Genomic DNA, 72089 nt, shown 5'->3' on the forward strand with positions numbered 1-72089 from the left:
GCTCCGCTGGGACTAAAATCACAAAAATAGAACTAGTTTGTGTACACTCTGAGGAAGTCCTTTCAGGACGAAACGTTAGAAATAAAAACTCCAACGGTTCCTGGTGTTTACCTCACCACCCTTCCGCTCATTCTGTCCTACGTACTTCAACATATATATATATATATATGCACAAACACATGAATACACAGTGTTACCGTAGCATAGTGACCCCTTGTGTTTATTGTGTTTTCTACCGTGTGTATTGTGTCTTCCGTTTTCTATCTCGCGCAGACTCCGATAGTCACTAGACGAAACTAAGGTATTTTGAAAATGAACATATCTGCGTATATGTTATACATTTGAGACTATTGTGTTCTAGTTAGTATGTGAGAATTCAAAGAAGTATTTACTTTAAATTCTTGTGATGTATGAATAATGTATAATTTATGTTCACAACGCATATATGTGCACGAGTCCATCGTTGGAATTTGTTTATATCTGGGATGCAGGATTTCATGTTGGCATCTCAGGCAATGAAGCAGCAGACGCCGCCGCCAAGACCGGTACCCGGAAACCTGAACCAGACGTCATCAGAGTCAGCAGACGCCAGACCAAAGCCTAGTTCCGCCGCACAGCCCGCACCAGATGGCAGAGTCTAATCCAAGACACCCAGTCAGAGTCTCTCCAGTGGAAAATCAGCCTACTAAGCACCAGGGAAGCCAGGACCGCCCTCAACTGACTGCCAAGACGCACTCAATGTGCCATCAACAACATCAGAGTCCGAGCCAAGATGTACAGACACTTGTGCCTACTTCGACCAGGATATCAGATGTCGGTACGTCCACGATGTCACCGAATGTCCCCACACCTCCAGTCTCCGCCGGCGCCTTCTCGACCATCTCTCGATGGAGGACCACGTTGGAGACACCACCCAACTCCTGGCCAATTACATCGTGACATTCCAGACCCTCCGGTGCTACAGTGAGCTACAGGATTACCACCCCTTCAACCCAGCGCGGCGATAGTAATTAATGGCTGTATTGTTTACAGCCCATCCTGGGGACAAGTCTGCGACAATGTCCCATTCCCTCCCCGGTGAGGGATAAACCTACAATAACAACAACATCAAGTGATTCTCTCTCTCTCTCTCTCTCTCTCTCTCTCTCTCTCTCTCTCTCTCTCTCTCTCTCTCTCTTTCTCTCTCTCTCTCGCAGTCGTACAAATAACACGTATACTGTGTTATCTTATATTGTATTCATACCCATGTGCATAGATTGAGCACGTTTGTAAGTAAAGTAAAATGGGGGGTTTACTGTGAATAGAGAGCAAATCATATAAGGCATGTAAGCTTGTGTAATGTATTGCAGATTAGGCCATCAGAGTATTTCAATTCTTTGACAGATTTTTAATTTCATATTCTAAGTAAATGCTGCTACACATTCCGAAGGTTCAAAGGGGAAAAAATCAGGACTCCTCTCTTCACACTCCTACTGTGACCTGAAATATAGTGGACAAAATCATCCCTGTTTGTGGGTTTCTTATATACTGCAAACTGTACCTCCTTTCCTGCTCTGCGGATTATTGTGTCATCTGCGGGATGAAGGATAAGGCTAAGAAAAGTCATAATAGGAGGACAAATGCCCACAGAACTGAGAATGAGAAAAAATCCATCTACATTACCGTTTCCAACTCGATTAACACCGAAGACGTCGGCAGGTTTCTCATAAAAGGTGGAATGAAAACAGCTAAAGTTTCATCCAACAAAACAGGGAAAATTGCTAAAAGACAAGGAAAAGGTCCTGATAACGAATTAAGTTTCGTCTATCAAATCCCGTGTAAAGGTTGTTCAGCTTCATGTTTCGGATATTCAAGTCGGGGTATAAATAAACGCCTATGTGAACACAAAAATGACCTTAAAGCACACAGGAGTTCAAAATGTCTTGTTCAGCACTTGGACAAACATGGTCACCTACCCTCACTGGAGGGAGGCTAAGATTCTTCAAAGGGGTTTGGAGAAGAAGGCAAGGAAAACAATCGAAGCTGCATACATAAATACTAATGAAAACACCAACGGAATAGATGGATTTGTTTGCTTGTCAAAGGTGGCAAGTGTCCTCGTGCTGGGTGCGACAAAACGGGTCGTGCACGGGACAACTGATCGCTGCCCGGGCGCTGTAACCTGAGCGAGTGCTCTATAGGTGTGATATCAATTGTAACCCATGTAAAAACTTGCTGTACTTGCTGAAGAAGAACAAGTTGGTCGAAACGTTAGAGTAAATAAATTCCTAGATCGTCTTCGTTTTACTCCCACCACCCAATCTCATATATATATATATATATATATATATATACATATATATATATATATATATATATATATATATATTATAAATATATACAGTATATATATAATACACACACACACACACACACACACACACACACACACGCACACACACACGCACACACACACACACACACACATATATATATATATATATATATATATATATATATATATATATATATATATATATATATATATATAGTGTATGTGTGTGTGTATTCATTTATTTGTGCATATATATGTGTGTGAATAAATTCATCCGTAACTCACGTCTTGTTTCCCCGGTGAGCGTGAAATCGTGATCTATGGTCTGCCCCCAAGCGACGGCCATGATGGTGATTGCGTGGTCGTGGAAGCCCTCGTCACGGTGCAGGCGATCCGACATGACGCGAGGTGACAGAAACTCGTAGCCGTCTCTTCCGTGCCTGGGCGCTTCGATACCTGCACGCATTCGAGTGGAGAAAAAGGAAAACAGGTGAAAGAATTAAAAGAATTGAGATGCAATTGAACATTACGGATGTAAGTTACCTTCTCTATGCTTAAAACTTTGTAGGTTAGAGTACCATCTATATATATCATATTGATGAGACCGGTTTCCATAAATATATATACATTAAGACATCTAAGAAATAGTATGTACATACATATATAGTATGTACATACATATGGTTATCGATCTATGAAGGGGTATTAAGGCTGCTGTGAATGCTATCAGTCTCTGAGGTGTTTTTGCTGCCTTCGTGATGTGTATGATCATTTGCAATTTTGATTACATCGTCGTGCACTTACTTATGCAGATACAGTATCATTTCTGTATGTACAGACTTGAATTTTACATAAACAGAAATATCATAATATTGTCATTTAAATAAATAGTTTAATATTGAGTATTTACAGGATGAGGATCAAATATATTGTTACAATACATTGGTAGTGTGTATGAGATATATGGCTTACGGGAACAGTTTACGCGGGAAAACGGTATGCATGAATTTGAGAAAACTGAATACATAGAGAATGCAACTCCAGCTTCGCGGGAAAACGGTATGCAGGACTGAGAAAACTGAACACATAAATTAGAGAACGCTACTACAGCTTCGATACTTGAACACATCTAAGTGGGTAAATGATAGTAGTATATGACTGGGAGATAATCAGTGAAGCTCAGTTGGACAGGACGAGGCCGCGACTTTAAAAGCGGTAATCTGCAAGTGTGTGCGCAACAGTGAAAGTACGCGAAGCACAGACATATATTGATGTGCATTAAGTAGTATATTTGCCAAAACACAGATGCAAAGTAATTGTAACCTTCACAACACTATCAGTTAGTTAATAAAGGTTTATTGTATAAATATGTACAGCTATACATACATTGATATATAATGCGGGCAACAGCCCGCCAGTGGGGGAGTTGTTATGCCCTAGTGGGTGGAAGGTGAGGGCTTAGGGAGGTTAGTGTCATCAACACTATCATCTCATTTGTGAACCTGGTTACATCGTCGTGCACAGCTTTGGTTGAATGTTTATGAACTTACTTATGCAAATACAGTTCTATTTCTGTATGGACAGACTTGAATTTTACACAAACAAAAATATTATAATATTGTCATTTAAATAAATTGTTTGATATTGATGATTTAGAGGATGAGGATCAAATATATTTTTACAATACATTGGCAGTGCGTATGAGATTCTTACGGAAACGGTTTACGCGGGAAAACGGTATGCATGAATTTGAGAAAACTAAATAGATAGATTAGAGAACGGAACTACAGCTTCGATACCTGAACGCAACTGAGTGAGAAAACACAATAAATAAAGGAAAGAAAGGAAAGAACTGAAGTGCAGTGGCATGAAAAGGAATAGAATAAAAAAAATGTAAACAAACCTGCACGCATTCGAGTGAGAGAAAAAATAAACAAAGAAAATAAACTGAATACAATGACACTACATGGGATAGAATTGAAAACATGTAAACAAACCAGCACGCATTCAAGTGATAAAAGAAATATAAATAAAGGAGAAAAATAAATTGCAATCAGGTGAAATTACACTATTGTAATGTATTATTGATGTATTGTAATAATAATTTACAACATTATTGAAATCTATTGCTATTCAATTTGGAGTGCACTTCTTTAGATTTACCTATTTAAGGGATATGTTACAAGTGATACAACCAGTGGAAATTGTAAATAATCGTCCAACTGCTGGCAGTGTAACGTTGTCTGAACCATGATCGAATGTTGGGTTTCGTGTCTTCAAATTTGCTGCTCCTGACCTAGAGAGACACAATAGCTTTAACCCTTTTAAGCCGAAAAAAAATGAAAGTAAGAATTTGTTGTTGCCTCTTTGATATATGCATAATGTGAACCTAAACTGCAAACATATGATGAAAATTACTCCATATGTACAATGGTTCTCATTTTATTGACGAAAATGTGTTGTTGCGCAAACGCAACGAGCGGCGTTTCGACCGCAATACATGTTGCGTAAGAGGAATTTTAAAAATGATGTATAAAATTCACTTTTGATACATACGTAGAATTTCCTGACTAAAAAGGAAACCTTGAATTTCTTTATTATAAACTAAAGGAAACCAAAGAATACAGCCCTTAGAGATAATACAGCTCTCGAAGTGGAGAAATGAGGTGCATGTGATAATAAAAAAGAAAAATCATAATAAAGAAATAGTACAACCTATCTTAGATATATTTTCTCAGGATTCTCCTGGCCTACATGGTATGGTACTGCACTGAACACTTTTGATGCAGGTATACTTTACATTTCTGGCATATGAATACAGTCTGACTGTTACACAACCTGCAACGACAGCGTTTTGGAGAATCCGATGTCGCGATGTGATGCCCAACATTATCATAGCGCATTTGTGCCGATACACCTGCAACACTGAGAACTGATCGTGATCTTCCTGGATTATTTGGCTTTTTGCCGTGATTCTGTAGCCATTCAGTAGCAGCAGCACGTACGAATGACAACATGTCCTCCTTGTAACCTCCTTCTCTTGCAAAAATCCAGGCATTGTTTACACATACTGTCAACAAGTATGTGACAATTAGAAAGTACCACTTTTTCCCACGAATTGAAGGCCTGTACTGAGCAATATTTTGATCTACCCTATCAACACCACCCACTTTCCGATTATACTGATGGATGGCATTTGGCATCAAAACATTCATACGTTTCTTCTGAGAAGCAACATAGCGTTCAGCCTTCACTTGTGGTGATACTCCATACTCAGATGATGCAATTGTTACAATGCCATTATCTTGCCAGCGTGCTGCAATTATCCCTGATTCAGCATCACAAAAATGTTTTTCAGTTCCCCTAGGTAATTTCATAAACTTTGCAGGATTTGTAAATGGGCATTTTTCGATTCGGTTTTTTCTTAGTGTGCCAGTAGCATCATGACCCATGCTCTTGATTTTTTCTACAAGTTTGAGGGATGTAAAGAAGTTATCAAAGTAAAGGGATAACTTCTTTGTTGGATAACGTTTTCCTATCACATCCAAAACATCAAGTACAACTTTTCCATCAAGTCCATAAGATGCATTAGCCTTATCCTTTGCACCATCTTTGCCTTGGTAAACAGATATATAAAAAACATAGCCATTTGGATCAACTGCAACCCATGCTCTATATATAACCCCATCGTACAGGTTTTCCCCTGATGAACTGTTTTGTGGGATACCGACCAAAATAAGGTATCATTGACTCATCAATGGATATATTTATTGGCCCAAATACTTCCCCGTACTTGAGAAAGTTGCCATTCAGGATTTCCATGAGGGAAGAAACTTTGCCATACTTGTCATTTTTGGGAAGCTTTGTGTTGTCTGCAGCATGAAAATATTTCATGATCTCATCAAAGCGATCGCGGCGCATGGAGTCGGCAATAAGCTCATTATACACGTCTGGTTGTCTCTGCCAATAGAGTCTGCGACGTGGAACGCAACAGTAGCCTGACACTAACAAAATTCCTATGAAGGTTTTCATTTCCTCACTTGTCAGCGTAAATGAATGTTTACCATTCTGTACTGCATAGTTTACAGTTTGTTTCACAAGGTGATCAATAGCTAATACATCCAAGAAAAGCTCAAGGGTCTCACTAGGCTTACGTGGAATATCAGCAATTGATGGTTTATATGGGTAACATGGAACATTTGTCTTTTCTGGGAGATCCTGTGCTTTCCATTTTCTGAGTTTTCTGATTTTCTTTTTCTGGGATGCTTGTCTTTCAGCATTTTCATCTACATCATCTTGCGACACTGTGGAATCTAACACTGCAAAAGCAGTTAGCTGTGTTCCGGGAAGATTAGAGATATCCACGCTTTCTTCTTCGCCAGAATCTTCATCCGTCACAGCACCATCATTTGCAGGCATGATGTAAACGTCATGTGTTTCAGTTTGTTTGACCATTCCACTGGATTCATCTTCATCACTAATTTCACTCTCGTCAGACATAGTAGGTCTCTCTAGCTCGTCTAAGATCTCGTTCAAATTCATTTTTCTGAAAAAAATAATGATAATGGAATTTATATATCGTAAAATGTTTGTAGACGATATGTATGCTTTCAACAAACAAGTTAGGCTACACAGATGTATTCATTCACTGCAATTATATGCGCAAAAAAAAATATATGCGTTACAAAATAACTACTTCAATGAAGAGGCCGGTGCCGATGGTTGCGTTAGCACAACTTTTTCTTTATAAAGTTTTTACACAACTGCCATCAGCATACTATCAAAGAAAATATGGTTCAAAAACGTTCTGTCATGAAAAGAAACATAGAAGATTTTTATGAACAAATCCCCGATGATAGTTTTCCTTACTCACCTCCTTTTTGATGAAGACATTGTATTTCAGAAAATGGAGCTTCTTTCACTTGCTTTTCCCCTCAAATGATGAGACGTGTGACATCATATGAACCTTCCACTGGGAGTTCTGGGTGTCTACGGGTATCGGAAGCAGCTACAGGATACAACATGCCGTTCTATCGGTGTAGCTCGACATCATGTTGTAGCTTGTTTCACGTTGCGTTGACGCAACGAGCGGCTTAAATGGGTTGAAATTTTCATTATTCGCCAATTGCTATGATGTCGATAATGTAACTGTTAGCGAAGCATACATTATCATCTATACGGAATGAAACTAGATGAATGATATAAAGAAAACAAATGATAGTCAATGGAAAATGTAAAGGTAACCGCGTGCTTGCGTTCAGCGGCCAATAGGAAACCTTGTAGGCCCTCCGCGGTGCACGACACAATGTCGAAAGACAGAACGTCGAAACGACAGAACGTCGAAACGACAGAATGTCGACTGCGACAAAATGTCGAAATTTCAGATATCGACGTGATTATGTACATAAAATCACCGGAAAATGCAAGCCTGTGTTCACGCTCAACAATAATAACTGAAATATCAACCAAAAACTTGGTGCCCTCCCTAATTAACTTTCTTGACTGTACATATGTACTAATTTCAAAATCAATTCTTGAACTATATTCATTCGAATACAAAAAGGAGGAAAAAACTTTCTTGTCTGTACATAAAGTGGATATTCTATTTTCAAAATAATTCCTTGAACTATATTCATTCAAATACAATACAAAGAAAACATGGCAGAATTCTTCGTTGCTCAAAAAGGAGGGGAAAAAATTCATGCGAAGGTTTTCTTTTCACCAAAAACAAATGTATTTAGGAAAAAAATATACTGGCGCTGCGAGGACCATGCCTGTTCAGGAAAAGCTGTAACTGTTGATGATGTGATAATAACCACAAAAGCTCACAATATACATGGACCAGGATTAGGAGCATCGCCAAAGAAATTTTGGAAGGGACCTCGCGGATACTATGCCAAAAACTCTCCAGCCATCTTCCAGAAGAGGTTCATGGATAACTTCCGGAAGAGTCGAGCATCAAAAGGATGATTCAGAGGCAGCGTCGTAAAAACCAGTCGGGCTTACCTCGTAGTGTTACAGACCTTACTCTACCTGTGGCACTTTTGACGTCTCCCCGGGATTGTATTATCAACTCTACACCCTGCATGCACCAGTGATAGGCCAAATGCTGCCTCTCCTTTTCGTGTTGACAACCAAGAAAACCGGAGACGCTTACTGTCGTATCTTCTCAGCCATCTAAGAAGCTGCATCACAACGCGGTCTGGATCTCAGGGTCAATATTTACAGAAGTGACTTTGAACGTGCTACTATGGAAGCTACAAATAATATCCTGTCTATGCAGAAGGTCGAAGCTTGTTTCTTTAACAAGCGCACGGGAGAAAGGTTATGGGTTTGGGCTTGCGTGAAATGTACGTGAACGACAGCGGTTTTGCACAGACTTAAACAGCTGACTGCTTTGGCTTTTGTTCCCCCCTTTCATCCGACATCTCAAAAGCTTTTTATGAATTTATTTCAGATATGACTGCTGAATGTGACCCTTTCGTAAATTACATCAGAGAAACATACATTGGATACTATCAATACGAATACCAGTACACCCAGCCTCGTCATTTCTCTGCGTCGTGGATCATGGACAAAGCCAAGTTTTCTACCGTGTCATCCAAGAAGAACCGAGAACGACAAACCACCTTGGAGGGTGGCATCGGAACTTTCAAGGAGCAATTGTAATTGAACTGGTATAAGTCACTGTTGTTTAAGTTGTTTTATCTTCATCATTATGTTAGAGAAGAAAATCATGCCGAGCGGCCATGATGGGTCGAGTGATTTGGGAAATATCGTATTTTTTGCCGAGTTAGATTTTCTTTAAAACAATATCCATCTTCAAACAACCTCTTATAGTAATGATTAGTCAAGTGCCACTAATATAAAAGGCACACATGACCGAATGATCAGTGAAATGCATATTTCGACATTATGTCGCATTCGACCATCTGTCGTGTCGACATTTTGACAATTCGACATTCTGTCTTTCGAAGAAAATTTTGTATTGAATATTTGGCTGATTTTGGCACACACACTTATCTCAAACCTTTACCTTCGTCAAAGGACTTATGACAAAGCATTAGATTCTATCTACTCCGGGGAGTCCTCAACTTACGCCGTTCTCGATCTTCAGTTCACGACCTATTTCGTTCCCGACCTACGTCGTTTTCAAACTACGTCGTCCTCGACATTACGGCGGTACAGAATGTTTAGTTTCATTTGTCATTTTGAAGATTGTTCTAATCTTTATTATTACTATTTTTTGAATTAGTTTCATGTATGTAATTTTTCCGTACGTTAATTATTTCATTATTCGTATTAAACAATTATTTTTTAGCAAATGGCTTCACGCCTCCCCCTCTATCCTTTTTACAGCTCGGGGGGGGGGGCTCTAAATTGGTAACCACTGCCATATATGAGTCCCCCCCCCAAAAAAAAAAAAAAAAAAAAATCCCGCCAGCATTAGGGGAATCTGAATAAAGTAATTTGGTTTTGGCCAAAAATATTCAAACAATCTACTCCACAAACGTGTTTTATACAATCTTCTATGATCACATTTCATTCAGCACCAGTTAGGGTCCGGATTTCATCTGTGTTACTACAGTTTAAGTTGAAAAAATGACTGGTTGTAAGACAGCTCATAACACAGTAAATGAAATTTTGGTCTCATCAGGAGAAGTCATGTCTCCATTTTACGTGAAAACAGGTAGGTCAAATTTCCCCAAACTGTAGCTAGTGAGGACTCATCAAAGAAAGCGATTTTTATAATATCAACTTGTTCTTATCTAGAAAGGTCTATGGACATTATTAATTAATTCTTTAATAAATTTGTTTATCTATTTATCTCTTTATCTTTTTTCTTACTCCCACCGTTGTGTTTACAACGATGGACGTGGCCAGCAGCTTATGATATAAACTTTTGTTTATTTGGAAAAACCGATGGGTATATTTATTTATTCATTTATTTATTTATCTACACATTATTCTATTTGTGTTTTTGGCGCCCACCATTGTATTTACACCGATAGATGTGGCCCGTACTTTACTAACGTTTGGGGAACTCTGAGGCAGGCCGACCTTTTGGTTACAAAAAAAAAAAAAAAAAAAAAACAGAAGAAGCACTCACCGTCAGCGTATACAGGTGGGAGTGTGCGCTTGAAGGCCGTGCTCCACGTTGGGTTCCCGATGTTGTTGCAGCGTCCGTCGAATTTTCGGTACCTGTGGTGAAATTGTAAATAGTTTTAAGAGAATATTAGATAATTTTCTGGATGGGGATGATAGAATGCCATGGACATTGAACTGTATAGTGAAGGGCTTATGGTCCCTTGCAGTCACCTCCGTTCTTATATTCTTCTGTATATCTACCTGCATGGACACCTTGTGAGTGCCCGGTTATCGTTATCGAATGATTTAGCTGTGGTGTAATGTAATTAAACCACACTTATAGTGTGTTGACCACAAAATTGTCAGTTACACAAAATATATTTCTGTGCACAGACACTTTGCCTGTACCCAATGTCCAATTACAGGAGAGGTATATGTATCAAAGGACACCAATACTCCCATAAAAGCGGTAGCCCCTTTTTTCACTGATACATATATTCATCGCGTGTGTGCAATCAGTAAATGATATGTTTGAAAGATAAAAATGGGGAGATCATTAAATGCAGAGACAGAATGGTAAAAAGGGTAGAAGAATTTTACCAAGAGCTTTACTCGTCAAAGACCGTAGTTGAGTCAGTAAATTTATCTGTAGACGTTAGTTGTGTACCAGAGATTACAAAGGAAACCAACCAAATGGAAACCAACCGAGAGAAAAGGAAAGCTTTAAAAGCGGATATTTGACTCTAGATCATTTGCAGGTGATAAACTAACCAATCGAGAAAACGACAGAATAAAATATACCTCTTTGTTTAGCTTTTGTAGATTACGAGAAGGCCTTTGACTCGGTAGAACAAATAGTAATACTAAATTTGCTACGCAAGCAAGGTACAAACGAATAGATCGTAAGGGCTCTAGAAAAGATTTATGCGAAAGGTACTGCTGAAATTCGACTACATAAAAACACAGAAAAGATCGTGATCGAGAAAGGAGTACGGCAAGGCAATACATTTTCACAAAAATTAAATACAGCTTGCTTGAAAGAGATTTTCAGAAGGTTGAGTTGGGAAGAGGAAAGTTTGAAGCTTAATGGTGAACATTTGAACTAAGATTTGCGAGTGACATAATTTTTTCATTGGTATTAGCAAAGTATTTGCAATATATACTATTAGATATCAACAAAGTGAAGCTACAGATCTAATAGAATCGCATTAATGTTAAGGATAGTCTCATCCTCGCTACTGGACTCTAGGTACGTGAGACATTCATACAATCACCAACTTCTTTAAATGTACCATTATGATGGAGACCTACGTTTATTACGTATGGAAACATTATAATAAATTAATTGGTTTTACCGTGCTACGAAAATAAGTTAATAAAGGTTTATTGTATAAATATGTACAGCTATACATTGACATACAATGCGGGCAACAGCCCGCCAGTGGGTGGAAGGTGAGGGCTTAGGGAGGTCAGCGAGGGGGGGGGGGGCGCCGCCCTGAGCACCCCAAGCATTACGTCCATGGGCGTGTGGCGGACAAGGAGGGCAGCTCTCGTTGCCCGACTGCTGAGGAGGCTGCCTTCTGCAGGGTGGGCGGGGGTCTGCGGCGCTGGTCGGAGGGCCTCCGTGGCCGGGCAGGACAGTAGGTAGTGCAGCAGTGGGTGGCGGCTATGCCTACCGCAGTGATCGCACTGTTGCCCTTGGAAGCCGTCATACAGCTCCTCCCTGGTGCAGTAGCCCAGCCTAACTCTTTGCAACAGTACGCCGTCCGCCCTGGGCTGTTGATGGAAGGCGCTCAACGTCTGATAGTCGGTGGTGGCGGCGTACCAAGCAGCTAGTCTTTTTGCTCCTTCTAACTGCCGGTGAGTCTGGTGGGCGCGGTGGGCTGCGGCACGCCTGACTCGCGCCTTCACGTATGACAGACTATGTGGCACGTGCCTGGTCACGTGGGGAGCGCCAGCGGCTCTTTTTGCAGCAACGTCGGCGGACTCATTGCCGCGCACGCCCACGGGGCTGGGCATCCAGTGCAGCCTTACCCGACGTCCCTGTGCGGCGAGGCTCTGCAGGCTGCCCAGGATGGCGGTGACGAGTCCCACGTTGTCGCCGGGGCACGGCCGCTGGAGGACCTGCCACGCCGTTCTGGAGTCTGTAAGTAGGACCACAGTAGCCTCCTGGGGGTACAGGTCGTGCTCCGGGGGCAGGAGGATGGCTATGAGTTCTGTCTGTAGGGTGGAGCAGCAATTCAGCGTTTTTTTTGAGCAATACTACGAAATTAATTAAGTTAATAAAGGTTTATTGTATAAATATGTACAGCTTTACATACATTGACATACACTGCGGGCAACAGCCCGCCAGTGGGGGAGTTGTTGTGCCCTAGTGGGTGGAAGGTGAGGGTTTAGGGAGGTCAGCGAGGGGGGGGCGCCGCCCTGAGCACCCCAAGCATTACGTCCATGGGCGTGTGGCGGACAAGGAGGGCAGCTCTCGTTGCCCGACTGCTGAGGAGGCTGCCTTCTGCAGGGTGGGCGGGGGTCTGCGGCGCTGGTCGGAGGGCCTCCGTGGCCGGGCAGGACAGTAGGTAGTGCAGCAGCGGGTGGCGGCTGTGCCTACCGCAGTGATCGCACTGTTGCCCTTGGAAGCCGTCATACAGCTCCTCCCTGGTGCAGTAGCCCAGCCTAACTCTTTGCAACAGTACGCCGTCCGCCCTGGGCTGTTGATGGAAGGCGCTCAACGTCTGATAGTCGGTGGTGGCGGCGTACCAAGCAGCTAGTCTTTTTGCTCCTTCTAACTGCCGGTGAGTCTGGTGGGCGCGGCGGGCTGCGTGCACGCCTGGCTCGTGCCTTCACGTACGACAGACTAGGTGGCACGTGCCTGGTCACGTGGGGAGCGCCAGCGGCTCTTTTTGCAGCAACGTCGGCGGACTCATTGCCTCGCACGCCCACGTGGCTGGGCATCCAGTGCAGCCTTACCCGACGTCCCTGTGCGGCGAGGCTCTGCAGGCTGCCCAGGATGGCGGTGACGAGTCCCACGTTGTCGCTGGGGCACGGCTGCTGGAGGACCTGCCACGCCGTTCTGGAGTCTGTAAGTAGGACCACAGTAGCCTCCTGGCGGTTCTGGGCGTGCTCCAGGGCCAGGTGGATGGCCACAAGCTCTGTCTGTAGGGTGGAACAGTAATCCGGCGTCCTCTCGAGCAGTTCGGTCCCAACGGTGATGGCAGCGGCGCCCGTCCTGCTACTCTCGGGGTCGACTGAGCCGTCGGTGTAGTATATGGCACCGCCCGGCTCAGACACCTGCGCCACCGCCATGAGGGTGTGATGCCGCAGCTCCTCGGTGGTGCAGAGCGCCTTGCTGGCCGGTAGCCGGGTGGTGGAGAACTCTGCTGTGGGGGGCTCCCACGGGGGTGGGGCTCGGTAGGTGGGGGCCGGGAGGTCGGCGTGTGGCCAGCGCCAGCTGTTAATGTGGGCGAGGCTGCGGGTGGCCAGGGTGGACTGGAGTAGCCACGGGTTGCGGTGGAGGACATCGTTCCCTTGCGTCATTGCAAGCCGTAGTCTTCTCTGTGCTACTCCTTCGGAGTCGCGCTGCAGGACCCTGGCCACGCGGCAGGCCACGCTCTGTTCTACTCTGGTGGCGAGTGGCACTAGGCGGGTCTCGTTCTGCATGACGCACGCACTGGTCCATCTCGGACCTCCCAGCATCGTCCTCATGGCGGTGTTTTGCAGCACTTCGAGCCGCTTCTGTTGGCTACGGGAGAGCGATATGAGGACTGGGTCATTTGCAAAACTTGTTATATCGCCGTGCACACCCTCAGGTGAATGTTTATGAGATTACTTATGCAAATACAGTGTCATTTTTGTATATACAAACTGAATTTTTACATAAACAAAAAGATCATAATAATGTTACTTGAATAAATAGATTAATGTGGAGTATTTAGATAATAAGGATCAAATATATTTTTACGATACATTGGCATAGACAATATGATTTACGGGTACAGTTTAAGCGGGAAAACGGTATACACGAATTAGAGAAAACTGAATACATGAATTAGAGAACGTAACTATTAACGTCACTACAGCTTCGATACCTTCACGTATGTGAGTGAGAGAGAAAACATAAATGAATAAAAGAGAAAAATGTAAGAAATGAAGTGCAGTGGCACGACAAGGAATAGAATAAAAAAAAATGTAAACAAAGTAAACAAACATGCACGCATTCAAGTGAAAGAGAAAAAATAAACAAAGGAGAGAGAGAAAAGAAATTGGATGCAATGGCGCTACATTAAATAAAAACAAAAGCATGATTATATGAACAAACCTGCTCGCATTCAAGTGAGAGAGAAAAATAGATAAAGAAAATAAACGACAGGCAATGGTACTACACGGAATGAAACTAGATGAATAATATAAACAAATGATAGTGAATGGATAACGTAAAGGAAAATGAATTAAAGTAGGATAAGACAATGAATATTTTACATTACACTGTAATTACACTGTATATACAGAAATGTGACTGTATTTGCATAAGTAAATTCATAAACATCCACCTGAGGGTATGCACGGCGATGTAACCAAGTTTGCAAATGAAATTCATTACCTGACGGAATGTAAGCTTACGGTAAGTAATACGTAACGGATGAAACATGTAGACATCTGGGGTGAGTGGAAGGTAGTAAATGTTACCACTACTGGTGTTCGGGGATAATAGGGAGAGAATTTCCTCAAGGCCAACAACCCCAGTCTCCCCCTGTTGCCCCCCCATATCGCAGCCTCAACTAACTCGATGGCGAACACAGTTCTCACAGCCTATCTGCTCGTGTGGTTCAAAACTGATGTCCTTAGGCCCCTGCATCATCCTCTGCCCCGACCTAGAACAACATCTTAGCCTCATCCGAAACCTCCATGGTGACCCTGCCACAGCTCCTGAACGCCTGCTGTAAAACAGCCCCAAAGACGCCGGACGAAGACAGCTGGTCTTCACGGCCCACCTCATCTATAAAACTGATAAATCCTCAAACCCTAAACTCCACCCTACCCGCCAATCCTCCACTTACATATATACAGTACATGTACATACATAATATGTATATATGTGTGTGTGTATGTATGTATATATATATATATATATATATATATATATACATATATATATATGTGTGTGTGTATAAGATAATAATGACAATTAAAAAGATAAGACAACACACATTACATGATAAACTCATATTACACATATTACATGACAAACACACATTACATGGTAAATTAAAAGCCAGTCCCAAAATCAGCAAGGGCCGCTGGGACAAAAGAAAAGAAAGAAAAAAAAAAAAAAGAGCATCGCGGCGAATGAAATCGCCTACCACCATCCAGTTGTTAGGAAGTACTCCTATTCACTTTAAGTGACAAGACATATCAGGGTAATAATAGTTCAGGACGTGCACGCTCCGCCCCTCCTCCACTGTGATGGAAGTGACCACCTCGTAACCCTCGTCCAGGGAGAAGCCAGGCAGCGACCCGGACTTAAAAGCCTATCCTTGCGAAACATAAGTGGCGACGCGCACCATTCCTGAATCATCAGTCCCTACAAACGGAGGGTAGTGGTATCCTGGCAGAGCCGGTAGAAGGTGGGGACGTTTCAGTAAGGACTGTAGTGCAATTATTTCGTATGAGTTGTTTTCGAGATGTTGCACTAAAAGGTCCCAGGCGGTGTTGATCGCTCGGCAGTTCCACTGCATGATCCTAAGCGCAGCCATTATTTGCAATTTCCAAAATGGTACGCAGGATCACGAAGATACCGTCTAATAACTTGGCCGCTTGTGGGTTAGAATGGGCCATATTATCTTGCAGGGACTTGACGGTGGACCGAAGGCTCCCGATGGTGCTGGAGAGAGATGTATCTTTTGGTGTGGGAGGGAGTGTTGAGTCGCCAACTCTCTGTGTGGAAACTGCTCCCATCTCAGCAGGGGGGACAGCGTCCTCAGGTGAGGTGGATTCAGTGGTGGCCGCTGGGGTGGTGGGTTTGACGCGCTTGGCCTTCCTTTTGCGGTTCTTCTTCCCCTCTGCTACGACAGCACCGGGTGTGGCTGAGGAATCTTCTTTTGGTGGAGAGCGTACGTTGGCGCTATAGCTCTTGCCGACTTCGGTGGAAGATGCAACGTCCAAGGAGACGGTGGTTGAGGTGGGAAGGCTTAGATTTGCCTCCTTTTTCGGGGGTTTTGGGTTCTTGGGGGGAGCAGCGAGGTCTCTCTCTTTCGCCCATTCATCCTTTAAGTAGGATTTCCAACGTTCCCTGGCGATGACCAGAGCCTCTGCGAAGGGGGTATAGCGCTGGTTTTTCACTTCATACGCTATTTTCCGGATGGCTACCTCCGGACAGTTGGGGTCACTCGCAAATCTTAGTTGGTTCAAATATTCACCATTAATCTTCAAACATTCCTCTTCCCAACTCAATCTTCTGAAAATCTCTTCCAAGCAAGCTGTAATTAATTTTTGTGAAATTGTATTGCCTTGCTGTACTCCTTTCTCGATCTTGATCTTTTCTGTGTTTTTATGTAGTCGAATTTCAGCGGTACTTTTCGCATAAATCTTTTCTAGAGCCCTTACGATCTATACGTTTATACCTTGCTTGCGTAGCAAATTTAGTATTGCTATTTGTTCTACCGAGTTTAAAGGTTTTCTCGTAATCTACAAAAGCTAAACAAAGAGGTATATTTTATTCTGTCGTTTTCTCGATTGGTTAGTTTATCACCTGCAAACGATCTAGAGTCAAATATCCGCTTTTAAAGCTTTCCTGTTCTCTCGGTTGGTTTCCATCTAAAACTTGACTTAGTTTATTTGTAAAGATCTTGGAGAATACTTTATATACATTTGATAGCAAGCTAATTGGTCGGTAGTTACTAAGGTCCCTCTGGTCTCTTTTTTTTTTTTTTTTTTTTAACAAAATCATTATGGCATTACACCAGGATTCAGTAACGCTTTCTTGACGTAAGCACTGGTTGTACAGCTGAGCTAACTTAATATGAAATTCTTTCCCTGCGTCTTTCAAAAGATCTATCGATATACCATGTTTCCCATGTGCTTTTCCCTGCTTCATATTTTTAGAGCAAATTCTACTTCTTCCTTTGTGATCTCTGGTACACAACTAACGTCTACAGATGAATTTACTGATTCAACTACGGTCTTCGACGAGTAAAGCTCTTGGTAAGATTCTTCTACCCTTTTTACCATTCTGTCTCTGCATTTAATGATCTCTCCATTTTCATCTTTCAAAAATATCATTTACTGATTCCACACACGCGATAAATATGTGTATCAGTGAAAAAAGGGGCTACCGCTTTTATGGGAGTATTGGTGTCCTTTGATATGATCAGCTTCACTCCTACAGCAAAGTGCGACCCGCCTCCACTACAATTACAACTAGCCTTAAAACATATTGCAAAAATAACATCCTCCATCACAGCCCCGCATGGCCTCTACACCGACGGATCATTACAATCAGATGGTGCAGCTGGAGGGGCAGTCTACTCACCTGACCTACCGCCACCTCCTGAGGGCTTGGTCGGCCGTCGGCTCCGTGATCACTCAGCTCCACGTTGTGCGAACTATACGCCATCCTAGATGCTGTCAGTCTCATTTGTCAAAGAGGAGTTAATGCTGTCATTATATGCGACTCTAAGCCTACACTGTAATCCCTCTCCGCTATTCATCCCACTCACCCTTCTGCTGTACAACAAATTCTTTCCTTTCTATCCCTACTGACTATCCGCAATATCTGCATCAAATCTTTTTGGATTCCCTCTCATGTAGGTTTACACTATAGTACCAAAGTGGGCCGCCTAGCAAAGGAAGCCTGCCGACTCCCCCCGTCGTAGTGATGGACGACCTCTCTCCTTGCCGTATTACCTCAACAGGGTCGGCTCCGCTGCACTTCTACCCGAGCAGCGTCTGTCAGAACACCGAGAGACACTTCAGTGTCACCATCACCCACTACGAATCCGTATGCCGCCGCAAATACATGTACCGTCGCAGAGGACTTATGGTTCGTCGCCACAATGTTGTCTCGGCCCGACTGCGGCTAGGCTACCGTCCACCGTGGCAGGTCGCCGGCGTGGAAGGCGAGCCTGTATACACAGAATGTCGCCTATGCCACGCTCCACTAGCCAACACCATCGAACACTACTGCCTAGCGTGCCCCACTGTAAGACATCTACTACCCCAGGGACTACCATTAGATGCCATCTGTCGTCATCTCCTAACACAAAATATATTAGATGAAATACTTGTCCGTTACCCCCGCTTTGGTGGGTTTTCATAATACCTGATGCCCTGCGTGACATCTCTAACTTACTTCCCCTTTGAATGGATGTACAATACCCAGTGTCCTATATTATGTTACCTGCAACTCATGTATAGTATGTATGTGTATAAGTGTGTATATATATGTGTGTATGTGTACGTGTGTAAGCATGTGTATCCCAATTGCCTTCTAACGTTCATTATAAAAACCTCTCCCCACTGTATGACGCTATAGCGTAATAATAATAATAAAAATCACACACACACAAAGGTCTGAACAAAAAACAAAAATAAAGACACTAATAAATAAACAAATTATAAAATCAACGAATAAATTAATTATGAATCAATAATGTCCATAAGTTTTCCCAGATAAACACAAGTTGATATAATAAAAATATCTTGTTTTATTCTACATAAAATAGAATAGAATATTTGATACAATGTAAAATATTCATTACCTTATCCTACTTTAACTTATTTTCCTTTACATTATCCATTCATTATCATTTGTTTATATCGTTCATCTAGTTTCATTCCGTGTAGTCCCTTTGCCTCTCATTCATTTTCTTTATCTATTTTTCTCTCTCACTTGAATGCATACAGGTTTGTTTATATAATGTTTTTAATTTCATTCCATGTAGTGTCATTGCATCCAATATCTTTTCTTTCTCTCCTTTGTTTATTTTTTCTCTTTTACCTGAATGCGTGCAGGTTTGTTTACTTTGTTTATATATTTTTTCATTCTATTCCTTGTCCATTGCACTTCATATATTCTATCTTCCTCCTTTATTTATTTATCTATTTATGTTTTCTCTCTCACTCACAATTCATATCTTCAGTTTTCTCTAACTCGTGTATACCGTTTTCCCGCGTAAACTGTTTCTTTAAGTCATACATATCTCATACACACTGCCAATGTATCGTAAAAATATATATTTGATCCTCATTCTCTAAACACTCCACATAAAACTATTTATTTAAATAATATTATCATTATATTTTTGTTTATTTAAAATTGTAGTCTGTATATACAGAAATGGGACTGTATTTGCACAAATAAATTCATAAACATCCACCCAAGGGTGTGCATGGCAATGTAACCAGTTTTGTAAATTTCCACGCTAGGCTCTACTACATTAAATGAACAATAAAAATACTATTTTTATCAAGACATTTCTGTCTCTCTCCACTTCTGCATTATCATTAATATTGAACTGGTAAATGTATTATCCTACGAAGTAATCGACAGTGAGATGGAGATACATTAGCCCTCACAATGTGAAGCAAAGAGATGGCATTGACTCTTCGCCAAATTCAAATGCGATTTAGTGTATTTCACTACTTCTCACGTTTTCCTTTTCTCCACTCGAATGGGTGCAGCTATCGAAGCGCCCAGGGATGGAAGAAACAGCTACGAGCTACCGTCACCTCGCGTCAAGTCGGGACTAGCGATGCAACTAAAGTGATTTTTTCCTTTTTAATATTCTGTCTTCAATATATTGGCAAAAAAAAAAAAAAAACGTTACAATAGGACAGTATACCCCGCAAGCATATATATATATATGTATATATATATATACATATATATCCACACACACACACGAATAAGGCTGCAGCAGATCCGAGGTGAATACACACACACACACACACACACATATATATATATATATATATATATATATATATATATATATGTATATATCATTTTAGGTAATTTCCCATTTTCTGTGTGTCATGTTTTGATGTATTTTATTGATTTTACAACAAACCTGTTCCATCTTTAACTCTCAAACACATGTGTGTTAATAATATGCCTTTGATGGTGGTGTTATATAAGCGTTTCTGCCAATTTGGTATAGTTTCTGGAATTTTGTCTCATAAGAGGTTGGCACCACTGTGACTGAGATTTGGTAACATTGTAAGTTGTTCGTGTTTGTTGTTGTGTGGGTAATGTGAGTAAAACCTACAATGCCAGGCAGGAAGAGGACTCCAGTTGACAAATTATTCAAAGGTGTCCCAAGTGATGGGCAAGAGGCAAAAGTGAAATGTTTATTTTGCTCGACAGTACTGTCAATAAACAGAAGTCGGATGGTAAACCATAGAGTTTAGTGCAAGAAATGTAGTGAAAAAATCAAGAAGTATTTGCCATGTGGTAAAGGCCGAAAAACAGTTCTTACTGATGCTGAAACTACTGAGGGAAGATCACAAGGCATAGACAGTGACTCAGACATGGAACTGCAGTTGCTCTTGCGTGATACAAATGTAACAAGTACAAGCACTCACACAATGCAAATGACATTAGATGATTCATTTTCCACAAGTCCGATTCCGATGGCTCTGCGCAGACCTGACACACCCACAAGCACAACAAGTAAACCTGGATCACCTGTCTCCTGCCAAAGCAAAAAAGCTAACACATCAGAAGATTGCTTCATACACATATGTTGACAAAATGACAGAAACACAAACAGTTAGTATATACTATGTTATAGTTATATATTGTGTACACTAATGTGTCTTCAATGTCAACATTCAGTAATCTGTCTATCAGTATTATGATTAATGGAAATAAAAAGCATTACAGGAAGAAGCTCAGTCGCAGTTAGCCCGGGCTATCTATGCAAGTGGCTGTCCACAAAACATGGAGGATAATAAGTTGTGGGCAAAGTTCTTCAAGAATTTGAAGCCATCTTTCAAGATTCCGAGCCGGGACTCAATCTCAAACAATCTTCTTGAGAGGGTCTACCAGGAGTGTTCTGTAACTGTTAAGGAACTAGTAGCATCTGCTTCAAGTGTTGCAGTAATGTGTGATGGTTGGACTAATGTCAGGTAAGAACTGTAGGAATATGTAACATCATCATATCACTTATTATTCCTAATGAATTGTTATAAATAATTATTGCCCTAATTAATCCTAAAATACTGGATAATTACAGGAATGAGGGGATCATAAGCATCATTGTGACAGTGCCAAGGCTCATATTTTGGAGCAGCATTACAACAGTTTAGTTTCAGTTCAAATAACGGTTAATTACAACTCAATTAAAAAAAGTACAATAAATTACAACAAAATAAAGTATTTCACATAAACCTCCTATCTTAAGAAGAGATTAATATTAATCAATAGCCAATTCTCTATATTCCAGTTCTCATTAGTTATGTACTTTTGGAATATGCTGCAATATCTAGTTATAGCGCAGAAAGCCACACTGGGCAGTACATAGCAGATCTCCTGAAGGAAATAGTGGATGACATTGGGCCATTGAAAGTGTTGGGAATCTGCACAGATAATGCCTCTAATATGAAAAAGGCTTGGGAACTGCTTCAGTTGGAGTATACCCACATAAAACCATCTGGTTGCATGGCTCACACTCTGCAATTAATATTCACAGACCTAAAAAAAGATCAAGTCTGAAGAAAATATCCACTCTGACTGCATAAAAGTTTGCAAAGCAGTCAAACAGTCCCAAAAACTCACTGCTCTACTCAAACAACATCAACAGCAGGCACCGAAAGGGCAACATCAAACACTAAAACTGCCTGTTAAAAAAAGGTAAGAATTATTAGTATACTAGTGTGTACGCCCGTTAAAAATAACGGGATTTAATATCACACGTTTGAATGTCATATAATGGTATAGATTAAATTTCCTATCATTAAGTGCAGAAAACATAAGAAAATTCAGTCATCAACACAAAAATATTTATTCCAGTAAAAAACAAAGCAAATATGTACAAAATATATACACAAAGCATTATATGAACACAAAATCCTTTATTGCAAAAGTTCTTGCAAAACAATATTTTTTATCAAAGTGCAGAAAATATAAGAAAATTCAGGTTATGAACACAAAAATATTTATTCCGGTAAAAAAAAAAAAAAAAAAAAAAAAATATATATATATATATATATATATATATATATATATATATATATATATATATATATATATATATATATTATATACACAGTCGAACCTCGAAAGCTCGGACTAATTGGGGGGAAGGGTGGTCCGGTCATGGCAAAAGTCCGGTCATCGAAAATATCGCCCTAACACCCGTATATTTTCGTAGCGGTATACATATACTGTAGGTAATGTATGATATGGCATAGAAACACATAAGATTAATACTCTAACACTGTAATGATAACAATACTGTAATAATAATACTATAATACAGACGCTCTACTTACGTTTATTCGTTTCACGTTTTTTCGATTTTACGTTTGAACTGATTGTAAAACAACTTTTGTATTTTTTTTTTTTTTTTTTTTTTTTTTAGTTTAGCGCGCTCTCCGTAGTACGAGACTTTCAAACGATACGCATGACACTGCGTCCATTGTTTACATGGCACAAACGACAGACTAAACGTGCCTTGCCGCCTCCTTTTCCTCCTCCCCCTCCTCCTTCTCCTCCACCCTCACTTTATGTTGCTTGAATTTATTTGAAATTAATGTTATTATGTTATGTTTATAATTAATGATTTAGGGGTGTTTTATAAGATACGGTAATAGAATTTATGGATGTATAGTACAGTATGAACGGTCATACATTACTGGAACGTACAGTAACAACTTACGTTCATTTTCACGTTACGTTCGGCCGTTCGGAACGTAACTAAAACGTAAGTTGAGGAGCGTCTGTACTAATAATTCTGTAATAATAACTGTAATACAGGCATGTATATGTACTGTATATACAGTGTACTGTACTGCATTTGCTATTACGTACACTGTAAATATCGGAAGGTATGCACGCGGGACAGTGGTGGCGGGCAGGGTTGTCGCGTTTTCTACTCTGCCGTGTAGAATGGGAGTGTTGCCATACCGGGGCATACATTTTTCTCGGGCGTGTGCAGACTTTCATAGCAAGATATACTTGTCAAACTTTGACAAAATGTTTGTTCCAGTTTTTTTATTCTTGAATGTATACAAGGCCCCCCCATGACCTAACATATTCAGTAACATATAATTTTTTTTATATTATTATCGCTAAAAGAAAGCTGAAACTTTAGCGTAGAATTTTTTTCTACACTATAAAAACGTATCTTTTGGGGTATATTTTATAAGTAACACAATTACCAATAAAAGTCATATTTTGATGTATCATTTATTATTTGATAACTAGTTCTATGATTTTTAAACAAAAGTTTGAATTTTTGAATGCTTTTAACAGCCTGCTGATATGTAGAAAAAAATTCTCATGTCCTTGTGCAGTTGCCACCTGCCGCTATTTTACTACGTTTTGGTACAAAATTCTACGAAACGGCAGCCCTGGTGGCGGCTTGACTGGTCCGGGTTTGAGTACATGTGTACGGCCGTCGCTGTCACCTACCGAACAAATAGGGAGCTTTGCTTGAAAAGTCCGACCTTTGTTCATTTCGACCGGTCATACGAGGGTCCGGGCATTCGGGGTCCGGGCTTTCGAGGTTCGACTGTATATATGTATATGTACAAAATATATACACAAAGCATTATATGAATACAAAATCCTTTATTGCAAAAGTTCTTGCAAAAAAAAGAAAAAAAAAAAAACTCTATCTCCGACTATAGAATTTTCTGCTAAAATGTTGAGATTATTTATGTTGCGCGTTCTGCTGAGTGCAACGTACAACTGGCCATGACTAAAGACAGGTGAAGGTAAGTAAAGGCCAACATTGTTGAAACTTTGTCCTGTGAGTGACTTGTTTATCATCATGGTAAAAGCTGTGATCACTGGAAATTGTCGGCAGGTAATTTTGAAAGGAAGAAATGTATCACTTGGGGTTAAATCAATTCTAGGTATGAATGCTTCTTCTCCTTTCTTGCTCCCACTTATTATTTTACCATGAATGTACAGGTCATTTAGTGATGTAATAATCAGACGTGTTCCATTTAGTAATCACTTTCTTGGATTTAAATTAGGTAAAAGCATTATGATTGCACAAATCTTCAATTTGAGTACATGTGGAGGCAATCCAGAAGGCGTTTGACGAAGCAATGCCATTCTCCTTCTCTTTTCTTCCCTCCTCAGTTCTCTTTCTTCTTCTTCAGTTTCTTGTTCAGCTTCCGTTCTTGCTCTTGATTGGGCTCGAATTAAGTCAATCCGCTCTTGAGAATGATTGTTGTACAAATGTCTTCTTTGCTGCCTGGTTTCTTCTCTTTGTTGCTGGGATAGGGCATCTTTAGCTCTTCTTTTGCGTTGTCTGTCAAATCCTCTTTTTTCTTCCTGAGGGGTTTCCATTTTAATTGATGGTAGATAGGTTTTGTATGTTTCCTTTCATATATTTCAATGTTCAAATTTGTTTGACTCCAAGTCAGAGTAAATCATTCTTAAAAGCTCCAAAGGAATGGAAATTCAAAACTTTTGAGTCACCTTCAAATAGAAAGAAAAATTAATAGAAACTTCCTTCGGAGCCACTGTTCAGATTTTGTGTTCGTTTATGGATTCGGATAATCGCTGCTTCAAAAACCTATAACAATCAATGGGATCAGTCTTCAAAATCATCCAATATGTCTTCGAGATTTATCCTAAATTCTTATCTTTTTCCAACTTCATCCGCATTTTCATGTAAGCTAATTGTATAGCAATCAAGTGAACTTCGTTCTAATAAATATAGATGCATGAAGAAAATAAGTTTATATATCAAATTGAATATAATTTAGAGCTCTTACCTCTATTCAGTAGGCGAAAATAATGAAATACAGAAGATTGTGACGCCATGTCGTTGCTTGGAACACTACGCATCATAGACGCTAATTCAGGAGTTGGCTCCCAACACCCGCCCCCAACCTGCGCAACCCTCTAATCCTCGGCCTAAAACCAAAACCCCCTCCTCCTCCTCCTCCCCCACCTCCTCCTCCTCCACCCCACCCCAAGGCCACCTCCCTCAACCCCCCACCCCCACACCCCGAACCCACCCAGGTGAAAAGAGGAGGGCTAGCTCCCCTGCTGCCGCCCCAGACCAGGAGCCTTCTTGCGCCCCCTAGGAGCAGCGGACGTAGAGGACGAAGTCCAAGCGTTCTCGTCAGGATGCGGGCAGGCCCTCCTCCTGTACCGGAGTCCCTAACTTGGTTGCCTCAACTCTCGGCAGCTCCCGGGAAAGAGCAGCAGCTGGTAATCTCCAGTGTCCGTCTGGAGACGGAAGGTGAAACCAGGCGAGTGATGCTCAAGTACTTGCTCTGAGTATTGTCTATTCGGCAATGCTCATGTCCAAGAGCAAGGAGCAGGTGCAGGAAGTGCTGTCCACAGCACTCGCTCACCTAGGCTTACCTGCCTTCCCCATTCCACCTCACGTCCTAGAGGCTATTCCCTTTGCTCCCAACAACCCATCCTATCCTCACCCAGCCCCTACTCCTCCCACCACCGCTCCCTCTGTTTCCACACCCTCCACCTCCTTGAACGCATCTGAGTAAGAAAACATATTTAGTACAGGAAAGTAAGACATTGAGTCAAGCAAAGATAGATAGGGCGAAAATGCATTAATTTATTCACTATCCAGTAATGCTGTGGACTAATGGTTTATCATAATAAATGTATATATTAGCCTTTCACCTACGTACACATTTATATAAGTAAATAATACTCAAACTTGTAAACCTTATTCGTCATTTGCGAAACTGGTTACATCGTCGTGCACACCCAAGGGTGTATGTTTATGAACTTACTTATGCAAATACAGTTCCATTTCTGTATGTACAGACTTGAATTTTACACAAACAAAAATATTATAATATTGTCATTTAAGTAAATATTTCAATATTGATTATTTAGAGGATGAGGATCAAATATATTTTTACAATACAGGCAAGCGTATGAGATTCAAAGATTAAAAAGGATTTCAAAGAGAACGCAACTCAGCTTCGCGAGAAAACTGTATGCATGAATTTGAGACAACTGAACACATATATTAGAGAACGCAACTACAGCTTCGATACTTGAACGCATCTGAGTAAGAAAACATATTTAGTACAGGAAAGGAAGACAATCAGTGAAGTATAGTTGGACAGGACGAACACGGAATATATTCGCTAACCTGCAAACTTGTGAATTAGATTTACATTAATGAACACGAATAGAACTGGCTTACGACTTCGTAAAATTGCAATAATGAAATTTAATGCCATAATTTTTATAATAATTGGTCATTTGCGAAGTTGGTTACATCGTCGTGCACACCCATGGGTGGATGTTTACGAACTTACTTATGCAAATACAGTTCCATTTCTGTATGTACAGACTTGAATTTTACACAAACAAAAATATTATAATATTGTCATTTAAATAAATATTTTAATATTGATTATTTAGAGGATGAGGATCAAATATATTTTTACAATACAGGCAGTGCATATGAGATTCAAAGATTACAAAGGATTACAAAGGCGGAGCATGCCGACAGGAGACCTTTTGGTCCATATCTTGGTCGGATACGAAAAAAAATCTTAATGATAAATTAATAAATAAAAAGTATAATAATGTAAATAACAAATAAAATACATAAATAAATGCATATGTTTAGTTGGATAATAAACAAACTGGTAAATAGTAAATAATAATGAATTGACATATAACTAATGATAAAAGAAAATCAAAACAGACAAATTATAACAAAACAAAAAATAATATGAAATAAATTATAATCATTACAGCATCTTGCTTAGGTGTTTATCTAAATGATTCTTGAAGCTTCGAACTGAACTACATTGCACTACCTCTGCAGGAAGTTTATTCCATTCATTAACTACACGGTTGGCCAAGTTGTTTCTACCCACTTCAAAATTGAATCTATTTCCGGACAGTTTGAGACCATTGTTTCTTGTCTGATTCTCATTCAATGTGAAGATTTTGTCACTTTTGATGTTGTCAATTCCCTTTAGAATTTTAAAGACCTGTATCAAGTCACCTCTGAGTCTACGCTTTTTATTATTATTTTCTTATGTATATTTTTTTTAAGGGAAAACAGATTGATGTGTTTTACTCGATTGTCGTATGACTTATTTTTGATATTTGGAATCAGTTTTGTGGCTCGTCGTTGTACTTTTTCCAATCTGTCAATGTCTTTAATGGGATTCAGTGACCATACGGAAACAGCATGTTCTAAATGTGGACGAACTAACGATTTATATAGCTTGTTTGAATGATGGACTTTTGAAATCAAAAGATCGCGCAATCAGTCCAAGAATCTTATTTGCTTTCTCAGAGGCTGAAATACACTGCTTGGATGATTTGAGATCGTTACTGATAATTACGCCGAGATCTTTTTCACTATCTACTTTTGTTGACGAATTTCAAAATAACGTGTAATCGTACTTACTGTTATTTTCACCTATGTGCATTTACTTGTGTTAAATTTCATTAGCCACTTTTCAGACCATTGCTGTAATTTATCTAAATCTTCTTGAATATATAATTGATTTAAGTGATCATTTGCCATTCCACACAGTTTTGTATCATCAGCAAATTTGGAAACAGTAGATTTTAGTCCATGGTCTATATCATTTATAGAAGTGGCCCAATAACGGAACCCTGAGGATCTCCACTTGTAACATTTTTCCATCTAGAAGTTTTTCATTTAAAACAACTCTCTGTTTTCGATCATTCAACCAATTACTAGTCCAACTTAATAGGCTACCACTTATTCCGTGTGAAGCTAATTTAGTAAGTAGTCTTTCGTGTGGGACGGTATCAAAAGCTTTTGCAAAGTCTAGATATATTAAATCTATATTGTTTCTTTTGTCATAACTCGAGATAACTGTGTTGTAGAATTCGAGTAAGTTAGTCACGCAAGAACGTTTCCGTCTGAAACCATGCTGGCTATCATTTATCAAACGGTTACTTTCTAAATGATGTTCGATAGCATCTCTGATGATAGTTTCCATTATTTTTCCTACGATTGAAGTCAAACTTATAGGCCTATAGTTATTTGGTTTCTTTTTGTCACCTTTTTTGAATATGGGAGTAACGTTAGGTAGCTTCCATTCTCTTGGGACATCTCCGGATATGATGGGTTTCTTGAAAATAATTTCTAATGGAACAACAATCTCATTTTTTATTTACGCGGGAAAACGGTATGCATGAATTAGAGAAAACTGAATAAAGAACGAAATTACAGCTTCGATACCTGAACGTATTTGAGTGAGAAAACATTATAAGTAAAGGAAAGAAAGAAAGGAACTGAAGTGCAGTGGCATGAAAAGGAATAGAATGAAAAAAAAAACATGTAAACAAATCTGTACGCATTTGAGTGAGAGAAAAAACAAAGAAAAGAAAATAAATTGAATGCAATGGCACTACATGGGATAAGATTGAAAACATTATGTAAACAAACCAGCACGCATTCAAGTGAGAAAGAAACATATAAATAAAAGAGAAAAAGAAAATGCATGAGATTAAATGACACTATTATAATGTATTATGGATGTATTGTAAAAATAATTTACAAAATATTTTAACTCTCAATTGCTATATCAATTTGGAGTGCACTTCTTTAGATTTACCTATTTAAGGAATATATTACAAGTGATACAACAAGTGGAAATTGTAAATACTCGTCCAACTACTGGCAGTGTAACGTTGTGTGAACCAAGATCGAATGTTGGGTTTCATGTCTTCAAATTTGCTGCTCCTGACCTAGAGAGTACAGTACACAATAGCGTTCTATTGCACATTTTAAAGAATATCAAAAGCTTTAAGTAAAAGTTGATATTTTCATTACTCTCAAAGTGTTATGATCTCGATAATGTAACTGTTAACGAAGCATATATTATTATTTAAACGGAATGAAACTAGATGAATAATATAAAGAAAACAAATGATAGTCAATGAAAAATGTAAAGGAAAATGAGTTAAAGTAGGAAAAATAGTATCTTACACTACACTAAGTAAAATAAGGTGAAGTTGTATAAAACATTTTACTTTATTCTTTGTAGAATAGAATAATTCAAAATGGATGGGGGTTGATATTCCTTCAAATCATATTGCATATAGTGGAATACGCCATAGAACAGGGATGGGCGACCCTTGCTTGACACGGGAGCAAAACATGGCATACTAACGACATTTATCCGACATGTGAAACCCAGAAGTCACTTAAGAAATAATAATATTCAGCTTCTTTTGTATATTTTATATGACCATTGGTAACCGCATGCTTGCGTTCAGCGGCCGATTGGGGCCCTTATAGGCCCTCGTATGCACGCCCATAATTTCATTCCGATGGCACGCGATTTTTTTTTTTTTTTTTTAGTAAAGATTTGGCTGATTTTGGCACCCACACTTAAAAAGGTTGCCCAACCTGATATAGACCTTGTTAACCTTAGGAACGTGGAGAGCAGGAGAAGGAGGGGGAGTGAAGAGGAGGTAGGTCAGTAACAAGTTTAGTCACAAAGACTTCCTGCATCAGTCCATTGCCTCAGTGTCGCTCTCAACCCTTTACCTTCGTCGAAGGTCTTATGTCGTCAAAGCATTGGATTCTATCTACTCCCGGGGGTCATCGACTTACGTCGTTCTCGGCCTATTTCGGAAAGGCAGTGAAGTCCCCCTCATGTATAAATACCCACAGCTCATTTGTACACAATATTGGCAAGGTATGTGTACAAATGAGCTGTGGGTATTTATACATGGGGGGAACCTCACTACCTTTCCGAAATAGGTCGATAACGACGTAAGTCTTCCTCTGCCCCGACCTAGAACAACATTTTAGCCTCATCCGAAACCTCCTTGGTGACCCTGCCACAGCCCTTGAACGCCTGCTGGAAAACAGCCTCACTGACGCCGAACGAAGACAGCTGGTCTTCACGGCCCACCTCATCTGCTCCTCCCCAGTAGTATCTCTACTGTAAAACTGATAAATCCCCAAACCCTAAACCCCTCCACCCTACCGCCAATCCTCCACTTACATATATAGAGTACATGTACATACATAGTATGTATGTATGTATGTGTGTGTGTATGTATGTATATATAGATGTATATACATATATATGTGTGCATAAAATAATAATGACAATATAAAAAAGACAAGAATTTTTTTTAAAAGACAACACACATTACATGATAAACACATATTACACATATTACATGGCAAACACACATTACATGGTAAATTAAAAGCCAGTCCCAAAATCGGCAAGGGCCGCTGGGACAATTCATTTGAAAAAGCATACCTGCGAAACTAGTTAGGAATTACCTCAGACTAAAACTCCTGTGTTTCCTACTCCACTTACGTCATATACACACACCTACACCCCCCATATATATATATATATATATATATATATATATATATATGTATATATATATATATATATATATATATATATATATATAGATATGGTTAAACTTAATGGCAAGATTATTATTGCAGAGTTTTTATCTGCCTTTTCTCTTTCTCTGAGAATCTTTTTCCCTTCCACGGGAAGTTGTCTTATAATGTCACCATATGACATTGTTTTGTCAGTTACTTTGGGCATGGCTTTACCAAAGTGAAAAACTGGCCAGAACGCGTTTTCACACTACTTAGTGCTTCATCAGTGGCTAGAGTGTGAATATCTGATTTTTTTTTTTTTTTTTTTTTTATTTAGTCCCAGCGGAGGGAATATCTGATTGGCTTTTGTCCTGTGGGATTTTGTCTGGGTGGCTTTTGTCCTGGTACCATTTGTCTAAAGTTCTTTTTGTGATTCGCTCTATATCCTTATTGGCGAATCCATTATTCATAAGGGTCTGAGAAGCTCTTTCTAACTCATTATGTACTGTTTCCCAATTATTACAGTGACTAAGAGATCTTCTAATATAAGCGCTGATGGTAGAATCTTTGTATCTTTGGGGACATTCGCTAGTCCCATTTAGGCAATGTCCTGAATTAGATGCTTTTATGTACACAGATGTGTCATATGTGCCTTCATCTCTCTGTTTTACTAATGTGTCTAAAAAAGGGAAGGGACCCATTCATGCTGTGCTCAATTGTAAAATTGATGCCAGATGTCTCTATTAATCGTTCTTTTAGATCGTCTATTTGTTGGCAATTTTCAGCTTTGACGAAAATATCGTCTATATATCTGCAGTAAATGTGACGATCTAAAAGAACGATTAATAGAGACATCTGGCATCAATTTTACAAATGTAATATCAGACCATCACCAACAATATATAAACACAATAATTCAATCAGATATTCACAGTCTAGCCACTGATGAAGCACTAAGTAGTGTGAAAACGCGTTCTGGCCAGTTTTTCACTTTGGTAAAGCCATGCCCAAAGTAACTGACAAAACAATGTCATATGGTGACATTATAAGACAACTTCCCGTGGAAGGGAAAAAGATTCTCAGAGAAAGAGAAAAGGCAGATAAAAAACTCTGCAATAATAATCTTGCCATTAAGTTTAACCATACATGCTTGAGAGAAAATCTCCTGCCCATATATATATATATATATATATATATATATATATATATATATATATATATATATATATATATATATATATACATATATGGGCAGGAGATTTATATATATATATATATATATATATATATATATATATATATATATGATGTAAGCGGAATAGGAAGCACAGGAGTCTTGGTCTTGAGTTTATTCCTGACTAGTTTCGCAGGTATGCTTTTTCATTCCTTTGAAAAAGCATACCTGCGAAACTAGTCAGGAATAAACTCAAGACCAAGACTCCTGTGCTTCCTATTCCGCTTACATCAACCTGTCAGAATGTCTCAATATATATATATATATATATATATATATATATATATATATATATATATATATATACATATATATATATATATATATATATATATAAAAGTGGTTGCGGACAATATAACACCCAAGAGGTATATTAACTTTACTCTCTAAATACATCCAAATTAAAGCAGGAAGAGTATTGCCATTACTTTTTACTTTTTAATGTGTCTGAGTCCAGGAAAGATAAGGGATAACTACCTCCAATATTAGCTTTATTAGTTTGTTTATTTATCTTAGTGTAAGCGTATGATTGCACACACTCGATGAATATATGTAGTAATGAAAAAAGGGGTTACCTCTTTCATGGGAGTATTGCTGTGCCAAACAATTTGTTAGCAGTAATTGAACATTGGGTACAAAGTGTCTGTCCACTTAAATATAATTTGTGTAACAGACATCTTTGTGGTCAACATAATGTAAGTGTGGTTTAATTATATTACATCAAAGCTAAGTCATTCGGTAACAATAAACCGGACACTGGACACAGACAAGATATCCATGCAGGCAGATGTACAAAAGAATATAAGAACGAAGGAGACCTCAAGGGACCACAAGCCCTTCACTAGACAGTTCCATGTCCATAACATTCTATCATCCCCATCCACAAAATAATATAATATTTTCTTAAAGCAACCAATAGTTTCAGCGCTCACTATGTGGGTACTACTCGTAAGTCTATTACATTCATTAACCAGTCTATTTCCTGATACATTTGTAGTCCATACACTATTTATAATTCCACCACAGGTACCGATCACTCGACGGACGCTGCAACAAGCTCGAGAACCCGACGTGGGGCGCGCCCTTCAAGCGTAGACTCCCGCCCGCTGATGGTGAGTGCTTCTTTGGTTTCTGTAACCAGAGGTCCCCGAACACATCCATCGTTGTAAATATAATGGTGGGCGCAAAAGCATAAGTAGGTAAGTAAGTAAGTAAGTAAATAGATAAATAAGTAAATAAATAGATAAATAAGTAGATAAATAGATGAATAGATAAATAGATATGTAGATCCATAGATGAATAGATAAATAGGTAAATAGGTAAATAGGGAAATAGGAAAATAGGTAAATAGATATATAGAAAAATAGAAAAATAGATAAATAGATAAATAGATAAATAGATAAATAGATAAATAGATAAATAGATAAATAGATAAATAGATGAATAGATGAATAAATGAATAAATGAATAAATGAATAAATGAATAAATGAATAAATGAATAAATGAATAAATGAATAAATGAATAAATGAATAAATGAATAAATGAATAAATAACGCCCATAGCTTTTTCCAGATAAACAAAAGTTGATATCATAAGCTGCTAGCCACGCCCATCATTATAAAAAACAAAGGTGGGAGCAAAAACAAAAATAAAGACATTAATCAATAAGCAAATTAATAGATAACCGAATAAATTAACCAATGATCAATAATGTTCATAAGTTTTCCAGATGAACACAAATTGATACATCAAAAATCTCTTGTTTTATTCTACATAAAATAAGATAAAATATTTGATACAATTTTCCCATATTTTACTTAGTATAATGTAAAATAGTCATTATTTTATCCTACTTAAAACTCATTTTCCTTTACATTATCCATTTACTATCATTTGTTTATATTATTCATCTAGTTTCATTCCGTGTTATGCCATTACCTCTTTTCTTTCTTTAACTATTTTTCTCTCTCACTTGAATGCGCGCAGGTTTGTTTATGTAATGTTTTTAATTCTATTTCATTGATTGGCATTGTATCTAATTTCTTTTCTTTCCTTTGATTATTTTTTCTCTTTCACCTGAATGCCTGTAGGTTTGTTTACTTTGTTTACATATTTTTTTCATTCTATTCCTTGTCGAGCCACTGGACTTCATTTCTTTTCTTTTTCTCCTTTATTCATTTATGTTTTCTCTCTCACTCACATGCATGGAGGTATCGGAGCTGTAGTGACGTTACTAGTTCCGTTCTCTAGTTTATGTATTCATTTTTCTCTAATTCGTGTATACCGTTTCCCGCGTAAACTGTTCGTAAGTCATGCATGTCTCATTCACTGCCTATCGTAAACTATATATTTGATCCTCATCCTCTAAATATTCCAAATTAAACTATTTATTTAAGTAACATCATTATGATCTTTTTGTTTATGTAAAATTTCAGTCTATATGTAAAGAAATGCCACTGTATTTGCATAAATAAATTCATATACACCAACCCGAGGGTGTGCACGGCGATGTATCCAGTTTTGCAAATAAATACTAAATGGTACCGATTGTGTGAAGGCGTAAACCTATCATTTTTATTGACTGCACCCAGTCACATTATATATAAAATTGGAAGTGGATAAATCGTAATTGTGGTATCGGTACCTACTAATTGATATAGAAAATATAATCATTGCGATAAAGCGCGATAAATGCGCTAAAGACAGTGTCACATTGTAGGAAAATATGACATTATTATGTCAATTTATATTCCTAATAAATTACACTGTACAACAAATCTCAGGATTAAGAAGAAAACATAGTTCTCATGTGCGTTTAATTATGAAGTTCAGTGTGCTGAATTCAAATTTGATAACAAAAATTTCATGCCACGTCACAATTTTTTTGTAAATCGCTGTTTTAATAATTATGCAATTAATAGAGATTTCCAAGGTTCCATAAATGTATTTTGCTCCCAAAGTCAGATTAAATGTCTTCATTGTATTTATTTAATTAATATATAATGAATCGGCATGTTTGTTAGCTTTATATGATGTATTAACCTACAATCTATTATTTACTTCTTCTTTTATAAGACGTCTCAGGCGTGTCACGCTTCAGGTTCCAACAGAAGTCAGCCAGCATAGCAGAGCTCCATTTTCCCTTGTACCTGTTTTCCATTGACGCTATATCTTGATGGAACCTCTCTCCATGTTCATCACTCACATCTGCTGCATTCTCTGGGAAGAAGGACAGATGAGAATGAAGAAAGTGTATCTTCAGTGACATATTGCATCCGAGATCTTGGTAGCATTTGATTAGCCTCTCCACTTTACGCTCTCGCTGGGACTCTCTTGGTGCTTTCCCAGAAGCCCTTTGCATACATCTTTGAATGCATGCCAGGCCGCTAGCTCAGGTTCATCCATTGTCGCCTCAAAGTCCTCATCATTTATAAGCTTGCGAATCTGAGGGCCTACAAATATACCCTCTTTAATCTTGGCATCACTAATTTTAGGGAAGATCCCTTTGAGATACTGGAAACATGGCTTGTTATGTTGCAGTGCTTTGGTAAATTGCTTCATTAGGCCTAGTTGTATATGCAGTGGTGGCAAAATGATTTTCTCCTTCTTAACTAGTGGCTCATGAATTACATTATGGCATCCAAGCGTCATAGATTCCCGAGATGGCCATTCTGAGCGTATATAATGTTCTGATCTGGCCCTACTGTCCCACTTGCAAAGAAAGCACATAAATTTGGTGTATCCAGTTTGTAGCCCATTAAGTATGGCTACTACTTTCAAGTCTGCACAAATTAACCACTCATGCTCTTTGTAACTTATGCGGTCTAGAATAAAAGCAAGGTTCTCATATGTCTCTCTTAAAATGACTGAGTAAGCAACTGGAACTGAAGGCATGGTGTTCCCAATGTGCAACAGAACTGCTTTTATACTGTAAAGGGATCCATCTATGAATAGCCTCCACTCATTGGGTTCATAGGACAGCTCTAGGGCACTGAATAGGCCTCTGATATCATTACAATAAGTCAAGTTGTTTTCCAAAGTGAAGAAATCCTGTAGATTTGCAGAACGCTTCCTAAATACTGTAATTCGAGCTTCTTCATCCAACAGGTGCCATTGTTGCAAACGTGAGGCCGTTCACTCTGTTGCATAGTAAGTGTTAGATCACGAACTAGATCATTGAGTTCTGGTTGGGTGATGAGGTGTGGTTTCTTATCAGATTCAAGTTGTGTCGTATACGTTGCATCTTGAGATTCTGAATCGTCTGAGTTGCTCGTGTCATCGCTTGGTAGTTCAGAGGGCGGCTGTGGTACAGGAATATCACTTGAATGTAGAACTGGGCGAATAGCAGACTGAAGATCTGGATACACGATAGATTTCTTGCCTTTTCTGTTGCGACCTGCAGGAAAATAAAATAAAATCAGACTAAAAATGGATACTATTGGTTGTGATCACGTGCAAAAATAGTGGAAGTGCAACTTATTATGTATTTCGATCTTTTTTATTGATACATCTCTTGAAAATATATATAAAAACAGTAAAAAATAAACACTGAACACCCACCTTTAATATCCGTTAAGCAGAAGTAGCAATCTGTTGAGTGGTCCTTTGGCTCCCTCCAGACCATTGGTACGCCAAACATGAGGCCAGTCCCTTTGCCTTTCACCCAGGCAGAAAGGGATCTTGTGCACCTGACACAACATATGTGAGGTGCCCAGCTTTTGTCCTGGTCACCCACTTTACATCCAAAGTACAGCTCATAAAGTTTCTTTACACGGTGAGTCAACTGTCTCTTGTATTGCCTTAATGTAACTGATCCACATATATAACAAAACTTGTCTGGCGAATTCTTGCATTCTCTAGGCATCTTAACTCTGTATCCTGTTAAGAAAAAAAAACACATAGCTATGTGAAAAATTATATAAATGGTAAAAGCAACAAAAAATACCGTTCAGATAGACATTGAGGGCACTGCTATTTACGAAGAACTGGAGGGTCACAGAAAGAAACGGATGTTATATTCGTGATCTACGCAAAAAATAACTCTAGAAAAGGATAGTCTCATTTCCGTTTTTTTATTGTTATACAGTGTTATTAAAGATAATTATTGTCCCTAATTAATCTAATCTTAGAATATTGGATAATTACAGGAAGGAGGGAATCATATACGTCATTGTGGCAGTGCCAAGGCCCATATTTTGGAGCAGCATTGCAACAGTTTGGTTTCAGTTAAAATAGCAGTCAATTACAACTTAAATACAAAATTAACTTAGACAATGAAATATAGTACTTTACATAAACCTATCTTAAGAAGATATTAATATTAATCAAAGGTCAATTCTCTGTATTCCGGTTTACTTTAGTTTTGTACTTTTGGAATATGCTGCAATATCTAATTATAGCTTCTGTTTTATTACTAGGTGCAGAAAGCCACACTGGGCAGTACATAACAGATCTCCTGAAGAAAGTAGTGGATGACATTGGGCCATTGAAAGCGTTGGGGGTCTACACAGATAATGCTTCTAATGTGAAAAAGGCTTGGGAACTGCTTCAGTTGGAGTATCCACACATAAAACCATATGGTTGCATGGCTCACACTCTGCAGTCAATATTCACAGACCTAAAGAAGATCAAGTCTGCAGAAAATATCCAGTCTGACTGCATAACAGTTTGCAAATCAGTCAACAGTCCCAAAAGCTCACTGCTCTATTCAAACAACATCAACAGGAGTCACCACAGGGGCAACAACAAACATTAAATCTTCCTGTTAAAACAAGGTAAGAATTATTAGTGTATTACTCATTGCTAAAGAATACAACTTACAAAATAGTATTTGAAATTTCATTCTTATGCCAGTAAACCTGCTATGAATTCTTTATTTAGTTTAATGTTTGCTAATGGCTAATGGCTAAGCTGTTTTTAATTGAGAATTCATACTGGTACTAATATTGTTGTCCTCCTTTGTTTCAGATGGGAATCCATTATCCAATGTCTGAAGAGTGTATGCATTAAAAAAAAATGCACTTCAGGCTCTTGCAATCAGTGATGATGCCAAGCCATCTTTGGACTTGTCCATTAGGAAGCTCCTACTACCAGAAATAATTTGGGATCGGACTGAGGGTATTCTCAAGCTCCTGAAGCCAGTGGCAGATGCCATCACTGCCATAGAGGGAGACAATAAAAATCTCCCTGGTAATGAAAGTGTTCAGTGGTTTAAAGCTGTCCTTTGAAGAGAATCTCTCCTCATCCCAAATCCTCAAGAGTGAAGAAGATGCCTCCAAGGGAATAATTCGTGAAAAGAAGCAATTCCTGGTGGAAAGTATTCACCTTGCAGCCAAATTGGTGGATCCTTGTTACAATGGATGTCACCTTTCTGGTGAAGAAGTGGTAAGTGTTTTTTATTTCTATTTTGTAATAATATGTTCTTATTACCCCCAAAATCCAGTCTTACTCGCATGCCACTGCATATGCCTCGAAGTCCAGGACTTCCTCTGAGGAAGTCTTTTAAGGACGAAACGTTAGTAATAAAACTCCTACGGTTTTTTGGCGTTTACATCACCGCTCATTTTGTCATTCATATTTTGTATGTATATATGCACGCACACACACACACACACACACACACACACACACACACACACACACACACACACACACACACACACACACACACACACACACACACACACACACACACACACACACACACACACACACACACACACACACACACACACACACACACACTCGGTGGCGTAGTTGGTAGAGCGCTGAGCTGCCACAATAGTGGCCCGCAGCTCATGGTTCGAATCCTGCCCAGGGCCGAAATTATTTCGGTACCGCTGCGCTTCGGGTCGTTACTCTGACTCTCGTGGGCGGGGAGTTGTGTGTGTGTGTGTGTGTGCAAGGTCATAGCATTACCCATAGATCGGACCTACGAGCTCTGAGCTCTCTTCCAGGAGGGGAATAGCTGTCGATCACGAGTCCAACACGTGATCCAAAGACCAAGTGAATACACACACACACACACACACAAACACATACATATATATATATATATATATATATATATATATATATATATATATATATATATATATATATATATATATATATATATATATATATATATATGCACAAACACATGAATACACAGTGTTACCGTAGCATAGTGACCCCTTGTGTTTATTGTGTTTTCTACCGTGTGTATTGTGTCTTCCGTTTTCTATCTCGCGCAGACTCAGATAGTCACTAGACGAAACTAAGGTATTTTGAAAATGAACATATCTGCGTATATGTTATACATTTGAGACTATTGTGTTCTAGTTAGTATGTGAGAATTCAAAGAAGTATTTACTTTAAATTCTTGTGATGTATGAATAATGTATAATTTATGTTCACAACGCATATATGTGCACGAGTCCATCGTTGGAATTTGTTTATATCTGGGATACAGGATTTCATGTTGGCATCCCAGGTAATGAAGCAGCAGACGCCGCCGCCAAGACCAGTACCCGGAAACCTGAACCAGACGTCATCAGAGTCAGCAGACGCCAGACCAAAGCCTAGTTCCGCCGCACAGCCCGCACCAGATGGCAGAGTCTAATCCAAGACACCCAGTCAGAGTCTCTCCAGTGGAAAATCAGCCTACCAAGCACCAGGGAAGCCAGGACCGCCCTCAACCGACTGCCAAGACGCACTCAATGTGCCATCAACGCCATCAGAGTCCGAGCCAAGATGTACAGACACTTGTGCCTACTTCGACCAGGATATCAGATGTCAGCACGTCCACGACATCACCGAATGTCCCCGCACCTCCAGTCTCCGCCGGCGCCTTCTCGACCATCTCTCGATGGAAGACCACGTTGGAGACACCCAATTCCTGGCCAATTACATCGTGATATCCCAGACCCTCCGGTGCTACAGTGAGCTACAGGATTACCACCCCTTCAACCCAGCGCGGCGATAGTAATTAATGGCTGTATTGTTTACAGCCCATCCTGGGGACAAGTCTGCGACAATGTCCCATTCCCTCCCCGGTGAGGGATAAACCTACAATAACAACAACATCAAGTGATTCTCTCTCTCTCTCTCTCTCTCTCTCTCTCTCTCTCTCTCTCTCTCTCTCTCTCTCTCTCTCTCTCTCTCTCTCTCTCTCTCTCTCTCTCTCTCTCTCTCTCTCTCGCAGTCGTACAAATAACACGTATACTGTGTTATCTTATATTGTATTCATACCCATGTGCATAGATTGAGCACGTTTGTAAGTAAATTAGAATGGGGGGTTACTGTGAATAGAGAGCAAATCATATAAGGCATGTAAACTTGTGTAATGGATTGCAGATTAGGCCATCAGAGTATTTCAATTCTTTGACAGATTTTTAATTTCATATTCTAAGTAAATGCTGCTACACATTCCGAAGGTTCAAAGGGGAAAAAATCAGGACTCCTCTCTTCACACTCCTACTGTGACCTGAAATATAGTGGACAAAATCATCCCTGTTTGTGGGTTTCTTATATACTGCAAACTGTACCCCCTTTCCTACTCTGCAGATTATTGTGTCATCTGCGGGATGAAGGATAAGGCTAAGAAAAGTCATAATAGGAGGACAAATGCCCACAGAACTGAGAATGAGAAAAAATCCATCTACATTACCGTTTCCAACTCGATTAACACCGAAGACGTCGGCAGGTTTCTCATAAAAGGTGGAATGAAAACAGCTAAAGTTTCATCCAACAAAACAGGGAAAATTGCTAAAAGACAAGGAAAAGGTCCTGATAACGAATTAAGTTTCGTCTATCAAATCCCGTGTAAAGGTTGTTCAGCTTCATATTTCGGAGATTCAAGTCGGGGTATAAATAAACGCCTATGTGAACACAAAAATGACCTTAGAGCACACAGGAGTTCAAACTGTCTTGTCCAGCACTTGGACAAACATGGTCACCTACCCCACTGGAGGGAGGCTAAAATTCTTCAAAGGGGTTTGGAGAAGAAGGCAAGGAAAACAATCGAAGCTGCATACATAAATACTAATGAAAACACCAACGGAAGGGATGGATTTGTTTGCTTGTCAAAGGTGGCAAGTGTCCTCGTGCTGGGTGCGACAAAACGGGTCGTGCACGGGACAACTGATCGCTGCCCGGGCGCTGTAACCTGAGCGAGTGCTCTATAGGTGTGATATCAATTGTAACCCATGTAAAAACTTGCTGTACTTGCTGAAGAAGAACAAGTTGGTCGAAACGCTAGAGTAAATAAATTCCTAGATCGTCTTCGTTTTACTCCCACCACCCAATCTCATATATATATATATATATATATATATATATATATATATATGTATATATATATATATATTTATATATTACACACACACACACACACACACACACACATGACGCGAGGTGACAGAAACTCGTAGCCGTCTCTTCCATGCCTGGGCGCTTCGATACCTGCACGCATTCGGATGGAGAAAAAGGAAGACAAGTGAAAGAATTAAAAGAATTGAGATGCAATTGAACATTACGGATGTAAGTTACCTTCTCTATGCTTAAAACTTTGTAGGTTAGAGTACCATCTATATATATCATATTGATGAGACCGGTTTCCATAAATATATATACATTAAGACATCTAAGAAATAGTATGTACATACATATGGTTATCGATCTATGAAGGGGTATTAAGGCTGCTGTGAATGCCATCAGTCTCTGAGTTTTTTTGCTGCCTTCGTGATGCGTATGATTATTTGCAATTTTGATTACATCGTCGTGCACTTACTTATGCAGATACGGTATCATTTCTGTATGTACAGACTTGAATTTTACATAAACAGAAATATCATAATATTGTCATTTAAATAAATAGTTTAATATTGAGTATTTACTGTACAGGATGAGGATAAAATATATTGTTACAATACATTGGTAGTGTGTATGAGATATATGGCTTACGGGAGCAGTTTCCGCGGGAAAACGGTATGCATGAATTTGAGAAAACTGAATACATAGAGAAGGCAACTCCAGCTTCGCGGGAAAACGGTATGCAGGACTTTCAGAAAACTGAACACATAAATTAGAGAACGCTACTATAGCTTCGAAAATTGAATACATTAAAGTGGGTATATTATAGAAATACAAGTAACAGTGGCAAGAAGTGGAGCATACATGGCCAAATCTAGATTGCGACTATGCACTTGACATTTAGCAAGCATGTGCACAACACGAACGGCAATATCGCGATTAATTTACATTATATAGAATTTCAGCAACACACAGATTTTAAGCCATGGTACATTTCTTGACGCCCCACACTCATTTGTGAAGCTGGTTACATCGTCGTGCACAGCCTTGGTTGAATGTTTATGAACTTACTTATGCAAATACAGTTCTATTTTTGTATGTACAGACTTGAATTTTACACAAACAAAAATATTATAATATTGTCATTTATATAAATTGTTTAATATTGATGATTTAGAGGATGAGGATCAAACATATTTTTACAATAAATTGGCAGTGCGTATAAGATTCTTACGGAAACAGTTTACGCGGGAAACGGTATGCATGAATTAGAGAAAACTAAATGGATAAATTAGAGAACGGAATTACAGCTTCGATACCTGAACGCAACTGAGTGAGAAAACACAATAAATAAAGGAAAGAAAGGAAAGAACTGAGGTGCAGTGGCATGAAAAGGAATAGAATAAAAAAATGTAAACAAACCTGCACGCATTCGAGTGAGAGAAAAAATAAACAAAGAAAATAAACTGAATACAATGACACTACATGGGATAGAATTGAAAACATGTAAACAAACCAGCACGCATTCAAGTGATAAAAGAAACATATAAATAAAGGAGAAAAAGAAAATGCAATCAGGTGAAATGACACTATTGTAATGTATTATTGATGTATTGTAATAATAATTTACAAAATTATTGAACTCTAGTGCTATATCAATTTGGAGTGCACTTCTTTAGATTTACCTATTTAAGGGATATGTTACAAGTGATACAACAAGTGGAAATTGTAAATACTCGTCCAACTGCTGGCAGTGTAACGTTGTCTGAACCAAGATCGAATGTTGGGTTTCATGTCTTCAAATTTGCTGCTCCTGACCTAGAGAGTATACACAATAGCTTTAACCCATTTAAGCCGAAAAAAATGAAAGTAAGAATTTGATGTTGCCGCTTTGATATATGCATAATGTGAACCTAAACTGCAAACATATGATGGAAATTACTCCATATGTACAATGGTTCTCATTTTATTGACGAAAATGATGTATAAAATTAACTTTTGATACATAATTAGAATTTCCTGACTAAAAAGGAAACCTTGAATTTCTTTATTATAAACTAAAGGAAACCAAAGAATACAGGCCTTAGAGATAATACAGCTCTCGAAGTGGAGAAATGAGGTGCATGTGATAATAAAAAAGAAAAATCATAATAAAGAAATAGTACACCCTATCTTAGATATATTTTCACAGGATTCTCCTGGCCTACATGGTATGGTACTGCACTGAACACTTTTGATGCAGGTATACTTTACATTTCTGGCATATGAATACAGTCTGACTGTTACACAACCTGCAACGACAGCGTTTTGGAGGATCCGATGTCACGATGTGATGCCCAACATTATCATAGCGCATTTGTGCCGATACACCTGCAACACTGAGAACTGATCGTGATCTTCCTGGATTATTTGGCTTTTTGCCGTGATTCTGTAGCCATTCAGTGGCAGCAGCACGTACTGTCAACAAGTATGTGACAATTGGAAAGTACCACTTTTTCCCACGAATTGAAGGCCTGTACTGAGCAATATTTTGATCTACCCTATCAACACCACCCATTTTCCGATTATACTGATGGATGGCATTTGGCATCAAAACATTCATACGTTTTTTCTGAGAAGCAACATAGCGTTCAGCCTTCACTTGTGGTGATACTCCATACTCAGATGATGCAATTGTTACAATGCCATTATCTTGCCAGCGTGCTACAATTATCCCTGATTCAGCATCACAGTGTGCCAGTAGCATCATGACCCATGCTCTTGCTTTTTTCTACAAGTTTGAGGGATGTAAAGAAGGTATCAAAGTAAAGGGATAACTTCTTTGTTGAATAACGTTTTTCTATCACATCCAAAACATCAAGTACAACTTTTCCACCAAGTCCATAAGATGCATTAGCCTTATCCTTTGCATCATCTTTGCCTTGGTAAACAGATATATCAAAAACATAGCCATTTGGATCAGCTGCAACCCATGCTTTATATATAACCCCATCGTACAGGTTTTCCCCTGATGAACTGTTTTGTGGGATACCGACCAAAATAAGGTATCATTGACTCATCAATGGATATATTTATTGGCCCAAATACTTCCCCGTACTTGAGAAAGTTGCCATTCAGGATTTCCACGAGGGGAGAAACTTTGCCATACTTGTCATTTTTGGGAAGCTTTGTGTTGTCTGCAGCATGAAAATATTTCATGATCTCATCAAAGCGATCGCGGCGCATGGAGTCATCCAAGAAAAGCTCAAGGGTCTCACTAGGCTTACGTGGAATATCAGCAATTGATGGTTTATATGGGTAACATGGAACATTTGTCTTTTCTGGGAGATCCTGTGCTTTCCATTTTCTGAGTTTTATGATTTTCTTTTTCTGGTATGCTTGTCTTTCAGCCTTTTCATCTATATCATCTTGCGACACTGTGGAATCTAACACTGCAAAAGCAGTTAGCTGTGTTCCGGGAAGATTAGAGATATCCACGCTTTCTTCTTCGCCAGAATTTTCAACCGTCACAGCACCATCATTTGCAGGCATGATGTAAACGTCATGTCTTTCAGTTTGTTTTATCATTCCACTGGATTCATCTTCATCACTAATTTCACTCTCGTCAGACATAGTAAGTCTCTCTAGCTCGTCTAAGATCTCGTTCAAATTCATTTTTCTGAAAAATAATGATAATGGAATTTATATATCGTAAAATGTTTGTAGACGATATGTATGCTTTCAACAAACAAGTTAGGCTACACAGATGTATTCATTCACTGCAATTATATGCGCAAAAAAAAAATATATGCGTTACAAAATAGCTACTTCAATGAAGAGGCCGGTGCCGATGGTTGCGTTAGCGCAACTTTTTCTTTATAAAGTTTTTACACAACTGCCATCAGCATACTATCAAAGAAAATATGGTTCAAAAGTGTTCTGTCATGAAAAGAAACATAGAAGATTCTTATGAAATAGATATGAACAAATCCCCGATGATAGTTTTCCTTACTCACCTCCTTTTTGATGAAGACATTGTATTTCAGAAAATGGAGCTTCTTTCACTTGCTTTTCCCCTCAAATGATGAGACGTGTGACATCATATGAACCTTCCACTGGGAGTTCTGGGTGTCTACTGGTATCGGAAGCAGCTACAGGATACAACATGCCGTTCTATCGGTGTAGCTCGACATCATGTTGTAGCTTGTTTCACGTTGCGTTGACGCAACGAGCGGCGTAAATGGGTTGAAATTTTCATTATTCGCCAACTGCTATGATGTCGATAATGTAACTGTTAGCGAAGCATACATTATCATCTATACGGAATGAAACTAGATGAATAATATAAAGAAAACAAATGATAGTCAATGGCTGCGTGCTTGCGTTCAGCGGCCAATAGGAAACCTTGTAGGCCCTCGTATCATTTCATTCCGATGGCACGAAGAAAATTTTGTATTGAATATTTGGCTGATTTTGGCACACACACTTATCTCAAACCTTTACCTTCGTCAAAGGGCTTATGACAAAGCATTAGATTCTATCTACTCCGGGGAGTCCTCGTCTTACGTCGTTCTCGATCTTCAGTTCACGACCTATTTCGTTCCCGACCTACGTCGTTTTCAAACTACGTCGTCCTCGACTTTACGGCGGTACAGAATGTTTAGTTTCATTTGTCATTTTGAAGATTGTTCTCATTTTTATTATTACTATTTTTGAAATTACAGTTTCATTTTTGTCATTTTTCTGTACGTTAATTATTTCATTATTCTTATTAAACAATTATTTTCGAGCAGATGGCTTCACGCCTCCCCCTCTATCCTTTCTACAGCTCGGGGGGGGGGGGCTCTAGTTTGGTAACCACTGCCATATATGAGTAAAAAAAAAAAAAAAAAAAAAAATCCCGCCAGCGTTAGGGGCATCTGACGCTCAGATAAATAAAGTAATTTGGTTTTGGCCAAAAATATTTAAACAATCTACTCCACCAACGTGTTTTATACAATCTTCCATGATCACATTTCATTCAGCACCAGTTAGGGTCCGGATTTCATCTGTGTTACTACAGTTTAAGTTGAAAAAAAAGACTGGTTGTAAGATAGCTCATAACACAGTAAATGAAATTTTGGTTTCATCATGAGGAGTCATGTCTCCATTTTACATGAAAACAGGTAGGTCAAATTTCCCCAAACTGTAGCTAGTGAGGGCTCATCAGAGAAAGTGATTTTTATCATATCAACTTGTGCTTATCTGGAAAGGTCTATGGACATTGTTAATTAATTATTCAATCAATTTCTTTATCTATTTATTTCTTTATCTTTTTTCTTACTCCCACTGTTGTGTTTACAACGATGGACGAGTTTTTTTTCCCCACATTTATCTACACACCGATAGATGTGGGGAGCTCTGAGGCAGGCCGACCTTTTGGTTACAAAAACAGAAGAAGCACTCACCGTCAGCGTATACAGGTGGGAGTGTGCGCTTGAAGGACGTACTTCACGTCGGGTTCCCGAGGTTGTTGCAGCGTCCGTCGAATTTTCGGTACCCAAGGTGAAATTGTAAATAGTTTTAAGAGAATATTAGATTATTTTCTGGATGGGGATGATAGAATGGTATGGACATTGAACTGTATAGTGAAGGGCTTATGGTCCCTTGCAGTCACCTCCGTTCTTATATTCTTCTGTATATCTACCTGCATGGATACCTTGCCTGTGCCCAGTGCCCGGTTATCGTTATCGAATGACTTAGCTATGGTGTAATATAATTGAACCACACTTATAGTGTGTTGACCACAAAATTGTCAGTTACACAAAATGTATTTCTGTGCACAGACACTTTGCCAGTACCCAATGTCCAATTACAGGAGAGGTATATGTATCAAAGGACACCAATACTCCCATAAAAGCAGTAGCCCCTTTTTTCACTGATACATATATTTATCGCGTGTGTGCAATCAGTAAATGATATGTTTGAAAGATGAAAATGGGGAGATCATTAAATGCAGAGACAGAATGGTAAAAAGGGTAGAAGAATTTGACCAAGAGCTTTACTCGTCGAAGACCGTAGTTGAGTCAGTAAATTTATCTGTAGACGTTAGTTGTGTACCAGAGGTTACAAAGGAAACCAACCAAATGGAAACCAACCGAGAGAACAGGAAAGCTTTAGAAGCGGATATTTGACTCTAGATCATTTGCAGGTGATAAACTAACCAATCGAGAAGACGACAGAATAAAATATACCTCTTTGTTTAGCTTTTGTAAATTACGAGAAGGCCTTTGACTCGGTAGAACAAATAGTAATACTAAATTTGCTACGCAAGCAAGGTACAAACGAATAGATCGTAAGGGCTCTAGAAAATATTTATGCCAAAGGTACCGCTGAAATTCGACTACATAAAAACACAGAAAAGATCGTGATCGAGAAAGGAGTACGGCAAGGCAATACATTTTCACAAAAATTAAGTACAGCTTGCTTGGAAGAGATTTTCAGAAGGTTGAGTTGGGAAGAGGAATGTTTGAAGCTTAATGGTGAACATTTGAACTAAGATTTGCGAGTGATATAATTCTTCATTTCGTATGTAGAATGGATTTACAATACATACTGGCTGATATTAACATTGACTAACCGAAGAGATTATAGAGTCGTGTGTTTCAAGGATAGAAATGTCACCACCTCTCCTTCACTGCACGCAAGACAACCTCCAAGTCCATATTAGAGTATGCAGATTTGGTGGAGATTGATTGATTATCCAAAGGCATATACTGACTTATGTTTAGTAGAACGTTCCAGCATTTCTAGTTGATTATTTGCAAAACTGGTTACATCGCCGTGCACACCCTCAGGTGAATGTTTATAAGATTACTTATGCAAATACAGTCGCATTTCTCTATATACAGACTGAAATTTTACATAACCAAAAAGATCATAATAATGTTAGTTAAATAAATAGATTAATGTGGAGTATTTAGATAATGAGGATCAAATATATTTTTACGATACATTGGCAGAGACATATATGACTTACGGGAACAGTTTACGCGGGAAAACGGTATACACGAATTAGAGAAAACTCAATACATAAATTAGAGAACGTAACTATTAACGTCACTACAGCTTCGATACCTTCACGTATGTGAGTGAGAGAGAAAACATAAATGAATAAAGGAGAAAAATGTAAGAAATGAAGTGCAGTGACACGACAAGGAATAGAATAAAAAAAAATGTAAACAAAGTAAACAAACCAGCACGCATTCAAGTGAAAGAGAACTGTAACGTAATATTAGATATTACGTCATATGTGTAATTATGTTATAGAATTGTGTTCCTTTGTATTACATAACTATGTTCATATTTCTTGTCTATGTATGTATTGTAACAATGTTAAGCAGTAACGCCCGTCCATTATATGTAATCTCGCCTACGTGCGGAGAGGTGCGCACTCTTGTAGAACAAACAGACAAGCGAAATCCTGAATAGTTCGGAGCGCACAGATTTGACAGTTACTAAATAAATAGATTGTTCAAGCGAGTCGAGGGTCCTAAAAACTACCCATGTTGACGTGTTAACTTACCCTCCTCCCCTCCTTTCACTCACTCGCACACTCACCCGGAAGTATTCAGTTTCCGGTCCAATGGTATATAAGCGGTTGAAACCGCTCATTCCTTGTCATTTTTCGCTCTATTGATCTCTTGATAAGAATACAAGTTTGGACTCATGAGACGATTGGTGTGAAGTGATCACCCTTTTTTGCCTACATTACGTGTCTGATATACATTGCATTACTTTACTTATATTTGTACTTATTACTTATTCTGATGCATGTTCCTGATCTCTTTGTACTTAGATAGTACCATATTGCATACTTATCTTGTGTTTCTTATTTGAACGATAATTTCCATATTCTTATAATCATGTAACGGTCCCATTGACCCTACTGCCCATTCTCTTTTGTGTTGATTGCCTGTAAATATTTTCCATTAATAATTTCGTTTACTAGTTTTATCGCTAGTTTAATATTCCTTTCCTGGAATCTTCTTTGTTACCTTTACTTCTAGTCTTACGAATTATCTAGGCCCTGACCAGATAGTTCAGTCCTACAGTGGCTTCTAGAAGTGCGCTGGTTCTTAAGCACTTAGACGTTATACGTAACGTCTCTTCACATACCAGCCGCCCGTAACAAAGTGGCGACCTTGCCAGGATTCGAACCTGGAATCTTCTGATTTTATATTACTTACAAGAGTTGGTGTCTTATTGGAGAATGAGGGTGTCAGTCTCTTTCTGCAATTAGAAATGTGATGGCCAATATCCTATTTCCATACTCCGAGACACAGGAGCAAAGCAAAGTCTGATTTTAAATTCTGTCTTGCAGAATCTGGGTGAGTCATATACAGGTTATGATATATTGATAGAAGGAGTTGGAGGAATTATAAAATGTCCATTACATAATGTTTTCTTGCGGTCTGATTTAACAACCGGAATGGTTAAAGTAGCAGTAGTAGACTCTCTTCCCATAGTAGGAATATCCTTATTGTTGGCCAATGACATCGCTGGAAGCAAAGTCATTTCTCCCTTAATAACAAATAACCCTAAGACCTCAGTAGAACCTTCAGATAACTTACAGTTGTTTCCCGCTTGTGCTGTAACCAGATCTCAGTACAAGAAATCTGAAGAGGAGACCTATAATTTAGAATCCCTATTCTCCCAAACTGACCCATCTTCTTCTTCACCAGTTTCTCTATCTAGAGCAGAATTAATCAAAGAACAGAAGTCAGATCATTCTCTTAAAAATTTGTACGAGATTCTTTCATCTCCAGAAGAAGTTGAAAATATGTAACGAGGTTTCTATATAGAAAACGGAGTCCTAATGCGAAAATGGAGAGCATCCACCGCAACCGCTGACCAGCCATGGCAAGTAGGGAATCAAATAGTCCTCCCTCTTAGTTTCAGGAATAATGTTCTAAGATTGGCTCATGATACTCCCTTAGCAGGTCACTTAGGGGTAAGAAAGACCTTGTTCAACATAACCCAACATTTCCATTGGCCCACGGTTGTCAAAGATGTTGCCCAATATTGTAAAACATGTCATACATGTCAACTTGTAGGTAAGCCCAACCAGAAAATTGTAGAAGCTCCACTCCATCCCATTCCTGTAATGGAAGAGCCATTTAAAAAAGTTCTTATTGATTGTGTAGGACCTTTACCTCCTTCAAGTAAAGGAAATCAGTACATTCTCACAATCATGTGTATGAGCACTCGTTTTCCAGAAGCCATTCCTTTGAAAAATATTAAAGCTCAAAACATAATCAGAGAAATGTTGAAATATTTCACTATGGTAGGATTTCCTAAGAACATTCAAAGTGATCAAGGAAGTAATTTTCTTTCCAACAAGTTTAGAGAAACTCTTGTAACACTAGGTATAAATCATGTAACTTCCTCCGCCTATCATCCTCAATCACAAGGTGCTCTAGAGCGCTTTCACCAAACGCTCAAGACAATGTTAAGAATCTTCTGTGCTGAGAACACTCGAAATTGGGAAGACGGACTCCCCTTTTTGTTGTTCGCCACCCGAACAACAATTCAAGAAAGCCTTGGATTCACCCCGTCAGAATTAGTCTTCGGTCATGAAGTCCGTGGTCCCCTAAAGATACTTCATGAACAATGGATGAAAGAAGAACCACCTGTTCCTTCTTTGAAATACGTGTCCCAGGTCACCGAGAAGTTGTTAGAAGCTTGGAAGTTGGCAAGAGAGAACTTGGCGAATGCTCAACGAGTAATGAAAGGTCGGTATGATAAAAATTCTAAACTTAGAACTTTCTCTCCAGGAGATCAAGTGTTACTTTATCTTCCCATACCAGGAGATCCATTGCAGGCTAAATACAAAGGACCCTATGAAGTCTTGTCCAGAGCCAGTGATCTCAACTACATAATCAAAACTCCAGACAGAAGAAATAGTTCCCGTCTCTGTCACATAAATACCTTAAAACCTTATCATTCCAGAGATCCAATTCCAGCTTGCAGCTCTACCACAATAAAATCGGAAGAGCCTCCTGATAACCTGCCTAATCCTCCTGAGATTCCCTTGGAAAACTCTCAGATACTACAAAATCTTCAGATAAAAGTAGGACACTTATCTGAGAAACAAGATGTAGCAGAACCATTGACTGACCTGTTGAGAAAAGACCACGACTTCGTGTGGACACCTACCTGTGAGACGGCCTTCAAAAACCTGAAGTCCCTTCTCACTAACGCACCAGTTCTAAGGGCACCCGACTTCCAACGACCCTTTCTTCTGCAAGTCGACGCCAACGACACCTGTATCGGTGCCGCCCTCTTGCAAGAACACAATGAAGTTCTTCACGCTATCACCTACTACAGCAAGAAGCTGTCCCCTGCGCAGAAGAACTACTGCGTACTTTCTAGAACGTAGCTTTTCAACAGAAAGTGAAAAGCTTTCCCAAACGGTGGAGGTGTAACGTAATATTAGATATTACGTCATATGTGTAATTATGTTATAGAATTGTGTTCCTTTGTATTACATAACTATGTTCATATTTCTTGTCTATGTATGTATTGTAACAATGTTAAGCAGTAACGCCCGTCCATTATATGTAATCTCGCCTACGTGCGGAGAGGTGCGCACTCTTGTAGAACAAACAGACAAGCGAAATCCTGAATAGTTCGGAGCGCACAGATTTGACAGTTACTAAATAAATAGATTGTTCAAGCGAGTCGAGGGTCCTAAAAACTACCCATGTTGACGTGTTAACTTACCCTCCTCCCCTCCTTTCACTCACTCGCACACTCACCCGGAAGTATTCAGTTTCCGGTCCAATGGTATATAAGCGGTTGAAACCGCTCATTCCTTGTCATTTTTCGCTCTATTGATCTCTTGATAAGAATACAAGTTTGGACTCATGAGACGATTGGTGTGAAGTGATCACCCTTTTTTGCCTACATTACGTGTCTGATATACATTGCATTACTTTACTTATATTTGTACTTATTACTTATTCTGATGCATGTTCCTGATCTCTTTGTACTTAGATAGTACCATATTGCATACTTATCTTGTGTTTCTTATTTGAACGATAATTTCCATATTCTTATAATCATGTAACGGTCCCATTGACCCTACTGCCCATTCTCTTTTGTGTTGATTGCCTGTAAATATTTTCCATTAATAATTTCGTTTACTAGTTTTATCGCTAGTTTAATATTCCTTTCCTGGAATCTTCTTTGTTACCTTTACTTCTAGTCTTACGAATTATCTAGGCCCTGACCAGATAGTTCAGTCCTACAGTGGCTTCTAGAAGTGCGCTGGTTCTTAAGCACTTAGACGTTATACGTAACGTCTCTTCACATACCAGCCGCCCGTAACAGAACAAATAAACAAAGGAGAGAGAGAAAAGAAACTGGATGCAATGGCGCTACATGCAATAAAAACAAAAGCATGATTATATGAACAAACCTGCACGCATTCAAGTGAGAGAGAAAAATAGATAAAGAAAACGAACGCGAGTCAATGGCACTACACGGAATGAAACTAGATGAATAATATAAACAAATGATAGTGAATGGATAACGTAAAGGAAAATGAGTTAAAGTAGGATAAGACAATGAATATTTTACATCACACTGTAATTACACTGTATATATAGAAATGTGACTGTATTTGCATAAGTAAATTCATAAACATCCACCTGAGGGTATGCAGGGTGATGTAACCAAGTTTGCAAATGATAAGCATAATTTGACGCAACGGTACCTTACGGCAAGTACGATGTATCGCATGATGGATCAAATCATCTGGAGCAAGCGGAATGCATTATATGCCGCTACTGCTGTCTCTCGGGGATGGCCAACATGGACCTGCCTTGAGGCCAACGACTACAGTCTCTCCTCGTCGCCCCCCCCCCCCCTATATCGCGGCTTCGGACACATTGGCAGACCCAGTTCACACAGACTATCTGCTCGTGTGGCACAGAACTGGTGTCCTTTGGCCCCTGCGTCTTCCTCTGCCCCGACCTAGAACAACATCTTAGCCTCATCCGAAACCTCCTTGGTGACCCTGCCACAGCTCTTGAACGCCTGCTGGAAAACAGCCCCAAAGACGCCGGACGAAGACAGCTGGTCTTCACGGCCCACCTCATCTGCTCCTCCCCAGTAGTATCTCTACTGTAAAACTGATAAATCCCCAAATCCTAAACCCCTCCACCCTACCCGCCAATCCTCCACTTACATATATACAGTACATGTACATACATAGTATGTATATATGTGTGTGTGTATGTATGTATATATATATATATATATATACATATATATATATGTGTGTGTGTATAAGATAATAATGACAATTAAAAAAAATAAGACAACACACATTACATGATAAACTCATATTACACATATTACATGACAAACACACATTACATGGTAAAAAAAAAACAAGAGCATCGCGGCGAATGAAATCGCCTACCACCATCCAGTTGTTAGGAAGTACTCCCATTCACTTTAAGTGACAAGACATATCAGGGTAATAATAGTTCAGGACGTGCACGCTCCACCCCTCCTCCACTGTGAAGGAAGTGACCACCTCGTAACCCTCGTCCAGGGAGAAGCCAGGCAGCGACCCGGACTTAAAAGCCTATCCTTGCGAAACATAAGTGGCGACGCCCACCATTCCTGAATCATCAGTCCCTACAAACGCAGGGTAGTGGTATCCTGGCAGAGCCGGTAGAAGGTGGGGACGTTTCAGTAAGGACTGTAGTGCAATTATTTCGTATGAATTGTTTTCGAGAATGATATTTTTGCAGATATATACGCCATCCTAGATGCTGCCAGTCTCGTTTGTCAAAGAGGAGTTAATGCTGTCATTATATGCGACTCTAAGCCTGCACTGCAATCCCTCCCCGCTATTCATCCCACTCACACTTCTGCTGTACAACAAATCCTTTCCTTTCTATCCCTACTGACTATCCGCAATATCTGCATCAAATTTATTTGGATTCCCTCTCATGTAGGTTTACACCATAGTACCAAAGTGCGCTTAGCAAAGGAAGCCTGCCGACTCCCCCGTCGTAGTGATGGACGACCTCTCTCCCTGCCATATTACCTCAACAGGGTCCGCTCCGCTGCACTTCTACCCGAGCAGCGTCTGTCGGAACACCGAGAGACCCTTCAGTGTCACCATCACCCACTACGAATCCGTATGCCGCCGCAAATACATGTACCGTCGCAGAGGACTTATGGTTCGTCGCCACAATGTTGTCTCGGCCCGACTGCGGCTAGGCTACCGTCCACCGTGACAGGTTGCCGGGGTGAAAGCGAGCCTGTATTCACAGAATGTCGCCTATGCCGCGCTCCACTAGCCAACACCATCGAACACTACTGCCTAGCGTGCCCCACTGTAAGACATATACTACCCCAGGGACTACCATTAGATGCCATCTGTCGTCATCTCCTAACACAAAATATATTAGATGAAATACTTGTCCGTTACCCCCGCTTTGGTGGGTTTTCATAATACCTGATGCCCTGCGTGACATCTCTAACTTACTTCCCCTTTGAATGGATGTACAATACCCAGTGTCCTGTATTATGTTACCTGCAACTCATGTATAGTATGTATGTGTATAAGTGTGTATATATACATGTGTATGTGTACGTGTGTAAGCATGTGTATCCCAAATGCCTTCTTACGTTCATTATAAAAACCTCTCCCAACTGTATGACGCTATTGCGTAATAAAAAAACACACACACACAAAGGTCTGAACAAAAAACAAAAATAAAGACATTAATAAATAAACAAATTATAAAATCAACGAATAAATTAATTATGAATCAATAATGTCCATAAGTTTTTCCAGATAAACACAAGTTGATATAATAAAAATCTCTTGTTTTATTCTACATAAAATAGAATATTTGACACAATTTTCCCTTATTTGACTTAGTATAATGTAAAATATTCATTATCTTATCCTACTTTAACTCATTTTCCTTGACATTATCCATTCATTATCATTTGTTTATATCATTCATCTAGTTTCATTCCGTGTAGAGCCTTTGCCTCTCATTCATTTTCTTTATTTTTCTCTCTCACTTGAATGCGTGCAGGTTTGTTTATATAATGTTTTTAATTTTATTCCATGTAGTGCCATTGCATCCGATTTCTTTTCTTTTTCTCCTTTGTTTATTTTTTCTCTTTCACCTGAATGGGTGAAGGTTTGTTTACTTTGTTTATTATATATATTTTTTCATTCTATTCCTTGTCATGCCATTGCGCTTCATTTCTTTTATCTTCCTCCTTTATCTATTTATTTATGTTTTCTCTCTCACTCACATACGTGAAGGTATCGAAGCTGTAGTGACATTACTAGTTCTATTCTCGAATTTTTATATTCAGTTTTCTCTAACTCGTCTATACCGTTTTCCCGCGTAAACTGTTTCTTTAAGTCATACATGTCTCATACACACTGCCAATGTATCGTAAAAATATATATTTGATCCTCATCCTCTAAATACTCCACATTAAACTATTTATTGAAATAATATTATTATGATGTTTTTGTCTATGCAAAATTTTAGTCTGTATATACAGAAATGGGACTATATTTGCACAAATAAATTCATAAACATCCACCCGAGGGTGTGCATGGCGATGTAACAAATTTTGTAAATATGTACATATGGTACTCCGCGCAGAAGCTTCGCCAGTTAATACCTATTCTTATTGAGACAACCTTGTCTCATTCATTCACTACATAATCTTCATTTTGATAATGGGAAATGTCTCAGCTTCCTACGTATCCTACAATGAGAAGGAAGTATGTTATCCTCAATAGTGTGAAGCAATGAGAAAGCGGTTTCCATCCGCAATGTTCGATTGCGACTTATTTTATTTCACTCCTTCCATTGTTTTCCTTTTCTCCACTCGAATGGGTGCAGGTATCGAAGCGCCCAGGCATGGAAGAGACGGCTACGAGCTCCCGTCACCTATTGTCAAGTCGGGACTAGCGATGCGACTAAAGTGACAAAAAAAAAAAAAAAAATCTTTTGAATACTCTGTCTATATCTTTGAAAAAAAAACTTACAATATGACAGTATACCCCTCAAGCACATATATATATATATATATATATATATATATATATATATATATATATATATATATATATATATATGATATATATATATATGATATATATATATATATATATATATATATATATATATATATAATTTTAGGTAATTTTCCATTTTCTGTGTGTCATGTTTTGATGTATTTTATTGATTTTACGACAAGCCTGTTGCATCTTTAACTCTCAAACACATGTGTGTTAATAATATGCCTTTGATGGTGATATATAAGCGTTTTCTGCCAATTTGGTGTAGTTTCTGGAATTTTGTCTCATAAGAGGTTTGGCACCACTGTGACTGAGATTTGGCACCATTGTAAGTTGTTCGTGTTTGTTATCAGTCCTGTAGTTTGTTGTTGTGTGGGTAGTGTGATGGGAAAGAGGCAAAAGTGAAATGTTTATTTTGCTCGACAGTACTGTCAAAAAACGGAAGTCGGATGGTAAACCATAGAGTTCGGTGCAAGAAATGTGGTGAAAAAATTCAAGAAGTATTTGCCATGTGGTAAAGGCCGAAAAACAGTTCTTACTGATGCTGAAACTACTGAAGGAAGATCACAAGGCATAGACAGTGACTCAGACATGGAACTGCAGTTGCTCTTGCATGATACAAATGCAACAAATACAAGCACTCATACAATGCAAATGACATTAAATGATTCATTTTCCACAAGTCCGATTCCGATGGCTCTGCCCAGACCTGACACGCCCACATGCACAACAAGTAAACCTGGATCATCTGTCCCCTGCCAAAGCAAAAAAGCTAACACATCAGAAGATTGCTTCATACACATATGTTGACAAAATGACAGAAACACAAACAGTTAGTATATACTATGTTATAGTTATATATTGTGTACACTAATGTGTCTTCAATGTCAACATTCAGTAATCTGTCTATCAGTATTATGATTAATGGAAATAAAAAGCATTACAGGAAGAAGCTCAGTCGCAGTTAGCCCGGGCTATCTATGCAAGTGGCTGTCCACAAAACATGGAGGATAATAAGTTGTGGGCAAAGTTCTTCAAGAATTTGAAGCCATCTTTCAAGATTCCGAGCCGGGACTCGACTCAATCTCAAACAATCTTCTTGAGAGGGTCTACCAGGAGTGTTCTGTAACTGTTAAGGAACTAGTAGCATCTGCTTCAAGGTGTAACTGTGGGATTATGACATGGATTCTCTGCTTCAAGTGTTGCAGTAACGTGTGATGGTTGGACTAATGTCAGGTAAGAACTGTAGGAATATGTAACATCATCATATCATTTATTATTCCTAATGAATTGTTATAAATAATTATTGATAATCCTAAAATACTGGATAATTACAGGAATGAGGGGATCATAAGCATCGTTGTGACAGTGCCAAGGCCCATATTTTTGAGCAGCATTACAACAGTTTAGTTTCAGTTAAAATAACGGTTAATTACAACTCAATTACAAAAGTAACAAAAATACAATAAATTACAATAAAATAAAGAAGAGATTAATATTAATTAATAGACAATTCTCTGTATTCCAGTTTTCATCAGTTATGTACTTTTGGAATATGCTGCAATATCTAGTTATAGAGGACGAAATGTCACATTAGGATGTAATGTCACAGGACAAAATGTCAGAATGGGATGTAATGACAGTGGAAGACAAAAGATCACGATGGGAAGTAATGATAGTGGAGAGCAAAATATCACGATAGGATGTAATGATAATGGAGGAGAAAATATCACGGTATGATATAATGTCAGTAAAGGACAAAATATAATTTTAGGAAGGGATACTGGACAGAATGTCCATGAAGGCCAAAATATCATGATAGGATGTAATGACAGTGGATATAATGTCGCTAGAGGACGAAACATCACATTAGGATGTAATGTCATAGGACAAAATGTCACAATGGGATGACAGTGGAGGACAAAAGATCACGATGGAAAGTAATGATAGTGGAGAATTAAATATCACGATAGGATATAATGATAATGGAAGAGAAAATATCATGGTAGGATATAATGTCAGTGAAGGACAAAATATAATTTTAGGAAGGGATACCGGACAGAATGTCAATGAAGGCCAAAATATCATGATAGGATGTAATGATAGTGGGAGACAAAAGATCACAATGGGATGTAATTATAATGGAGGAAAAAATATCAGGGTAGGGTATAATGTCACTGGAGGACAAAATATAACTTTAGAAAGGGATGCTGGACATAATGTCTCTGAACGACGGGAGGCCGGCGTGAATCACGGTGACGTAGGGGGACAGAATGTACAAAAGAGATCGGATGACCGTGATCGACCAGATGTCCGTGATTGGGTAAATGTTCATTTTGATAGGAGAAATGTTAATGAGGCATTGAACGTCAATGAAGGACCAAATAATAATATAGAGCAGGGTATAAATGAAAAACAATATGATAATGTATATGATATTGAAAGGGATGCTGGACATAATGTCTCTGAACGACGGGAGGCCGGCGTGAATCACGGTGACGTAGGGGGACAGAATGTACAAAAGAGATCGGATGACCGTGATCGACCAGATGTCCGTGATTGGGTAAATGTTCATTTTGATAGGAGAAATGTTAATGAGGCATTGAACGTCAATGAAGGACCAAATGATAATATAGAGCTAGGTATAAATGAAAAATCAGGAGTTTCTTAAAACCATGTACTTTAATGCTCGTAGTATTAGAAAAAAAAAGAAATACAGGCGTATGTCAAAAGCGAAAATCTCGATATGATAGGAATAACTGAGACATGGTTAAATGGTACAGAGCTCGAAGCTGAATTTAATATTGCGGGATTTAAACACTTTCATCAGGATAGAAACCACAAGAAAGGTGGGGGTGTTCTATTGTACGCTAAAAACAATGTTTATGCTTGTGTTTTAGAGAAAGTGAATTAGGATGCATATGATACTTTGTGGGTTGAGTTAACCCAAACAAATGGACAAAAAATTAATATAGATGTAATATATAGGGCAAATACATTATCATTAGCAGACGACAAGCTGTTATTTCAAGAACTGTCTAGTTTCTGCGACCGGGATTTATTAATAATGGGTGATTTCAATTTTACTGACATTGATTGGATGACCCTTGAACATGGCCATATAGGTAGTCGCTTGTTTGATTTTCTTGGTGACAATTACTTAATTCAGCATGTAAAAGAGCCCCCAAGATATGGAAACTTACTCGATCTTTTGATCACTAGCCGCGAAAGCATGGTAACTGATGTAGAAGTCGGTGAATCTGTTGCAAATAGCGATCACAACCTAGCTAGATTCAAACTCCTAAACAATTTTAGAATAGATACTTGTGTTTCTAAAATACCCGATTTCAGTAAAGCTCAGTTCATAGAACTACGTCAGGAGCTTCAGCTTACAGATTGGGAGGCAAAATTAAACGAAAGACCTGTAGATCAGATGTGGGAAATATTTCAAAATACGCTCACTAAGATGATTCAAACTTACATTCCTTTTAAGGACAGACGTCCCCCAAATCAGGCTCGCCCAAAGTGGCTCGACAAAGAAACTGAAAAAAGTATTGCTAAAAAGAGACAGGCTTATAATAAATATTTGTGCTCGGGTGTATCTAATGACTATGAAAGTTATGTATCAATACAGAGAGATTTAAAATAAGAAAAAGAAAACGACAATACGAAATGAACATCGCTGATAAATCCAAAGAGAATCCCAAAGAATTCTATAGTTACATTAGAGATAAAAAGGTTGTTAGGAATCACATTGGTCCACTATTATCTGCTGACGGTCAACTTGAATATTCAAATGAAGGAATATGTAATATCTTAAACAATTATTTTAGCTCGGTATTCGTAAACGAAACACCTCAAGGTGAATTCCAAACTGAAACCTGTGAAAAGTCTAGGGTAAACTTACTCGGTATGGTAGATATAACAAAAGAAAAAAATTAAAAGGTGTATAGACAAACTCACTCAAAGTTAATAAAACACCAGGGCCTGACGGTTGGCATCCAAGAATCTTAAAGGAAATGAAAAATGAGATTGTTGTTCCATTAGAAATTATTTTCAAGAAATCCATCATATCCGGAGATGTCCCAAGAGAATGGAAGCTAGCTAACGTTACTCCCATATTCAAAAAAGGTGACAAAAAGAAACCAAATAAATATAGGCCTATAAGTTTGACTTCAATCATAGGAAAAATAATGGAAACTATCATCAGAGATGCTATCGAACATCATTTAGAAAGTAACCGTTTGATAAATGATAGCCAGCATGGTTTCAGACGGAAACGTTCTTGCGTGACTAACTTACTCGAATTCTACAACACAGTTATCTCGAATTATGACAAAAGAAACAATATAGATTTAGTATATCTAGACTTTGCAAAAGCTTTTGATACCGTCCCACACGAAAGACTACTTACTAAATTAGCTTTGCATGGAATAAGTGGTAGCCTATTAGGTTGGACTAGTAATTGGTTGAATGATCGAAAACAGAGAGTTGTTTTAGATGGAAAAACTTCTGGATGGAAAAGTGTTGCAAGTGGAGTTCCTCAGGGTAACTTGATACTGGTCTTTAAAATTCTAAAGGGAATTGACAACATCAAAAGTGACCAAATTTTTACATTGAATGAGAATCAGACAAGAAACAATGGTCTCAAACTATCCGGAAATAGATTCAATTTGGAAGTGGGTAGAAACAACTTTGCCAGCCGTGTAGTTAATGAATGGAATAAACTTCCTGCACAGGTGGTGCAATGTAGTTCAGTTCAAAGCTTTAAGAATCATTTAGATAAATACCTAAGTAAGATGCTGTAATGATTATAATTTATCTTATATTATTTGTTTTTGTTTTGTTATCATTTGTCTGTCTGATTTTGATTTATTATTAGTTATATGTCAATTTATTATTATTTACTATTTACCTGTTTGTTTATTATTCAACTATACCTATGCATTTATTTATGTATTTTATTTGTTATTTACATTATCAAAGTTTTTATTTATTATTTAATATGATTTTTTTTCGCATCCGACCTAGATATGGATCAAAAGGTCTCCTGTCGGCATGCTCCGCCTTTGTAATCCTTTGTATAGCGCAGAAAGCGACACTGGGCAGTACATAGCAGATCTCCTGAAGGAAGTAGTGGATGACATTGGGCCATTGGAAGTGTTGGGAATCTGCACAGATAATGCCTCTAATATGAAAAAGGCTTGGGAACTGCTTCAGTTGGAGTATCCCCACATAAAATCATATGGTTGCATGGCTCACACTCTGCAGTCAATATTCACAGACCTAAAGAAGACCAAGTCTGCAGAAAATATCCAGGCTGACTGCATAAAAGTTTGCAAAGCAGTCAAACAGTCCCAAAAACTCACTGCTCTACTCAAATATCAACAGCAGTCACCGCAGGGGCAACATGAAACACTAAAATTGCCTGTTAAAAAAAGGTAAGAATTATTAGTATACTAGTGTGTGCGCCCGTTAAAAATAACGGGATTTAATATCACACGTTTGAATGTCATATAATGGTATAGATTAAATTTCCTATCATTAAGTGCAGAAAACATAAGAAAATTCAGTCATCAACACAAAAATATTTATTCCAGTAAAAAAAATATTTATGTACAAAATATATACACAAAGCATTATATGAACACAAAATCCTTTATTGCAAAAGTTCTTGCAAAACAATATTTTTTATCAATATGCAGAAAATAAAAGAAAATTCAGGTTATGAACACAAAAATATCTATTCCGAAAAAAAAAAATATATATATATATATATATATATATATGTGTGTGTGTGTGTGTGTGTGTGTGTGTGTGTGCGCGCGCGCGCGCGCGTGTGTGTGTACAAAATATATAAACAAAGCATTATATGAATACAAAATCCTTTATTGCAAAAGTTCTTGCAAAACAATATTTTTTTTTAACAAAACTCTATCTCCGACTATAGAATTTTCTGCTAAAATTGAGATTATTTATGTTGCGCGTTCTGCTGAGTGCAACGTACAACTGGCCATGACTAAAGACAGGTGAAGGTAAGGAGAGGCCAACATTGTTGAAACTTTGTCCTTGTGAGTGACTTGTTTATCGTCATGGTAAAAGCTGTGATCACTGGAAATTGTCGGCAGGTCATTTTGAAAGGAAGAAATGTATCACTTGGGGTTAAATCAATTCTAGGTATGAATGCTTCTTCTCCTTTCTTGCTCCCACTTATTATTTTACCATGAATGTACAGGTCATTTAGTGATATAATAATCAGACGTGTTCCATTTAGTAATCACTTTCTTGGATTTAGATTAGGTAGAAGCATTATGATTGCACATTTCTTCAATTTGAGTACATGTGGAGGCATTCCAGAAGGCCTTTGACGAAACAATGCCATTCTCCTTCTCTTTTCTTCCCTCCTCAGTTCTCTTTCTTCTTCTTCTTCAGTTTCTTGTTCAGCTTCCGTTCTTGCTCTTGATTGGGCTCGAATTAAGTCAATCTGCTCTTGAGAATGATTGTTGTACAAATGTCTTCTTTGCTGCCTGGTTTCTTCTCTTTGTTGCTGGGATAGGGCATCTCTAGCTCTTCTTTTGCGCTCTCTGTCAAATCTTCTTCTTCTTTCCTGAGGGGTTTCCATTGATGGTAGATAGGTTTTGTATGTTTCCTTTTATATATTTCAATGTTCAAATTTGTTTGACTCCAAGTCAGAGTAAATTATTCTTAAAAGCTCCAAAGGAATGGAAATTCAAAATTTTTGAGTCACCTTCAAATATGAAGAAAAATTAATAGAAACTTCCTTCGGAGCCACTGTTCAGATTTTGTGTTCGTTTGTGGATTCGGATAATCGCTGCTTCAAAAACCTATAACAATCAATGGGATCAGTCTTCAAAATCATCCAATGTCTTCGAGATTTATCCTAAATTCTTATATTTTTCCAACTTCATCCGCATTTTCATGTAAACTAATTGCAAAGCAATCAAGTGAACTTCGTTCTAATAAATATAGGTGCATGAAGAAAAGAAGTTTATATATCAAATTGGTAATTCAGCAGGCGAAAATAATGAAATGCAGAAGATTGTGACGCCATGTCGTTGCTTGGAACACTACGCATCATAGACGCTAATTCAGGAGTTGGCTATTCTTTTAAATACTGAATATTAAAATTTTGTAAGTATATGTTGGGTCAAATGAAATATTAAATGATACGTCACTATCACCGTATGGTATAAATCACAGAAAAGAAGTTTATATATCAAATTGAATATAATTTAGAGCTCTTACCTCTATTCAGTAGGCGAAAATAGTGAAATGCAGAAGATTGTGACGCCATGTCGTTGCTTGGAACACTACGCATCATATACGCTAATTCAGGAGCTGGCTATACTTTTAGATACTGAATATAAAATTTTTGTAAGTATATATATATATTACCCCTTCTGATTGGCTGGTCCTCAGTCGTGACGTCATATCTCTTCCTCTGGTCTCTTCTTCTGATTAGCTGGTCCTCAGTCGTGACGTCATATCTCTTTTTCTGATTGGCTCTTGCAATCAGTGATGATGCCAAGCCATCTTTGGATTTGTCCATTAGGAAGCTCCCACTTTCAGAAGTATTTTGGGATCGGACTGAGGGTATTCTCAAGCGCCTGAAGCCAGTGGCAGATGCCATCACTGCCATAGGAGACAATAAAAATCTCCCTGGTAATGAAAGTGTTCAGTGGTTTAAAGCTGTCCTTTGAAGAGAATATCTCCTCATCCCAAATCCTCAAGAGTGAAGAAGATGCCTTCACCTTGCAGCCAAATTAGTGGATCCTTGTTACTGTGGATGTCACCTTTCCGGTGAAGAAGCGGTAATTGTTTTTTATTTTTATTTTGTATGTTACGGGCGGGCTGGTATGTGAAGAGACGTTACGTATAACGTCTAAGTGCTTAAGAACCAGCTCACTTCTAGAAGCCACTGTAGGACTGAACTATCTGGTCAGGGCCTAGATAATTCGTAAGACTAGAAGTAAAGGTAACAAAGAAGATTCCAGGAAAGGAATATTAAACTAGCGATAAAACTAGTAAACGAAATTATTAATATGGAAAATATTTACAGGCAAGGGTATTCTCAAGCGCCTGAAGCCAGTGGCAGATGCCATCACTGCCATAGGAGACAATAAAAATCTCCCTGGTAATGAAAGTGTTCAGTGGTTTAAAGCTGTCCTTTGAAGAGAATCTCTTCTCATCCCAAATCCTCAGGAGTGAAGAAGATGCCTTCACCTTGCAGCCAAATTAGTGGATCCTTGTTACTGTGGATGTCACCTTTCCGGTGAAGAAGCGGTAATTGTTTTTTATTTTTATTTTGTATGTTACGGGCGGGCTGGTATGTGAAGAGACGTTACGTATAACGTCTAAGTGCTTAAGAACCAGCTCACTTCTAGAAGCCACTGTAGGACTGAACTATCTGGTCAGGGCCTAGATAATTCGTAAGACTAGAAGTAAAGGTAACAAAGAAGATTCCAGGAAAGGAATATTAAACTAGCGATAAAACTAGTAAACGAAATTATTAATATGGAAAATATTTACAGGCAATCAACACAAAAGAGAATGGGCAGTAGGGTCAATGGGACCGTTACATGATTATAAGAATATGGAAATTTATCGTTCAAATAAGAAACACAAGATAAGTATACAATATGGTACTATCTAAGTACAAAGAGATCAGGAACATGCATCAGAATAAGTAATAAGTACAAATATAAGTAAAGTAATGCAATGTATATCAGACACGTAATGTAGGCAAAAAGGGTGATCACTTCACACCAATCGTCTCATGAGTCTAAACTTCCAGTTTTTATCAAGAGATAAGATATGCGAGAAAATGACGAGGAGTGAGCGATTTCCACCGCTTATATACCATTGGACCGGAAGCGGGATACTTCCGGTGAAGTGTGCGAGTGAGTGAAAGGGGGGGAGGAGGGTAAGTTAACACACGTCAACATGGGTAGTTTTAGGACCCTCGACTCGCTTGAACAATCTATTTATTTAGTAACTGTCAAATCTGTGCGCTCCGAACTATTCAGGATTTTGCTTGTCTGTTTGTTCTACAAGAGTGCGCACCTTTCTCCGCACGTAGGCAAGATTACATATAGTGGACGGGCGTTACTGCTTAACATTGTTACAATACATACATAGACAAGAAATATGAACATAGTTATGTAATACAAAGGAACACAATTCTATAACATAATTACACATATGACGTAATATCTAATATTACGTTACATGTAATAATATGTTCCTATTACCCCTAAAATCCAGTCTTATCCGTATGCCACTGCATATGCCTCGAAGTCCAGGACTTCCTCTGAGGAAGTCTTTTAAGGACGAAAAGTTAGTAATAAAATTCCTGTTTTTTTTGGCGTTTACCTCACACACACACACACACACACACACACACACACACACACACACACACACACACACACACTTTCTCTCTCTCTCTCTCTCGGTGGCGCGGTTGATAGAGTACTGGACTACCAGTACGGAGATGCGGCAGTACTTGCTTCGAATCCTGCCCAGGAGCTGTTTTATAATAACATCACAACAATTTATTGTATAATGTATTATCACTATTGTTCATTGTATTAAAAACCATTGTACAACCAAACGTAACCCACCTCCAAGGAGGGAACGCGGTCTCACTCAGACTATGTATACCGCCAGCTTCACTCCAGAGTCACCGTGCTCTCAGATTCAAGAGCCAGCCTTAAGGCACTTCAGAGCTGTCAATGCGACTCGCAACCAGACATTTTGCAAGAAATACTGCACCTCACTGCTGAGGCCTCCAACAAAGATATTCAGATAAGATATCAATGGGTTCCCTCACATGTGGGGTTGCACGGTAATGAAAAGGCGGATGGGGCAGCCAAGAAGGGCGCCCTGGCGCCTGAAGAGGACATGATTTCCATCAAATTCACGGTCAGCGACGCCCTGCACAAGATCAACAGAGCCATCTGGGAGACCTGGAAGGCAGACTTCACCGCCACTGCCATCGCTCGGGGATGGCCGACAACAACTTGTCACGGAGGACATCCAAGTTAGTTGTCAAGAATAGCTGCCTCCCTAAGACAAGTGAAATACAGGAGGTGAACGTCGTGTACCAACATACTTGCTCGAGTGGTGACTGCAGTCGCCTAAATTCTCGGTACATTGGCGTCACCACTACAACACTGTCTAAGAGAATTTCAGCACATCTGCAGGACGGCGCCATAAGAAGACACTACTTGTACGAGCATGGACTAACACTTAAGAGACACCATATGGAAGGCACCACCGCCATCATTGAAAGAAATAATGACACCAGAAGACTAAAGATGACAGAAGCGGTGCTAATTTACAATCAAAAACCCGCTATTAATATACAACAGCAACCTGAAACGTCATTACCAACGAGAAGACAGAGGATGCACCCCGCGCGCTGATTGGCGGGCGGACGTTTGGGCACTCCGCTCTCCGCCGATATATACCGCCACACGATCAAACCGCGTCATTCTCTGTCAACAATTCAACCAGACAACACCTCCTGAAGATGGCTAATTAGAGCCGAAAGACGTCTAGAGGAAAACACCATGGACTTCAGTATCCTACTCGGAAATCTGCATCCAGACGACCGCACATTAGTGCGTAACATAGAAAAGATATTCTATAAACAGAATAATGCTATCTCAGCTGTTGACTTTAACAACGCATGCATTATTAACGGCCTACTTCCAAAATATATATATATATATATATGATGAAGGTGGACAAAGAATATATATATATATATATATATATATATATATATATATATATATATATATGATGAAGGTGGACAATATATATATTGCAGAAACCACCTTCATCATATATATATATATATATATATATATATATATATATTTATATATATATATATTTATTTATATATTTATATATATATATATATATATATATATATATGATGAAGGTGGACAAAGTCGGAATACTGAACGTTTTCGTCTATTACGACATCCTCGGAGTACAAGAAAGAAAAAATAGAACACAATATTTATACAGAAGTAAGAAAACTTCGAACATTATATATACATACACATTCAATTACACATGGAAATGTTAATGGTAATAATAAAATATCGATATGTCGATAACATTTTATGTATTTGGCCTACTGATATTAATTTGGACAATTTTCTTATTAATTTAAATGACTTAGTGCCTTCTATTAAATTTAAAATTGAGGTAGAACAAGATAACAAATTGCCATTTTTAGATGTTTCTATTATTAGAAAAGGTAGATGTTTTAGGTTTGACATATTTAAGAAACCAACCAATGTTTTGTCATATGTTCATTTCTATTCTACACATCATATTAACACTAAGGTTTCTGTTTTTTCATCCATGTTTTTAAGAGCTTATAGAACTTGTAGTCCAGAATTTTTAGACCAAGAAATAGGAAAAATATATGACATTGCATCGGGTTTGAAATATCGAAAATATGTTATAGATAAAACACAACATAGGGCCAGGAAGTCTTATTTCAATACAACCCAAAAAGATACTTTTTGTAAGAAAAATCTTTTAGTTATTCCCTTTCATGATAATCTTGTAAGACTTCCTCGCATCCTTAAGGAGTTTAATATTAATGTTATTTTCAAAAACAGTACCATCAAAGAACTCCTTATTAAAAATTTCCCTTGTAATAATGTAGGATGTGTTTATAGTATTCCCTGTAAAAACTGTAGCTCCTGTTATATTGGCCAAACAGGTAAAGAATTAAATATTAGGATGAAACAACACAGGTACAGTATAAGGACGGGCCAAATGTCCATTGGGGTTTTTGTCCATGTTAGGGACACAAACCACAACATTGACTGGGACAACGTTAAGAAAATTGTTGATTGTAATTCAGCTTTAGATAGGAACATCATTGAATCCTGTTTCATTAAGAACAATTTTGATAATAATATTAACTTGAGTTTAGGTTTAGGTTTTATAATTAATAGGATAGTAAAACAGTACAAAATTTCCTAATTGTACCACATGTACTGTGGACGTTTCGGCCACATGGTTTTGTTCTTTTGTTATCATTATTATTATTATTTTTTTTTTTTACTATTACCATTATCATTTCCATGTGTACATGAATGTGTATGTATTTTTTCATTTACTGTTACCATTAATATTTCTATGTGTGTATGAGTGTGTATGTTTGTATAACGTCCGAAGGTTTTATGTGGCTATAACCTTTCCAGTTTTCTTATTTCTGTTAAATAATGTGTTCTATTTTTTTTTTGTACATTTTGATAACATTAACTTGTGTTTTGGTTTAACTAAACAATTTCATAATCATAGGATAGTAAAGCAGTACAAAGTTTCCTAATTGTACCAAATGTCCTATGGACCTTTCGGCCACATGTTTTTTTTTTTTTTTTTTTTGTGTGTGTTACTATTACCATTCTTATTTCCATGTGTATATGAATGTGTATTTTTATTTTATTATTACCATTAACATTTCCATGTGTAATTGAATGTGTATGTATGTATAATGTACGAAGTTTTATGTATAGTGTATGTGTGTGTGTATATTCATTTATTTGTCCATATATATGTGTGTGTGAATAAATTAATCCGTAACTCGCGTCTTGTTTCCCCGGTGAGCGTGAAATCTTGATCTATGGCCTGTCCCCAAGCGACGGCCATGATGGTGATTGCGTGGTCGTGGAAGCCCTCGTCACGGTGCAGGCGATCCGACATGACGCGAGGTGACGGAAACTCGTAGCCGTCTCTTCCGTGCCTGGGCGCTTCGATACCTGCACGCATTCGAGTGGAGAAAAAGGAAAACAGGTGAAAGAATTAAAAGAATTGAGATGCAATTGAACATTACGGATGTAAGTTACCTTCTCTATGCTTAAAATTCTGTAGGTTAGAGTACCATCTATATATTTCATATTAATGAGACCGGTTTCCATAAATATATATATACATTAAGACGGGAGGCCGGCGTGAATCACGGTGACGTAGGGGGACAAAATGTACAAAATAGATCGGATGACCGTAATCGACCAGATGTCCGTGATGGGGGAAATGTTAATTTTGATAGGAGAAATGTTAATGAGACATTGAATGTCAATGAAGGACCAAATAATAATAATATAGAGCAAGGCATAAATAAAAAACAAATTGATAATATAAGACATGATATTGAAACTCAAAATGTGGCAAAAAGAAATAATCACGAGTTTCTTAAAACTATGTACTTTAATGCTCGTAGTATTAGGAACAAATTTCAAGAAATACAGGCGTATGTCAAAAGCGAAAATCTCGATATGATAGGAATAACTGAGACATGGTTAAATGGTACAGAGTTCGAAGCTGAATTTAATATTGCGGGATTTAAACACTTTCATCAGGATAGAAACCACAAGAAAGGTGGGGGTGTTCTATTGTACGTTAAAAACAATGTTCATGCTTGTGTTTTAGAGAAAGTGAAACAGGATGCATATGACAGTTTGTGGGTTGAGTTAACCCAAACAAATGGACAAAAAATGAATATAGGTGTAATATATAGGCCAAAGACATTATCATTAGCAGACGACAAACTGTTATTTCAAGAACTGTCTAGTTTCTGCAACCGGGATTTATTGATAATGGGTGATTTCAATTTTACTGACATTGATTGGATGACCCTTGAACATGGCCATATAGGTAGTCGCTTGATTGATTTTCTTGGTGACAATTACTTAATTCAGCATGTAAAAGAGCCCACAAGATATGGAAACTTACTCGATTTATTGATCACTAGCCGCGAAAGCATGGCAACTGATGTAGAAGTCGGTGAATCTGTTGCAAATAGCGATCACAACTTAGTCAGATTCAAACTCCTAAACAATTTTAGAATAGATACTTGTGCTTCTAAAATACCCGATTTCAGTAAAGCTCAGTTCATAGAACTACGTCAGGAGCTTCAGCTTACAGATTGGGAGGAAAAATTAAACGAAAGGCCTGTAGATCAGATGTGGGAAATATTTCAAAATACGCTCACTAAGATGATTCAAACTTACATTCCTTTTAAGGACAGACGTCCCCCAAATCAGGCTCGCCCAAAGTGGCTCGACAAAGAAACTGAAAAAAGTATTGCTAAAAAGAGACAGGCTTATAAGAAATATAAGTGCTCGGGTGCATCTAATGACTATGAAAGTTATGTATCAATACAGAGAGATTTAAAAAAGACAATAAGAAAAAGAAAACGACAATACGAAATGAACATCGCTGATAAATCCAAAGAGAATCCCAAAGAATTCTATAGTTACATTAGAGATAAAAAGGTTGTTAGGAATCACATTGGTCCACTATTATCTGCTGACGGTCAACTTGAATATTCAAATGAAGGAATGTGTAATCTCTTAAACAATTATTTTAGCTCGGTATTCGTAAACGAAACACCTCAAAGTGAATTCCAAACTGAAACCTGTGAAAAGTCTGGGGTAAACTTACTCACTACGGTAAATATAACAAAAGAAACAATTAAAAGGTGTATAGACAAACTCAAAGTTAATAAAACACCAGGGCCTGACGGTTGGCATCCAAGAATCTTAAAGGAAATGAAAAATGAGATTGTTGTTCCATTAGAAATTATTTTCAAGAAATCCATCATATCCGGAGATGTCCCAAGAGAATGGAAGCTAGCTAACGTTACTCCCATATTCAAAAAAGGTGACAAAAAGAAACCAAATAACTATAGGCCTATTAGTTTGACTTCGATCGTAGGAAAAATAATGGAAACTATCATCAGAGATGCTATCGAATATCATTTAGAAAGTAACCGTTTGATAAATGATAGCCAACATGGTTTCAGACGGAAACGTTCTTGCGTGACTAACTTACTCGAATTCTACAACACAGTTATCTCGAATTATGACAAAAGAAACAATATAGATTTAATATATCTAGACTTTGCAAAAGCTTTTGATACCGTCCCACACGAAAGACTACTTACTAAATTAGCTTTGCATGGAATAAGTGGTAGCCTATTAGGTTGGACTAGTAATTGGTTGAAAGGTCGAAAACAGAGAGTTGTTTTAAATGGAAAAACTTCTGGATGGAAAAGTGTTGCAAGTGGAGTTCCTCAGGGTTCCGTTCTTGGGCCACTTCTATTCATAGTATATATAAATGATATAGACCATGGACTAAAATCTACTGTTTCCAAATTTGCTGATGATACAAAACTGTGCGGAGTGGCAAATGATCACTCAAACCAATTAGATATTCAAGAAGATTTAGATCAATTACAGCAATGGTCTGAAAAGTGGCTAATGAAATTTAACACAAGTAAATGCAAGGTAATGCACATAGGTAAAAATAACAGCAAGTACGATTACAAGTTATTTGGAAATTCGTTAACAAAAGTGGATAGTGAAAAAGATCTCGGCGTAATTATCAGTAACGACCTCAAATCATCCAAGCAGTGTATTTCAGCCTCTGAGAAAGCAAATAAGATTCTGGGATTGATTGCGCGATCTTTTGATTTCAA

The 72089-nt window shown here is 38.4% G+C and overlaps 2 protein-coding genes across 2 annotated transcripts in view; one reads left to right on the forward strand and one right to left on the reverse strand.

Annotated features, from left to right (window-relative positions):
- The window catches only part of LOC143036176 (uncharacterized), a 3572-nt gene extending 2968 nt beyond the window's left edge, over positions 1-604 (forward strand). The window contains exon 4 of the mRNA XM_076203424.1: positions 513-604. Within this exon, the coding sequence (XP_076059539.1) occupies positions 513-604 (92 nt within the window). The remainder of the gene's footprint in view (positions 1-512) is intronic.
- Positions 605-8862: 8258 nt separating this feature from the next.
- LOC143036178 (uncharacterized) lies at positions 8863-15161 on the reverse strand. Its single transcript, XM_076203425.1, has 5 exons — positions 14997-15161; positions 13227-14200; positions 11823-12296; positions 10425-10516; positions 8863-8963 (listed from the first exon to the last, which is right to left on the reverse strand). The coding sequence occupies exons 1-5, from the start codon at positions 15159-15161 to the stop codon at positions 8863-8865; spliced, it is 1806 nt and encodes a 601-aa protein (XP_076059540.1).
- Between the last annotated feature and the right edge of the window lie 56928 nt (positions 15162-72089).

The sequence above is a fragment of the Oratosquilla oratoria genome, chromosome 20 (assembly GCF_046742065.1).
Source record: "Oratosquilla oratoria isolate Oo_2021 chromosome 20, ASM4674206v1, whole genome shotgun sequence".
Lineage (NCBI taxonomy): Eukaryota > Metazoa > Arthropoda > Malacostraca > Stomatopoda > Squillidae > Oratosquilla > Oratosquilla oratoria.

Excerpts from the sequence above, each read along its gene's own strand:
- LOC143036178 (XM_076203425.1), bottom strand. The coding sequence starts at position 15,161 with ATGGGGGGGCAACAGGGGGAGACTGGGGTTGTTGGCCTTGAGGAAATT. Across the intron at positions 14,201-14,996 it reads GTAAGCTTACATTCCGTCAG|GGTGTGCACGGCGATATAAC; the intron begins GTAATGAATTTC and ends CATTCACCTGAG. Across the intron at positions 12,297-13,226 it reads TACGTGAAGGCACGAGCCAG|GCGTGCCGCAGCCCACCGCG; the intron begins GCGTGCACGCAG and ends GGCGCGAGTCAG.